The sequence below is a fragment of the Nicotiana sylvestris genome, chromosome 3 (genome assembly GCF_000393655.2).
Source record: "Nicotiana sylvestris chromosome 3, ASM39365v2, whole genome shotgun sequence".
NCBI lineage: Eukaryota > Viridiplantae > Streptophyta > Magnoliopsida > Solanales > Solanaceae > Nicotiana > Nicotiana sylvestris.
Window position 1 is genome coordinate 154,960,974 of NC_091059.1, and position 71,914 is coordinate 155,032,887.

The window sequence follows — 71,914 nt, forward strand, 5'->3', positions numbered from 1 at the left end:
TCCCCTGGTTGGACCATGTGAACTTCATATAGCATTTGACTCATAGCCCCATAGATTTCTTCGATCTACTCAGCCGTAAAGGCTTCATCTTCCTCTTCCTTATTGTATTTAGGCTTGACAAATGTTCTATAAAGATGTGGAATCGGCTGAGGCAAGATCCAACCATTGTTCTTCCTTTCATCTGCCCATTTTCCATCAGCTGATGTGGGTTAGAAGACTACCCAAAATAACTTCTCACTAGCAGTCAAGGTGATAGGTTCAGTGATTCCTTGCAATGATTTCCCAAGCCCCTTCCTGGGTTTGTAACCATGTCTTATCATTTCTTTGGCCACCATAATTGATGCATTTGAAAGAAAGTCTTGAGGGCAAGGGTTTCCTTCTTCACACTGGTCTGCAACCACAATCTCAAAAGCTTGATAGACTATATGTTCACTTCCTTCTCTAGCATCAAGACAAGGGACTGACGGGTCCCGATAAATTGATTGCTCATCTTCCCCGTGAACTATAATCTCCTGATCTTCATGTTCGAATTTAACCATCTGGTGGAGAGTAGAAGGAACAGTTCCTGATGCGTGAATCCACGTCCTTCCCAAAAGGAAATTATAGGAAGTATCCATGTCCAAAACCTGGAAGGTCACTACGAAGTCCACCGGACCGACAGTCAGGATCAGATCAATCTCTCCTATTGTATCCCTCTTTATGACGTTGAAGGCACGCACATAGATATTGTTGAGTCTGATTCTCTCAGTACCAATTTCCATACGTTGCAGAGTTGAGAGTGGGCAAATATTTATCCCAGAAACCACCATCGAGCATGACCCTTTTCACATAATACCCTTCGCATTTAACTATCAGGTGAAGGGCTTTGTTGTGTGCGGCCCCTTCCTAGGGCAAATCATTCTTGCTGAAAGAGATTTGATTGATTGCAAAAAACCTCTCTGCCATCCTCTCCAGTTGTTCTACAGTAGTTTCAATAGGTACGTATGCTTTATTAAGAGTTTTGATCAACACCTTTTGATGTTCAGTTGAGCTCATTAGCACAGACAATAGAGATACTTGAGCAGGGGACTTTCGAAGCTGGTTGATTACCTCGTAGTCTGCCATTCTCATTTTCTAGAAGAATGCTTCTTCTTCTTCAGCACTCACTGGCTTCTTAGGTGGGAAACGCTTCTTTGTGGCATTATTCACTTCCTCTAGATTGAGGTACTTCTTAGCCGGGTTATTTTCCTTAATTTCTCCCGAGATCTTTTTGCCTTTGTAAGTTACTACTGATTTGTTATAGTTCCATGGAACAACGGTGGGATCTGTCATGGGCCTTTGTGGCGCGCGACCAATAACCACGGGCTCATTCAGCCTTGGTAGAATTATTGGCCCCCGCATCACGTAGGTCCCTTTGGGCACATACATTTGAGCTCCCTTGTTTATCTCAAACCTCCTAGGAGGACACAATGACATCTGTTCTTTCTTGCGGCCTCGAGGGACCTATAGAACGACATCTTTGGAGGGCACTGCCCCAGTTTTAACTTCCACTTTCTTTTCCGTCTTCTGAGGGGTGGTTTTGCTCTTTTTCTCCCCCTTGTCTTGTTTTGTGACAGCTTTTGGCTTCTTTTCCACATTGGCTATGGCAATGACGGCTTTTAGAGCTGGGTCAAACTCCCTGTCTTTACAAATCATCCTAATAACCGGCCCATTGTTGTGAGCCAGTAGTGGATTGTTGGTTACATTAGGAACGTCTTCGTCCATTAGCACTATTCTCTTTTGTTCTATCAGATCTTCCACAGCCCTCTTCAAGGTCCAACAATTATCTATATCATGCCCTTCTACCCCTAAATGATAGGCACACCAAGTGCCATGTTGGTAAGAGGGTGACTCTGGGTTTTGCCTATTTGGGGGTACGGGTTGCAACAAACCCATTTGGACCAATTTCAGGAATAGTCTAGAATAGGACTCACCAATGGGTGTGAAGTTTGTTTTCCTTGGTGGCTCCTGAGCACGGAAGTTGTTCTGTGGAGGTCAGGGATTGTAGTGAGCTTAGTACGGAGGTTGATTTCTGGGAAATGGAGCTCAGTTCTGATTAAATTGTTGTTGTGGTCTGACGTAGGGTTGGGCATTCATCACTGTGTATGGCTGAGGACATACGCCACATCTTGATGGGGATAGTAGTGTTGTGGAGTTCTTTCAGAGAAAAAAGATCTGGGTGAATGGGGTTTTCTCGCACTCGAAGTTGTCATTACTACTTCTTCCTTCTTCTTTCGATTTGCTACTCTTCCAGACCCGCCCTGGATTGCTTGGTAGGTAGCCCTTATAGCAGACTGACTCAAGATTTGCCCTGTTTTCAACCCATTTTCAACCATTTCACCGATTTTGATGGCTTCGGCAAACGGCTTACCCATCGCAAACATCATGTTTTGATAATAATCAGCCTTTTGGGCTTGAAGGAAGAAACTGACCATCTCTGTTTCGTCCATGGGAGGTTTAACTCTGGCGGCTTATTCGTGCCACTTGACAGCATACTCTCGGAAGCTCTCCGAGGACTTCTTCTTTATGTTTGACAATGAATTCCTGTCAGGAGCGATGTCAATGTTATATTGAAACTGCCTAACAAAGTCCCAAGCCAGGTCGTCCCATATGTGTCAGCGAGATATATCTTGATCCATATACCATTCTGAAGCGATGCCGACCAAACTCTCTCCAAAGTAGGCCATGAGAAGCTCTTCTTTTACGCCCGCGCCCCACAGTTGGTTGCAGTATCTTTTGAGGTGGGCAAGGGGGTACCCATGCCCATCATATTTTTCAAACTTTAGGGTTTTGAAACCCAAGGGTAGATGTACGTGCGGGAACATGCACAGGTCGGCATAAGATATACTCTTTTGCCCACTCAGACCTTGTATATTCTTGAAACTTTGCTCCATGCTTCTCATCTTTCTTGTAATCTCCTCTTGTTCAGGGGTTTTGGCAGTTTTCTCCTACCCTGCGGTAAACTCGTACCGAGGCGGCTAAGGGTAAGCACTGCTAGTAAACTGGGTTGGTTCCATTGGGAAAGATGGTGCTTGAAAGGTGAAAGAGGATGGATCGAAGCTAGGCCTGGGTAGAGTAGGTTGTGTCGCAGCTGAACAAGGTGGTGCAATGAATATGTTTGAAGCCACACCTAAAGTTAACACCTGGGGGCGAGCCTCAGAAGGTGTTCCCACAAAGTTGGCGGAAATGGTAGGATATCCCAGTGGGGTATTTGGATAATTTATGGGGATGTCGGAGGTCCACTTGCCCTAGGAAAAAGCTCGGGAAATCCAGGGATTGCACTTGGTGGTTCTTTTCTATTTGCCTAGGTGTCCCACATTTTCATCATGTGGAGACGCAGAAATCTATTTTCCTCGGCAGCTGCCGATTCTTGGGATGCCCGAGATTGGACTATCATCCGCAATAGGAACTGTTGACAGAGGAATTTCCGAAGACATTTCAACGCTTCCTTTCGACCTCATAAAGTATGGTAGCTAGACTACCACAAAACCAACCACCTTACTATAAACCCGGACTTAACAGTAGATAACAAACCAGTCAGTTTGAAGCAAATAACACATAGTTAATCGCATGTTGGGGTGGGATGCACCTATACAGTTAAATGTGTTTCTACATGTTTTGAAATGGTTGCATGTTTCATCCCGACTTTGCTTACTTTCCCCAATTTTCTTCTCTTTCCACTTTGGCTTTTCGTGCTTCTATTCTCATTTTCCGCTCTTTTCTTTTCTCTCTTTCCTTGCTCTCTTTTCATTTTTATTTTGTTTTTGGGCTTCTTCTTTTTTTATTTGTTTTTTTACATCCCTCTTTTATTGGAGTTATTTACAAAAATTATGACCGGAACCGATGAGGATTGCCTACGTATCACGATGTCGCGTGAATCAGATCATTACGTAGTTCAAGAAGTAAATGCGAAAAATAGAGAAACAATTTTTGTGGGTTTTTTTTTCAAATTTTCATTAATACAACATCTACTTTACTGAATTACAAAAGACTTGAAACATACTTTTTCTAAGACTTTTAAACTTCAAACAGACTCAAGACATACTTTTTCTAGGAATTTAAAACCTCAAACAGACTCGAAACATGCTTTAAAAATGAAAATACAGACTCGAAAAAAGGAAATACAATTAAGAAAACAACAGTGCCTCCAATCCTGTTCTAGGAACACCAACTGGTCTTACAGCGGGCCTATGTGCTATGTCATCTTGAAGCTGATAGAGATCCTCCATTATCTGGCGGAAAAAGATCATTACAGTGGCGAAGAACATGGATTTTGTCATGTCCTCACACGCATTGCATTTCATTGTGATGTAATCAGCAATCCTTCTGACCCTTTCTCTTATGATGCCCTTTTCTCGTAGCAAATGCCCAATCTGCTGGGATCTAACCTATAAGACCTGGGTGGCAGTGTGATTCTGCTCTTGCAAGTGTTGTAGGTCCCCTTCCAACTGTTCCATCAAGGCATAACAATGTTCCCTCTCGGCTTTAAAATTCTTGGCTTGTTTAGCCATTTACTTTCGAGGTTGCTAATCTCCTTTTCCCAACCTGTGACCCCACTTTCATATCTTTTTTTCATCTGTTGAACGAAAGTCGCACACCCCTCTGCATTTTTAACTAACTTTGATCGTACTTTTGCTAGCTCAGAATCAACTTTCTGCAAGTCATCTTCATAATCACGCACCTTTTGAGTGAGGTTGTAAATGAGCCTTTCATCTTTCCTGCTTCTGCCCGGATTCTCGGCTGCTATTTTCAGCTCTCAAACCTGGGCTCTGAGAGCTTCATTTTCTTGAACTAACCTTTTCCTCTCACCCTCGGCCTCTTGTTCCTGTAAACTATTGTTGAATGTGACATTTCTCAACTCTTCTTGCAAAGCGTGAATGCTGGCTTGATATTTCTTTTCCTTTTCTCCCCAAGCTAACCTTTCCTGAATTTTGTCATCAAAGGCTTGAACATGGGGCCTTTTGGCAGGCCTCTCCGGTTTGGGCTCGGGCTCTGGCTCATTATTCACACAAAAACTCCTTTCAAACCAAGAAGCATAATTGGGATCAACTTCGCCCTTAGCTTGGTCAGGTAACTGGGTGTTACTTTTTAGATACCGACAACCATTCCAGTCCCTTTGAACTAAATCCTCGGGTAGCGTTGCTTCTGGGTGTAATTCAATGACTTGGGTGCTTAGATCTGCCTCTTCGGGTATCACATGATATCTTCTCAGCTGTCTTAGAACTCTTTGTGGTGCATATGGTTGTACACTTCTCACTCCCATCATCCTCAAGTAGCCTTTTGAAGCAGTCATGTGTATGACTTCTGTTACCGGGAGCCATCCTATGGTCCATTCAATTTGATTTGCTCACAATTTTCTCAAGTAGAAAACCCAAGCTTCAAACCCTTCTGGTGGTCTGTAGTCTTCCACCCTTTCCTCATACTTTTTGATGAAATTGTTCCCATCCGAAGCATATCTCATGAACTTATGATGACGGCGAAGGTGTTCAATTATCCACACTTGAAGAAGAACATTGCAGCCTTCGAAAAATTGAGCCCCAGATTTGCACAAGGTTAATGCCCGGTAAATGTCTGCCAGCACTAATGGGACAAGTGTGTGATCTTTTTTGTCAACGAGAACCTGTGAGATTCTAGCCATACGAAGGTCTATTGTACCCTCCGCATTCAGAAAGACCATGACCCCTAGAAATTCCACGATGAAGGCAAACCGATGATGAATTTGCCATGTGCTCTTGTCTTTTTGTTATTCAACCCCTTTTCATGTGTTTCAAACCCGGCTGAGTGCTCGAACCTAAAATACATGAAGTAGAAAGAACAACTCCCTTTGATAGCATGGGCCTTGTTCATTTGTTTGCTGATATTTAGAAGATCGAAGAATTTGTGCACCGAGGGAGCCCTAGGGAATATGAGTTGTTGCTTTCTTAACTCTTGGCCGAAATCAATATACCCGGTTATTTCTTCTAGAGTGGGTGTGAGCTCAAAATCCGAGAAACGGAACACATTGTGAACGGGATCCCAAAAGGTTACCAAAGCTTCAATTAAATCCTCCAAGGGTTTGATGTGCATGATGTCTATCAGGGAACCCAACCGCACTTTCACCCAAACTTGGCCATCTTCATCTAAATCATCCCACCACTTACGAAGCTGCAATCAAGCCCGTTCTATGACAGATTGCGATGAGTCCTGGACAGTATTCATTTGTACCTACAGAGGGTTAAGGTTAAGGTTCACTCTTGTGGACTCTTTTTGCAAAACCAGTTTTCTGAAGAAAATCAACGGACAAGGACCCCTTTTATTGCTATGTTAGAAAAAAATGGACATTTTTGCAAATGTGGCCCCTTCACAATTCCAAACGAATTTTGAGGCCGGGGGGGGGGTAAGTATTTAGTTGGAAAAGACACCTTTAAAACAGACTTTCCCGTTCCTCCCGAAAATAGCCTTTAGATAATTGAAATGTAATCTAAGGCTATTCTGGTAAGAAGCGACTTAGAATACCACCGAAGCTGGGTCGGTTTATTGTTTTGACCAAAGCCCTGAACCACCTTTTATTTTATTATTTGTAAAAAATGAGGCCGAACCTTATGTGGGTTGCCTACGTATCCCACATCCGGTGAGAATCAGACCTGCGTAGTTCGGTCAATTTTGACAAAATAAACATGGTATTTGACTCATTCATTTGAAATACATTTTCCTTTTTCTCACTTTTTCCAAAAATTTGGCAGAGTTTCGGGATATTTTCAAATACCAGAATTTTTAGAACCGGATAAATTTTCTATCCTATCTCACTCTTGGTTTTTCTCATTATTTCCTTTTCCTAGCCGGTCAACATGCAAGTCGAAACAAATAAATATTCACATAGCACGTAGGATGCATCAAGATGGTCTTTATTTTGGGTACACCTGTCCTAGACAGACTCAACCCCTGTGTTGAGTCCCCAAGGTCAAATGCACGTGATGCAAATAATCGTTCCTACTAGGGATTTGGCATGAGGTTGCGTTATTCTAGGTTTAAAACCTAGGATTTGTGTTCTAGACTTGGGTTACCCAAGCAGACAACTGGGGCCAAAGAGGGGGTAACGTACCGGAAGCACTAAAGTCTACCCGCCTTGTTGCTGGCCCAGTCTCGATCTATTTGGTATAATTTCTACAGAAAAAGCGGGCCATACGAACGTGTGCACCATTTTCAGAAGACTCATAGGGGTGGCGTAAGAAGACATTTAATACAATTCAAATAATATCAAAGCGGTAAATGATAATTAGCACATTAAGTCCACAAAATACAGTAATATCGACAATAAAGCCAAATAAAAATCTCATTAAAAAGCTCGAATTCTTTAACCCTGAACTAGAGATTCTGAGTTTGATCCCCAGCAGAGTCGCCAAAGCTGTCATACCTCCTTTTTACACCCCGCAGGGGTATATGAGCGAGTTTTTCCAATTAAAGTGACATTATTCGAAATGGGATTATTTAAATTGTCAGAGTCGCCACTTGGAATAGTTTATTTAATGTCCCAAGTCACCGGTTTATTTTAAAATCCCAAATCGAGGAAATTTTGATTTTTATTTAAAGGTCTGCGATCCAGAAATTCTAGATAAGGAATTTTGTTAACCCGGGAGAAGGTGTTAGGCATTTTCGGGTTTCGTGGTTCTAGAACGATTGCTTAGTGATTATTACTTGGCTTAAATTGTTTAACTACTCATTTTAGAACCTATGTGCATTTAACTTTTTACCGCTTTTAAATCACTTCAATTATGCGTAATTAAAGAATTGAGTTACGCATATGTATACTCTTTTCTTTTTGCGCATCAAAATTATGTCACGCGAACGTGTCCATGATTAATAATGTTTTTGTTGATTTATTAAGAAAGTTTGGTTGAAGTTGCGTGAACGTACACATAATCACAATACTAGTCTAAATCGAGCCTAAATCAAACTAGGAGTATTTGATATTTATTAGATCTAAATTATGAATCTAATATGAGGGCCATGTATTTGAGATTTTATTTGGCTTGGCAGACCTCGATTCCAATTTTAAAGGACAACTCAAACTAAACTTTGAGGGCCATAAACTATGTCTTATTTAATATGGCATGCCCCCAATATACTTTTAAAAGCCCAACTAATTAATTAAGGACGGTTTAAAGGAATTATAATTATTCTAAACTAAAATCCGGACTTGATTTATTTAAACAAACGGATCAGTATTAAACGAAGTCCAGTCTATTTCAAAGCCTGGGCCTGAAGTGAAGCTCAATAGCCTATCAAACTTGTAAGGCTGCCCAGTCGCTGATTTCACAATAGCTTAAATTAAGCCCAACTCTGAAAACAGACCACTGTCACAAAGCTGGGACTCAGGATTGAGTCCCCTCATAGACCAAAACATCATTCGAATTCAAAATTACAAAACATGTTGTTTCATGAAAATTAAAACAACTACTGATTGTCATTTAAACAAATACCAAAGCACATTTAGTGTCAATATATCTTTGTGCAGAAGATACAATCCCACAATGACTCATTCTTGTTATCTAACATTTAATACTATCAACTTTTAACCAACATCACTACACAACCTCAAGATAACAGAAAACATCTACTAATCTAGACTCCAAAGGGAGGTTTTATATTCTAGCCTGTGTTTGTCATTCTAATAAGCTCAAAATCGGAAATAAATACCAAATGAACAACTGACTTCAGCTGAACTAACATAGATTAAACACGTGTAACTTGACTGAAAATTTTGCTGCAAAAATCTTTAATAATTCCTTTTATACAAACATCAAACTCAAACTCAGGTAAACCAAATGGCCAACAACAACAACAACGACCCAGTATAATCTCACAAGTGGGGTCTGGGGAGGGTAATATGTACGCAGACCTTACCCCTACCCTGAAGGGTAGAGAGGCTATTTCCAGGAGACTCTCGGCTAAAAAAAAAAAAGCAACAGGAGCCGATATATTAGTACCATAAAAAATGCATAATACAATAACAGCAATATAAGAGATATGAAATACAGAATACGAAATACGAAATAAATGGCTGGTATAGTAAAACTAGCAGGTAAAGCCCTGCATCAATAGACGACCAATTATATTCTTAGTCTAACTCCTAACTAGCTAGTCTCACTCTATTGTGCTGTAGAAATATTCACAACTTTCCCTTAACCTACAACCTTAATGCTCGACCTCCATAATTCCCTTTCAAGGGCCATGTCCTCAGTAATCCTAAGTCGCGTCATGTCTTGTCTGATCACCTCTCCCCAATACTTCTTAGGTCGCCCTCTACCTCTCCGTGTGCCCACTACAGCCAGTCGCTCACACATCCTCACCGGTGCATCAGTGCTCCTCCTCTGAATGTGCCCGAACCATATGAGTCTTACTTCCCGCATCTTGTCCTCCATGGGGGCCACGCCCACCTTCTCTCGAATATCTTCATTCCTAATCTTATCCATCCTTGTATGCCCGCACATCCACCTCAACATCCTCATCTCTGCTACTTTCATCTTCTGGATGTGTGAGTTCTTTACCGGCCAACATTCAGTTCCATATAACATGGCAGGCCTAACCACTGCTCTATAAAACTTACCTTTTAGTAACGGTGGCACTTTCTTGTCACACAAGACTCCCGACGCTAACCTCCACTTCATCCACCCCACCCCTATACGGTGTGTGACATCCTCGTCAATCTCCCCGATCCCCTGAATAACCGATCCAAGGTACTTGAAACTACCCCTCTTGGGAATGACTTGAGAGTCAAGCCTCACTTCAACTCCCGCTTCCGTCGGCTCAACTCCAAATTTGCACTCGAGGTATTCCGTCTTCGTCCTGCTCAACTTGAAACCTTTAGACTCAAGAGCATGTCTCCAAATCTCTAGCCTCTCGTTGACGCCGCCTCGTGTCTCGTCAATTAGAATAATGTCATCAGCAAATAGCATGCACCATGGCACCTCCCCTTGAATATGATGAGTCAGTGCATCCATCACCAGGGCAAATAGGAATGGGCTGAGCGCAGACCCTTGGTGCAACCCCGTAATAACTGGAAAGTGTTCAGAGTCGCCTCCTACTGTCCTAACCCGAGTCTTAGCTCCAGCATACATGTCTTTAATCACCCTAATATAGTCAACCGGGACCCCTTTATCCTCTAAGCAGCTCCATAAGACCTCCCTAGGAACCCTATCGTACGCTTTCTCCAGATCAATAAACACCATGTGGAGATCCTTCTTCCTATCCCTGTACTGTTCCACCATCCTCCTAATAAGGTGGATAGCTTCTGTGGTAGATCGCCCCGGCATGAACCCGAACTGGTTGTCTGAAATAGACACCGTCCTTCGCACTCTCATTTCTACCACTCTCTCCCAAACTTTCATGGTATGACTTAGTAATTTGATGCCCCTATAGTTGTTACAGCTCTGGACATCACCTTTGTTCTTATACAACGGGACCATTGTACTCCACCTCCACTCTTCAGGCATCCTATTAGTCTTGAATATAACACTAAACAATGCAGTAAGCCATTCCAAGCCTGCTCTACCCACACACCTCCACAGTTCAACCGGAATTTCGTCTGGCCCGGTAGCTCTGCCCCTTCTCATCTTACGCATTGCCTCCATGACTTCATCGATCTCAATGTCCCTACAATTACTTACTTCATGGTGACTGTCGGCATTCCTCGATTCCCCAAGTATAATATCCTGATCCCCTTCTTCACTTAGAAGTTTATGAAAGTAGGTCTGCCACCTCCTCTTAATCTGGTCATCTCCCATCAAAACTTTGTCGTCATCCTCTTTTATGCACCTTACTTGGTCCAGGTCCCAAGTTGTCCTCTCTCTCGCCTTAGCGAGTCGGAATAACTTCTTCTCCCCACCTTTCTTCCTTAGTTCCTCATACAGACGAGCAAAAGCTGTTGTCTTAGCCTACGTCACTGCCATCTTCGCCTCCTTCCTAGCTACCTTATACCTTTGATTGTTCTCTCTCTTCTCCTCCTCGTCATTGCTCCCTACTAACCGCAGGTAATCCGCCTTCTTTGCTTCCACTTTACCTTGGACAACTGCATTCCACCACCAATCTCCTTTGTGGCCACCATTGTGGCCCGTAGATATCCCTAACACCTCTCTCGCTGCCTTTCTTATACAGTCCGCCGTCTTCGACCACATTGTGTTTGCGTCCCCACTACTTCTCCAATCTCTCATTGCCGACAACCTTCCTTCCAACTCCTTAGCTTTATCCTTAGTTAAGGCGCCCCACCTAATCCTGGGGCGTCGTTGCCCAAATGGCCAAAACTCATAATTTATCCAATATTACAAGCCAAACTTAAAACCAAAACAGAAAATCGATCAGAACATGACAAAGAAACCAAACTAACTACAGAGATTGATGATTTGTAAGAGGCAACATTTAATAAGATGATATACTCTAGATTTTAACTCAATCAAACAAATTGTGTTCCTCCATTTCACATGTCAAAGAGGTGAGCAATACTTGGAAATAAGAAAGGAAATAAAAGAAGTGAGGAATCAGTAGACAGCAGAAGCAGAAAAGAGCCCAGCCACAGGAAACAACCAACAAAAACCAGCTCAAAAGCAGTCAATGGAACAGTAGAAGAACAATGACTCAGAACCCAATCTTCAAGCCAAATTCAAGCCATTTCTCGAACCAAAAATATAACTATGGAATTTTCAAGAGTTCTAACTAATGCAGGAGAATCAGAAATCCAAAACAAGCAGAGCTTTTGTAGTTTTTTTAACAAAGAAATGCAAGAAATTCAAGATTATTTTCAGAATCAGCCGTTCAATTTTTTTCAGTATTTTTTTTATCTCTAAAATCTAACTTGCTAAAGAAGAAAAGATGACTTTATGGGCAAGCTTTTAGGGCAGCAGAAATGAGCTAAGTTTTGCACTTTTACCCTTTTGAAATTTTCAATTTTGCTGTTCAATCCTTAGTTTAAAATTAGCCTTTTCAGATTAGTCCCAAAGCCAGCTTCTAGGAAGCTTCCCTCAGTCAGTTACACAAATATTCCCTAGCCTAAATTCCTAAATTACCCCCTTAAACCCTGCTATTTACTTCTGAGACTGAATGGGTCAAATTAACCCAAAGGTCTTGGGCTACTGTACTAGCAGACTCTACGGCCTTTGGGCTTCTGAACCCTTGAAGCCCAAATTGCGATCGAAAAGACCATAGGCCGCAAATAAGTAAACCTAGAAGTTCTGCCATTTTCGGCATCAAAGGAAAAACGAACGGGGTAGAACAAAAGAAGAAATGCAAATGACAACAGGCAACAAATGAAATCAAAGAAAATAATAAAGAAGAAAATGTTAATTACACTAATATGCTGATAGTTACTAATATGACCTAAACTGTAAACATGCAACATAGATCAATTCGAACTAACGAAATAAGAAGAAACAGACAAATGCAACTTGAAATACATATAAAGACGGACAGAAAAGATAGAAGATAAAAGGGGAAGAAAACAGAGGAAGATGAACATGAGAAAGGAAGAACAAAATGATGAGAAGCAAAGAGATACCTAAACTAGTAAAAACGGGACAAGGGCTTGAACGGACTTCCAGTGTTCTCCGATTTGATGCGAAAAGAAGTGTTAGTCGATTTGTTCTTGCGAGAACAAATGTCTATCACTCATTTTGGCCCGAAATCATCTTCGAAAGTTTAGAGAGTAACATGGTCGGACCTCTTAAATGAAGGATCGAAGGAGGGCACAAGTCTAGGGTTCCTGTTTTAAGATCCAAAATTAAGGAGAAGTGGAGAGGATTTAGGGGAAATCGGTTGTGGTTTAGTGTTTAAGGGACTATGGGGATTATGTGGTTGAAGTTTGGTGGCGATTTAGAGTTGTCTCGCCGGTGAAAATGGCAGATCGCTCAAGGGCGCGCTAGGTTGAGGGAGATGGTGAATCTCTGATGAAGGAGATGAGAGACAGGAATCGTATGGTGTACTAGATTAATGGGGATTTTCGGACAACTTTATTTAAGATGAGGGAAAGTTCTTGGGCCGTTGGATGAAGTAAAAAAGGATGGCCAGGATTAAATTTAAACAAACCAGCTCCAAACGACATAGTATCGGCCCATACTACGTCGTTTGGATTGTCTACACAACTGATATTTGGACTGGATAAAACATGATTCTGGGCCGGGTAATTGAATGGGAAATGAGGGTATTCAATTGGGCTTGGGAATTTAAATTGATTTGGCCCAAAATTTGATCCTTCTCATTCTTTTTTATTTCAAAAACCTTTTTCTTTTCAAAATTAATTCCTAACACAAATTATACTACCATAATAAATTAATTAACCCTAAATAAACATTACCACAAATAATTAGATACCAAATTAAAAAAATTATCAAAATTCGAACTCAAAAATTAGAAAATGCAAACATGAGTTATTTTTTATGATTTTTCCATTTTTGTAAAGCACTAATTTACTAATTAATTTAAAAATGTAAACCTAAATCCTAAATGTAAACGCAATGTATTTTTATATTTTTATGAATTAAATAAAATTAAACGTGCACACAAAAATGCAAATGATTAGGAAAATTCTACAATAATTCCTAAAAATGACCAATAATTAAAGAAAAAATCTAATTTTGGGTATTCTGTAGGAGTAATTCATGTGAGGCAAAAATCACGTGCTCGTAATAGCCTTGTACTCTAACTCAACCAGAAGATGGCACACCTTCCCAAATACCAACCGGTACGGAGATATATCAATTGGAGTCTTATAAGCAGTCCTTTAAGCCCACAAAGAGTCATCCAGTTTCCTTGACCAGTCAGTTCTATTTGCATTGATAGTTTTTGATAATATGCTTTTTATCTCCCTGCTAGAGACCTCAACTTGTCCACTAGCTTGAGGATGATAAGGGGTTGATACCTTGTGATTGACACCATACTTTGCAAGCAAAGTGTCAAATGCCTTATTGCAGATATGAGAACCCACATCATTGATGATCGCCCGAGGAGTGCCAAACCGTGTGAAGATATTTTTCCTGAAAAATGCCACCACACTTCGGGCTTCATTGTCGGGCAAATCCACGGCCTCAACCCACTTGGAAACGTAATCAATGGCCACCAGAATGTAAGTGTTGCCACACGAACTCAGAAAAGGCCCCATGAAGTCTATGCCCCACACGTCAAAAATGTCAACCTCAAGAATAATGGTGAGAGGCATTTCATCCTTCTTAGAAATTCCACTTGCTCTCTGACATTCATTACATATCTTGATAAGCTCACCATCATCTTTATACAGAGTAGGCCAATAAAAACCACAGCTGAGAACCTTTGAAGTAGTTCTCGCCCCCACCATGATGACCACCGTAGGGAGAGGAATGGCAAGCATCAAGAATACTCATTTGCTCCTCTTTCGGGACACATCTCCGGATCACACCATCATTACAAATCTTAAAAAGATAAGGTTCGTCCCAGTAATAATCCAATTTGTCCCGTTTAAGCTTCTTCCTTTTGGTTAGAAGAGAGCTCACTCAGAACAATGCCAGTCACAAGAAAATTGGCTACATCGCTAACCAAGGCATATTATTCACAGAAACTGAGAGGAGTTGTTCATCCGAAAATGCTTCATTAATTTTGAGACCATCTTTAGGTCTCCCTTCCTCCTCCAAGCGGGACAAGTGGTCCGCCACTTGATTTTCATAACCTTTCCAATCAACAATCTCTAGGTCAAATTCTTGAAGCAATAAAACCTATCTCATCAATCTAGCTTTAGAATCCTTTTTGGTCATCAAGTAATGGAGTGTCGCGTGATCAGTGTGAACAATCACCTTGGCACCCATAAGATAAGGCCTATACTTCTCCATTGCAAACACAATTGCTAGCAACTCTTTCTCTATCACAGTATAATTAACATGGGCATCATTCATAGTTTTTCTTGCATAGTACACTAGATGAAACATCTTGTTCACCCTTTTCCCCAAGCCCTCTCCAACCGCAACGTCACTAGCATCACACATGAGCTCAAATGGCAAGCTCAAATTGGGTGCGGTGATGATGGGAGTTCTCGTCAATCTATACTTGAGAAGCTCAAAAGCTTTCAAGCACTCATCATTTAACACAAATTTTTCATCCTTCAGTAGAACCCCGCATGCCCAAGAAAGCTCCTCACTCCTTTGACGGAAGTAGGAGGAGGGAGTTTTGATATCACGTAAATCTTCGCTTTGTCCACTTCGATACCGTTCTTTGAGATCTTATGGCCGAGGACAATGCCCTCCTTGATCATAAAGTGGCATTTTTTCCAATTAAGCAGTAGATTTGTCTCCTCACATCGGGCCAACACTTTGTCAAGATTACACAAACATTCTTCAAAAGAGTCACCCACAACACTGAAATCATCCATCAACACTTCCAAGAAGTCCTCCACCATATTAGTAAATATAGCCATTATACGTCATTGAAAGGTAGCCGGTGCATTACACAAACCAAATGGCATCCTGGAAAATGCAAAGGTGCCATACAGATATGTGAAGGTGGTTTTCTCCTGGTCATCTGGTGCAATCATAATCTAGTTGTAACCTAAGTACCCATCCAGAAAGTAATAGTGGAACGCCCGGCAAGTTTATCCAGTATTTGGTCGAGAAAGGGCAATGGAAAATAATCTTTGCGGGTCTATTTGTTTAGTTTCCGATAGTCCATTCATACCCTCCATCCGGTGATAGTCCTAGTAGGGATCAACTCATTTTTCTCATTTGTGACCACAGTCATACCCCCCTTTTTCGGCACACATTGGACCGTTGAAGTCCATGAACTATCTGAGATGTGATACACAACCCCTGCATCTAGCCACTTGATAACCTCTTTCTTGACAACCTCTTGCATAGATTCATTCAACCTCCTTTGATGTTCCACGGAGGGTTTGACATCTTCCTCAAGTATAATCTTGTGCATGCAAAAGTCGGGGCTTATCCCCCGAATATCATCTAGAGTCCATCCAATTTCTCTCTTCCTTGTTTGAAGCACCTCAAGGGTGGCATCTACCTGCACGTTAGTAAGGCAAGAAGAAAGAATAACAAGTAAAGTTGAACAAGGGCCCAAGAATTCATACCTGAGGTATGGAGGCAAAGGCTTCAACTCCAATACGGGAGGTTCTTCAATTGAGGTCTTTGTTGGTGAAGTCTTTCTATTCTCAAGATCCAAGGAGAGTTTACGGGGATCATAGGAGTAAGAACCCATTCCGTGCAAGGCGTTGACACACTCGACCAAGCCTTCATCCTTGGCCATATCATGGTTCAACAATACCGCTTCCAAATGATCCTCTACATTGATCATGGCACTCGTTTCATCAATATCACCTCAATCACCAGATCCACAAAAAAATAAACCTCAGTATTATTCGACTACCTCATTGATTTTCACACATATAAGAAAACTTTTTCATCATTCACCCAGAAGGTGAGCTCCCCTGCTTCCACATCAATCAATGCCTTCCCTGTTGCAAGGAAAGGTCTTCCCAATATTATCGACACCTCATAGTCGAATTTGTAGTCCAAAATCACAAAATCAATGGGCAAAAAAAACTTGTCCACCCGGACAAGAACATCATCAATAATACCAAGCGGCCTCTTCATTATTCTATTGGCAATTTGCAATCTCATGGAGGTAGATGTCGGTTGACCAATATCCAAAGTTTTGAAGACAGAGTACGGCATCAAATTTATACTTGCTCCCAAATCATACAAGGCATTAGCAAAATCTGCACTCCCAATGGTATATGGAATGGTAAATGCACCAGGATATTCAAGCTTTGGAGCCATCGAGTGTACAATAGCACTCACTTGATGAGTCATTTTAATGGTCTCACAATCCATAGATCTCTTTTTAGTTACCAAGTCTTTCATAAACTTGGTGTATCCCGACATTTGCTCAAAAGTTTCCACCAAGGGCACATTTATTGACAAACTTTTCATCATCTCAATAAACTTCTTGAACTAGTTTTCACTTTTCTGCTTTGCAAGTCTTTGAGGGTAAGGTGGAGGAGTCTTTAGCAAAGAAGCCTTGTCTTTAGGCATCACCATTTCCGGCATGTCTATCACGTGTTCCCTAGATGGGTTTACGTCATTTTGAGTCTCCCCCTAAACATCCTGAATATCAGTTCTCACCTCACCATCCAACTTCTCTTCACTCACTTGCTCAACAAATATATGATCATCATCATTTTGCACTTCAACCTCATCACTCACAACTCCCTTTTGCTTGGAGGTACTTGTTTCACCACCTCTATCGCTCCTAGTGGTCACTGCCATTGCATGGTCGGTATTGTTCCCAACCTTCGGGTTTACTACCGTGTCACTAGGCAGTGCCCCCTTAGGGCGAGTGTTCAAAAATTGTGAAATCTTGCCAAGTTGGACCTCTAGATTGCGAATAGAAGTATTATGGGACGCCAATTGGGCATTGGAGTCGGCGTTCTTTTACATCATTTGCTCAAACATTAACTCAATCCTTCCATCTCATTATTTGACGAGCTAGGACCTTGGGACGGAAATGGAGGTGAATTATTTGGTTGTTGAAACATTGGAGCCTTTGAAAACCCGGCTCCCGATTACCTTGATTACCATTATTCCAGCCTTTTTGGTTGTTGTTGCCACCCCAATTGTTGTTGTTTCCCCAGTTCTGATTATTGTTCCCCCAATTGTTGGAATTGTTGTTGTTATTGTTCCAATTTTCTTGGCCTTGGTTGCCCCAATTCTAATTATTCCCTTGCGATTTCCATTGTTGATTTGGAGCATTACTGCGTTGTCCTTGATAGTTGTTGGCATACAAAACCTCTTCACTTTGCTCACAATACCTATCATCCTAGTTGTAACCACTACCACCTTGATCAAATTGATCTTGATTGCTTTTCACTTGTTGCCCAGACTGACTCCTCTTCTTTACCAATAAATTAACTCATTCCATTGCGTGTACTTACTTTGGTCCCTGAATCTGCTGAAGCTGTGCTTTGCCTAACTGGTTCATGGTTGTTGTCAACTTAGCTATGGCTTATCCGTGGTCTTGAAGTTCCTTGTGAAGATTTATGACATGAGGATCCCCCTGAGGAACATTCGCCCGACTCTGCTAGGCTGATGAAGTGTCATCCATCTCATCAAGAATCTCGCAAGCCTCATCATAAGATAGCTTCAAAAAATTACCCCCTGCTAACTGGTTTACCACAAGAGGGGTTGCTCTAATGGTAAGCTACCTCCACTTCCAACCAAGAGGTTATGAGTTCGAGTCTTCCCAAGAGAAAGGTGGGAAGTTCTTGGAGAGAAGGATGTCGGTGGTCTATTTGGAAACAGCCTCTCTACCTCAGGGTATGGGTAAGATCTGTGTACACACTACCCTCCCCAGACCCCACTAAGTGGGATTATACTGGGTTGTTGTTGTTGTTGTTGTTGTTGTAACTGGTTTACCACACAATGATTGGTCGTGTTTAGACCTCGATAAAATGTATGTTCGATCATTGATTCAGTCATATCATTGTTGGGGCATTCCTTGACCATAGTTCTATATCTATCCCAAATTTCATGAAGGGGTTCATTTAGTTCCTATTTAAATGCTAAGATCTCATCCCTTAATGCAACCATATGTCCTGGTGAGAAAAACTTGGCTATAAACTTGTCAGCCAACTCATCACAAGTAGTGATGGAATGGTTGGAGAGTCTTTAGAGCTAGTCCAAAGTTTTCCCTCTAAGTGAGAAAGGGAACAATCTCAATCTCAATGCATCCTCCGACACATTTGTTTGCTTGCTACCCCAGCAGGTATCCACAAATCCCTTGAGATGTTTATATGCATTCTTATAGGGAGCACCTGTGAAGTACCCCCCTTTGCTCCAATAAGGTCAGCATGACATTTGTAATCTGGAAATTGCTCGCCCGGATCCGAGGTGGGACAACTGCACTTGCGTACCCTTCATTTGGAAGCACCCAAGGAGCCACTTGTAGAGGAGCTGGGGGAGGGTCAGGAATGTTTTCATTGGCCTGGAGGCCTCTTCTTTGACCTTGAGGTACTAGAGGCACCTCATCGTCACCGTTATCATCTACCTCCTCCCCCGGGATAACATTTCCGATAGGATCATTGTTTGCCATTTTGTACCTAAATCGATTAACTCACACAAGTTAGTAAAATAGAAGGAAAGAAAAATGAAAGACGCCACTAGTTAGATAGATAGCCAAAAATCATTTAACTCCCCGACAACGGCGCCAAAAGGTGATCGGCTCCAACCCTACACCACAATATAATGGCGAGGAGTGGTCGATGCGGCTTTTACCCGAAAGGTCGGGATTGAATCCACAGAGAGTTAATATTGGTTTGGAATCGGGTTTCTATCTAATCTAGCTGTGAGTTGTTCTTAATTGCACTTCTAAACATGTTTGGGTTTGTTACTATTCTAATTTAATGCTAATGAATGCTGAAAAGAATCTAAGTGCAATATTTTTTTGTAAAGGGCTTCTCAAGTAATAAAAGGCACCAGGGAAGTGACTTACACCTAGGCGAGTATCTAATGGGATCTAAAATTTAGGACAAGCTTGTTATATTTGGGGTCGTGATATAACCATTACACATAATTATTCACTCTATACCTCTTGGTAGTTTGAGTGATTTTGCCCTAATTGGCTTTCTCAAGCCCAATTGGGTGTTCAAACAATACAAGCAAAATTGGCTCAAGTCTGGTATTACTATCTCTAGATTTAACCCTTTAATTAGGGCTATCAATCTGTGAGTGCACCCCAATTCCTTGTTAGCCTAAATTTTCTAGACTTAGTCCCTCTTTCTCAAGAAGAGTCTAAGTCATAAAGGCATAAATCAGTGTTTGCAACCACCAATTCTACAATTAAAGCATGAAACAAGCTAAATATCACTAACCCATAAATAATTAAGTCCTAAAATAGAATACCCATTAAATACCCACACTAGGGTCGGGTCACAACCCTAGCTAATGGGTTTAGCTACTCATAATAAAGGTAGAATCAAAGATGGAGATGAAATATAAGCCATAAAAGTCAATTATAAGAAGAAAATCTAAGATTAATGACTAAAGATGTTCTAAAATTACTCTAAGTAGTAAAATATGGCTGCTCACGAGCTCCACGGTACAAAAGATAACCTAAAAATCTGAAAAAGATCTATTTATATACAGCTAAAATTACTGAACAAAAATGCCCCTACGGAGATTTTGCTGACAGTGGAAAATTGGTCGCCTCAGTGCTTGGACTTTTGTGGCCGCGCAAAATCAAGCGCGGACCGCAGTTCTTCTCTTCTGAGCTTGGTCTGGATTTGATTCCTCTAGGAGCGGAAAAGAAACCGCCTTAGCGTTATCTTCAACCACGGCCACAAAATATTTTTGCGGACCGCACTTTTCAGTTAAGCTCCAATCTCCAGTTCTCTGATTCTCAATTTCGCTGAGGGCAAAATTTGGACTGCGGTCGCGTCAAGTAATTCTTCTACCGTGCTATTTCACCGTGATCAGCAGCCTCTGATGCCTTCAAAACTCCTTCTCTGAACCTTACTTCCGCTGGGAGCGTAATTGTGGCGCCCCAGCAGTTGTCCTTCCGCGGCCGCACACTTTCATCGCTGTCAGCGCTTTTTCTCTCAGCTTTGAACTTGTGCAGATTTTACTCCTTTATGAGCTGGTTATGACTTTCTTGCCTCATTTTGACCAAATCCTGCAAACAAGCACAATAAGTCAGTTTTCGAAAATACTTTTACACATTTTTTATCCATAACCTAAGCAAAAGAGAGCATAAGATAGGCTAGAATCCATAGTTATTAGTAATGCAAATGGAAAGACTGTCTCATGAAAAGTTACATCTCTTGAAACATGTATTTTTCTTGTGGCGCTAGGCTGAGACCCTTATATCCTTCTGTTGTGGAGTGTATGGGCAGGTTTTCTAGTGTGATATCCCTTTGGTTTGGAAAAACATGGTTATTTCAGTATTCACAAACTCTAAGCCATTATCAGTTCTGATGGTCTTTATGGAGGTATTGAATTGGTTTTGGACCATTGTAAAGAAAGACTTTATAACATGTAAGGCATTGCTTTTGCTAGTTAGAAGATGTGTCCAAGTACATCTACTATAATCATCAACTAGGGTAATGAAGTATTTGTGATTATCATGAGTTGGTGCATGGTAAGGACCTCACATATCCATATGTAAGAGTTCAAATATCTTGTTTATGGATGTAGTTCTTTCTAGGAAAGGAGATCTATTGTTTCTGCCATAGGGCATATGGAACATAGAAAAGGTGGTTTGTTTGCAAAGCTTATTGGTATAGAATTGATGCCCTTCATCATGATAAAAGGTACATGGCCCAGCATGTTATGCCACAAGAGATCCACAAGATTTTCATTAGAAGTACATACACTGCACATTGAGTTTATATTATTAGAAGAGTGTCACACGCCAAAACCGAGGAGCACGACCGACGCTCAACCGAGTAAACCCGATTGAGCAAGCCTGTTAGGTTTCATTCTACCCAAACTAATTCATGAACAAATAGGAGATGGACTCCATTAATCATACTTAGTAAGTATTTCATTAACAACTTCCATTTTATTTCCATTAGCAGCTTAAATCATAATTATCAAAATATTACAAGTTTTATAAATCCTTGCCAAACATCAAGATTTCTAACTCAATTTTCCATTATCAAACACCACCCACAACCTGTCTACGGAGCCTCTAAACACAACTGAAGAGTAATGTAATATGGAAATGATGGTAACAAGGCTCCGGCTATACCTCAAAATACAAAGTACAAGATAAACAGATGAAACAGGACCCCGAAACAAAGTGGGGCTCACCAAGTCAGCTGAAAGGATGATGCGACACTAGCTGCGACCAACACTGCCTGCTATAGAAATACCTACATCCATTTAAAGACGTAGCGCCCTCTGCAAAAGGGACGTTAGTGCCATCGAATAGCACTAGTATGTACAACTAAACACCATCTAGTTATAAAGAACTTTCATACAAAAATAAGAAAATCACAAGTATAACTCCAAAGCTTTAAACTATCACAACATTATCAATATAAAAGAATCATACAATTTTCACATCATGTTTCCGTAGCCTTTAGTTTGGGGCATTTCATACTGTTCAACATTGTTCACATTACCACCGCTATCTTGAGCGGAGTCTGATCTCGACCCGATCGGCTAGGTTGCCTCATTTGAGACATTCACTTCAATCACAAACACATTACCACCATGAGCGTAGCATGGCATTCGATCTCGGACTGATCGGCTAGGCCGCCTTACCAAGGTGTTTCCCTTTTCCATCAATCATCTCATTTCAATCTTTGTTTCCCATAAATCATTTCATAGGCACTTAGGGCCAGAGATGTCACATCATATATTTGGCACTAGGCCACATCTCACATCATTCCCCAATTTCAATGTTAGATTTGTAATTTAGGAAAATATGGGCATACAAGAGCAAATAAGATTGTAGGCGTAGATGAGACTTCACATAGATGGCACAACAACGCAACTTCAATCTCAATTTAAGGTCTAAGCATTTCAATACATGATTCATAGTCCTTGCACCTTTTCAAGTTACCAAGAATAACACATTGACCATATTGAGACATACCCTCCACGCATATAAGGTTGCAACACCAATTCAAGTGAAATAACAATCAATACAACAATTCAACTTTAATCTTATCGTATTTACATAAACACCGATGAAACTCAATTTCTAAAAGACAGGGTTTTAGATATACATACCTCAATAAAGCTTTCCTTAATTCTTACAAAATTCTGGGACTCTTAGCACTTCAATCTTTTTAGGGAGAATACCTAGCAACTCTCTTGACAATCTTCAAGATTTTGGGGTGAGAGTTGGGTGGGGATTAGATGAAGGTCACTCCCTCTCTCTCTAGAACTCCTTTTCTCACTCTATCTTCAGTAAAAATAACATAGAGAAGGTCGGATGGGGTGTTTTTAATGGGATGGGGTCGGGTTTTAAAATTAGAAAATAGGAGACCCTACTCAGATCTGCGATCGCATATCTAACATGCGGCCCGCAAAAATGGTCCTAAAAACTGGACACACAGCCCGAATATGCGACGGAAATGCAGTTCACATACTTGTTCTGCGGTCGCATAATGCACCGCAGAACTGCCTTCACAAAAAATTTAAGGGAATTATGCGATGACTATGCGGCCCGCATACCGATTATGCGATAGCATAACTGGCCGCATAGTTAACCTCAAATTGACCAAAACACTGACTGGTTCTGCGGTGACTATGCGGTTCGCATACCTATTATACGACCGCATAATGGATCGCATAATCACACATTTTCTAGAAAACTTAATTTCTTAACTTTCTAACGCACAGATCAATCCAAAAGGTCCGAACCACAGCTCGCAAGCTTTCTGCGAAGAATTTAATGAATTTCTAACATATGATCCTAACTTGGTACCACAAGACTCGGGTTATTTTGAGCAGAAATTTCACGGGCCTTACAAAGAGATTTTGTTGGAACTCAAAACAATTTGTACACCTTTATTATCACAAACATAGGAAGAAATGGATGCACTAGGAGCAAAATCACAAGTGTGGTGTAAACAGTGTACATTATTGATATTGTGACTGCATGAGATGGGTGCACTAGGTGTAGAACTGTATGTGCATGATATGGTGGAAACTTTAATGACAGCAGAAGAATTGTTTTTTCCTGAACTTGAGCAATGAAAGTAGAGACTGCCCTTAGCTTTACCAATCTCTAGGGGCCTCCTCAATGAAAGATCATGTAGAAGAATACATGAGAATTTAGTGAATATGATGATGCAATCAAGCTGAACTATCAATGAGTGTATAGAAATCAGATTAAATCTGAAATTGGACATATATAGGACTCTTTTTAGAGTGAATTGAGGACTGAGAATGACATCTCCAATTATTTTCACCTTTACTTTAAATCTATTTGGTAAAGAGACCAAAAAGGGGTAAACTAAAGTCTTAATATTGCTTACGGAGGCCTTGTTATATGTCATATGGTTAGTGGCTCCTGAGCCAAGAATTCAGGAATCAGTATTTTCTTTAAAACTTTCATAAGACTATTTATTGGGCTCAACAGAGGTGGTACAAGCAGTCATACCTGCAAAGTTAATGGCTCCACCAGTCATGTTAATGTTTTTCGAGTTGTCTACATTGTTTCCATTTTTAAAACTCTCCAATATGCTCAGCAGTTTCCCATATTGTTCCTTGCTCAATTGTTGCATGGCTCGACCTTGCTCCTGAAGGTTTCCTCCTTCATCTATCATATTCATCCTATCATTTGTAGTATCAAATACATTTGTTGCTAGTTTCTTTCCCTTGTTACCATTGTTGTACCTCAAATTCTGAGGGTATCCATGAAGTTTATAACACTTGTCCTTGGTGTGCCCTGGCCTCTTGCAGAAGTCACAGAATGGTCTGGGTCTATTTTCCATATAGCCTCTTCCATAGCTATTGTTCCCAGAAGTATTCATGTGTTGGTTGTAGTTTGTTCTAAAATTATTGTTCCCTGGACCATTGACATTCAGTGATATGGATTCAATCATGAGTTGTTGATTGTGTGGTTTAACTTCCCTTTGTTTCTCTTCTTGTATGTGAATAGAAAAGGCTTGTGCAATGCTCGAAAGAGGATTCATCATCAGTATGATCCCTCTCACAACAGTGTATACGTCATTCAACCCTATCAAAAACTGTATCAGTCTTCTATTTTGCTCAGCCTTATGCATATTGGCTTTAGCTCCGCAAGTACACTAGCAGCTGTATTGTGCATGTGCATTCAGTGTATTTAGCTCTTCCCATATCTTCTTTATTTTTGTATAATAGCCCGTTATGTCAAAAGTTCCTTGACTTAGGTCATTAATTTTCTTTTGAAGTTGATAGAGTTTTGCACTGTTGGTTTGATCATACCTATCTTCTAATTCCTGCCATAATTTCTTTGCATCATTCACATATTGTAAACTATCTGCTAGGTCTTTTGAAAGAGAATTTAGAATCCATGAAGTCACCATATATCATCACATCGCTCCCATTGATCAAAGGTCGCATGTCCAATTATTGGTTTTTGACATTTTCCTATTATGAAGCCAACCTAATTCTTTACTGAGAGGGCTCTAAGTACACCTCTTCTCCAAGATCTGTATCATGTGCCTTCAAAAGCTACAAGAACCAACACTAACCCTGCACTCTCCAATGGGTGCATGTACATGGGACTCGAGGTATCCAAGGTATCCTTGTCTATAGCACTTTCCTTATCTCTAGCCATCGCTCAAATCGTAAATCACAATTGATTGAACCGTCAATCGAAAGCAAAAACAATTCAACAGAAGCAACACCGAAAAACCACACAATTTCAAGAGAATCACAAGCTGAAATTGCTATAAGTCGTTGCTATCAGACGAAGTCACAAAGAATTACAGTTTCGAACAGAACTTCAAAATTGATTAATGATCTCGACGAAAACCTAGATCTTCAATTCAAATTTGAAGAGAGAATAAAGTAAGGAACCGTGAATTACCTTAATAGATGAAGCCTACGCTCTGATACCATGTTAAAACTAAGAATTAATCGAGAGAGATTTGAGCTGAAGCTCAACTGCCATGGCTGAAAGCCATAGAGCTCAAAAACGGTGAAGAAGCTTCGAGAGAATATTAGATTGAGAGAATCATTTTCATTAATTAGAAAGAAGAAGTAGTGCGCCTATATACAAGATATTGTACATGTACAGCTGTTATCTACCACTAACCGCCTAAACTACCACTAACTAATAAGCTGACATCAACTAACAACCTAACTAACTAATTGCAATAATAGCCATAGCCAATCCTAACAAATGTGGCTACTAGTTAAATAACTTAACAGTATGAACATTCAAGACATGTCGATTGTAGCAGCTGACTATGCGTGTTACTTTGAGACTGTTATCTCAAACGTTCTGGCCAAATTTTGCCTCGTGCAAACTGAAAAGCTGGTAGCACATTTTGAAATCCTTTCCTGTTTTTTTTTTACAATGATGGACTCAAAGCAACGAAGCGAAGCATACAATGATACGACAAATAAAGAGAGACACAATTGACAAGAAATGCCCTTGTAGAGAAAGGACAGAAGGAAAAGACTCTTTTGAATGCGATGATCAGCTATAATGATTGAGACATGCATTTTGGATTAAGCAGCCTAATTTTCAAACCAATTTAACTTTTCTCTTTATCATTCCTCCTAAACTTGGTTTTTGTGTTAACCCTTGGATCAGGCTCGGGACCCTTTAACTAATGGTGCTCCAAGAGGTTTTCACCACAAGCTTCTCTTATTTATTTATCTTTATTTACCATCGTCTTATAGTGTCTGTGAGTATTTTCACCAATAAGACTCTCTTATTTATTTTTTATTTTTTTGCTTTCACCATAAAGAGCGAGTTCCTTTCTTCTTTTATTTGGACGAAAATGAGGTTATGAGTAACCTGGACTACGGATTTTTCCATTGGTTGATCCTCGAAATCACATCTTTGTAGAAGAAAAGAAAAAGGCCCTTGTGTCCTTGTAATAATTTGGAGACCTCCGCTATTTTGGAAACTCGTTACTTGCATAAATAAATTTAATGCTGTAATAATGATTTTCCCATAAAAGATGGATGCCCTATATATTTTCCTTATTGAAATTTGTCACAACAGGGTCAAAGCCTGTCATTAGCTTTATATATCGACCATAACAAAGCAAATACAAATCATAAAACTCAAATGGCTTTGTGCAGATCCTCCTACTCGTGTCTTCTCATTGTATTTCTAGCTATCATTGGTTTGGCTATTGCAAGGAATCATGGTAACACTTTTTCCATTTATCTTGCTCGTTCTTAACATTTCATACTGGTTCATAGCATTTAGAATTAGTTAATTAAAAAAGATTACATAATTTATTTTTTAATTATTAAATGAACAGGTCGAAAACAAGTGAGTTCACTTTGCTATGACGAGTGCACGACATCATTTTATAACGACGAGTGCTTGGCATTTTGCATAAAGAGATCGTTTAACGATGGCTCTTGTGTTATTGCTGGCACGTGGGACTTTTATTGTTGCTGCAAGATGTGATATCCCATAGTTCATCTCTCTTTTTCAATGTCACCTACAATGATAATGAGAACTAACTTTCTAGGAGAGCAGTTCTTCTATCTTTCTCTTTTTTTTTCTTTTTTTCTTTTTTTTTGTTGCTTAGTTTGCACAATTTTACTGGGTTATATTTACTATTTTGTTGTTAATACTGTTTCTTTCTTTAGTATTTTTTATCATATCTTTTTTTACTCTTGTATTTCTCAAACATGTTTTGAAAACGCTTTTCTTGAGCCAAGGATCTATCAGAAACGGTCTCTCTATTACACACAACGGTAAGGGTAAGGTCTGCATATATCCTATTTTATTTTATTTTGAGACCGACGAGCAAACTCACACAAACGGAGTGAAATGATAAAGAAAGAGAGAAAAATACCCATCGTTTTATCATCTTCCCTTTTTTTTCACAGAAAAGGAAAGAAGAAAGACTAGATATTGGTGTAATTCCCACCTCCACCGATGCTGTTTGAAATTCAACCTTGTATTAAGTAGATGCCACTTTTTATCGAAATCGAGAATTGACAATTTTGTGTTATTTTTTTCTCGTTCGTCATGTCAAAATGAAAAATTCGATAATTCTAATGGTGGTACTTTGAAAGGTGTACTGTAATAGGTTTGAGTAAGCAATCATTGTTATGTTGGGTTTCATCAATGTATATTATTGGTTATTATCAACTCAATATAAGTGACGCGAATCTATGATTTGATATTTATACAGTAAGGTATTTATAAATATTTATTTTTTAAAATATATATATGATTAGAGTAAAAGTTACTAGGCTCTGACACCTATAGATTGTGGTCTAGATCCACTACGTTGTATAACATTTTAGGGTGTACGAGAAGCTTAAAGAGGAGTGTCTTGCAGTTACAAGATTTTGTGGAAGTTCATATGGAGCGACGACTCTTAAATTGATAGTTTAGTCCTTACTTATTTTGTTAATTTCACAAATACCATATTAGTTAATTTGTTATTTCTCACTTATTTTTTTTAATCTAAAGTTAATATACCACTAGGTAGAGTGTCCTGCCTAGTGGCTATTTTTATTTATAAAAATCATATGCTCCTTACATCATGTAAAAGATATGAACATGGCAAAAAATTTTAAAAGCTAATACCAATAGTCGCTCACTTATTTTTGATTTCCATTCTACATCTTTTCTTAAACATTTTAAACGGAGAATTGTTTTCAGCTTGTAAATGTTGTAGGAATGAAATTCCTTCTCTTTCCCATAATCTACCTTAGTCAAAGCAAATCCATATTTTGTCCAAATAAAATTCAATCAATTATATTAGTACCATAAAACATATTAATCCTATCTTTTGTAAGAAGCAAATCATTCTATGGTTTCATGAACTCAAACTGATCACAAGACTATAATCTGTTTGAATCTTTAAACAAACAAATCTCGTAAACAAGAAACCAAATACTATTAGCTATAAGTCACAAGCACATCTGCCTGCGCCCCCTCCCCCCCCCCCCCCAATGTACACAATCTTTAATCACATTCTTAATTTTAGTTAGTAGATCCCAATTAAACAGATGAACTACATTACACCAACATCAGCAACATCAGCCCAGCTACCACTGCATCGCTTAGCTGCAGTATCGAATGAGCACCAGATTTCATCGGTGGGGTCCACGATGGGGTCGGATTATTAAAGCTTCCACTCCTTACTGGCTCTGCTGGTGGCGGAAATGACATGACAGGAGGAGGGTCTGCCACTACAAACGGTGGGATTGTGACATTGGGACAATGGGGCGGAACAGGTAAAAGTGTAGAGTTATGATAATCAGATGACAAGGTGGTAGGTTCCAGGACTTGATCAATGCCATGGCAAATGATAGAACCAGATCCAGTACATATATTGGGACTAACTATTCTGGCATTGTTGAGGAAGAAACTTTTCCTACCAGAATTGTTCGCCTTAAGTACAATGTCAGGTTTGGAAGTTGGTATAATAGAACCTGTAGGAAAATGTTCGAGGTGTTCGAAAAGTAAAGGGGAAGGGATAGAATGTTGGAGCAAGAAATCTGAAACATCATTTTGTGAGATTAAGGTTTGGGAAAGTGTCTTGTCTTTTGGCATCAAGAAAGTGATGTTTTCTTGAATGAAGTCAGGAGGGGCCATGTTAATGAGCATGACAAAAGTGAAGTAATTGGCTTTTCTCATTTCATCAATGGCTTGTAAAATGTCTATGGTTTTTGAGCTAGTGTTTGTGGCAGAAACTGAAGAAATCACTATTGTTATGAGTAAGAACAAGATCATAGGATTGTTGGCCATGCTTGGTTTATTGTGTGTCAATTGAGTTGATATGACTTAGGATTCTTTAAGGAGGAGCATTAGATGATCTTATTTTATCCCGCATAATACAAATTTTAGGTGTTCTACTACTTAGATGGGAAGTTAGCTAAAACATGCAATTTTGCTGCTCCAACAACTTTACCTCATTCCGCCGGCATGAATGAAACACACACACACACACACACACACACACACACACACATATATATATATATATATATATATATATATATATATATATATATATATATATATTCATTTTATTCCCTAATTTCTGTGTATTTGAGGAAATTGAAGAATTTAGGTTATTTCTACCATCTAAAGTCCTCTGACTAACAAGAGAATTAACCAATATCACATGATTCAAGTTCTCAAACAGAAATAAAGAAGAAGACAAAAGAAAAAAAGAAAGATGAAGAAAGAACTCAAGTTTTAGAGAAAAATTAAAAGGTTTTTAATCATACTTCGGAACTCTAGTCAATTTACTCGTCTCAGTCAGCTTTTATGCCAGAATTTCAAATTTTTATGATTAACAGAAGAAAGAAGTGAAGAGGACTCTTCAATGACAAAAATGTCTATTGCAATTCCTTAACCATCAATGGTATTGTAAACCAAACAATTAAATGAATATTCCGGTCCAAGATGATACAAAAAATGCTGAATGTTCTCTATCCAAGTCCAACTCAACTAAACTTGCTTAGTTCTGCTTCCACTATGCTAAAAATAGTTGAGCAGCTTGTATGACACCAATTTCATTGGTGAGATGAAAAAAATATAATTCCAATTGATATGTAGTGAATCAAACATACCAGCACTTTTTGCCACGATATTAGCGCTGCTTAAACTTCCGAAAGCAAGATGATCAAGGGAACTGGAATGATCCTCCAATTTGAGTAGTGCCTGCTGGAGGATTAATTGCCACCCAAAGAAGGGAAATGGTGATAGCAATAAGTCCTGACCATACAAAGACAATGGTTGGTGTCCTGCCTCTTCTGCCCATAAGCCCTTTAGCGAAGGGATAGAGATGTGCCAAAACCCAAAAACTGAAGAATACACCCCCTAGTAAACGGCTCCACTGTGGTATAACACTATATATTGTCCTGCTAAAACCAACTGCTATTGCTATCAAGTTTACCATCATGATTGTAATGGGTGGGATCATGAGGGATGTCCACTTAACCATATAGAGATCAGCAAATTCATCATCTTCGTCATCACCAGCTGATTTTGACGTCAAGGTGAAAGAAATTTCGATGCCAGCAACAACTTTCAGGAGCCCCTGAAGCACAGCAGCTAAGTGAGCACTTGTCCCTCCAATCAGCCAGAACTGCTCGTTTCTCCACAACTCTTCCAACTCGATGCCTGACCACTTGACCTCGAGCACTGCAAGCATGCAGAGGGTGACTGTAATAGTCAGGAGGTACACAAGGAAGGTGACATTTAGTGTTTGGACAATGAACTGACCGGAGAACAGGGAGAGTGCTGGTAAGAAGCAGTAAACAATTAAGAAGATTGATGTGAAGGGGTAGATTCCACAATTGAGGTAAGCAATTTTCTGTAAGAATTTCATTTTTGAGCTGGCCAGAAGGGCATTGTTTCGGGAGAAAAAGATTTCAACTGAACCAGTAGCCCATCGAAGGACCTGATGGAGCCTATCAGTGAGATTAATAGGGGCTGTCCCTCGGAATGCATCGCGTTTGGTAACACAATAAACTGACTTCCAACCCCTGTTGTGCATCCTGTATCCTGTGACAACATCTTCAGTAACTGAACCATAAATCCATCCGACACGTTGTCCCCACTCTGTCTTTTCCTCGTACCAGCAGGAGATGACACTGATGGCCTCTGCAACAGTTGATGCATCAAGATGCTCCCGAGGAATGGTCAAAGCACCAGGCGGCCGTCCATTCTTCACAGCTGGATGATCTGCCAAAGGACGACCTTGGAACTCCGCCACAGGGATTGAATCAATAAGGACTGCTGAGTTCCCAAAAGCCTTGGGAGCCAGTGAGAGGTTCATTTCTTCATCGTCCGAATCACCTAGTCGCAAGGCCCGATGCTCTTCTGGTGCATTAACATGCTTTCTTCTGCGACCAAAGCAGCAGCTACAGCAACCGGATTGATGCTCCTTGGAGCGAGGAGGGTCAAAACCATAGAGGGCTACTCTTCGAAAGAGACATCCAGTTCCCACATACATTGGACCCTGTAGCCCATCAAGGGCCCTCATGTTACCATCAAAAAATACAGTATTGCGATTGGCATACCTATCAGACGGGTCAATGCCCTCAAATCTCTGTGGGAACTGAACATAGCAAAGACGATCTCCTCCCCTATCCATCATGAAACACATACCTTCCCTGATAGCCTGGGAGTTGTAAATGTAATGGTCACAATCAAGGTTAAGAATAAATGCACCATTGGACATGATCGCGGATGCTCGAACCAGGGCGTTCATAGCACCTGCTTTCTTGTTGTGATCATAGCCAGGGCGCTTTTCACGAGAAACATAAACAAGCATGGGAAGACGGATATCAACATCAGTCAGGTCCATAACCCCATCCTCACTGTTACCATGCAGTGGATCATCACTTGGAGGTTTCAACATCACCTGCATATTTGAAAACATGGTCATATTAATAGCTTACATAAACCTATCAATTTGTAAACGTGATTGTAGGTGGAATTCCAAAGAATTTAGAGTAGACAGTTAAGAGAATATTACCTGTATTATTCCAGCATGATCACCCTTGGAATGCTCAGGTCCAGAATTCAACCATGTCCCAGGCCAATGGGTTCCATCTGCCATCCACGTAGCTTTTGGGATCTTTACATTCTCTACAGGTTCATCCTCAGTCTTCTGCCTCTGTTGCTTCATGGCCTTAATCTCTTCCCTTGCATGATAAGCGTCAGACCTACGGCGAATGGATTCTGGCAAGCCATTGATACGGACCTTAAACTCATCATACTCACGCTTTGCCCGCCTACGATCCTTAACAAAGTCTTGCTTTACCTTGTTTTTGTATGGATCCTTCTTTAAACTGAAGTAACTGTCTGGATTTCTAGGTTCAATATTATGTTTACGACAAAATGGTACCCATAAATTAGCAAAACTTGCAGCTTCTGCCATTGCCTCAAAAGTCAAAAGAGCCCCTCCATCATCAGAAACATAGCAAGCAAGCTTTTCCACAGGATAATCTGCAGCTAGAATGGACAATATAGTATTCGCAGTCACAAGAGGAGGTTCCTTCTCTGGATCAGCGGTAGAGACAAACATATCAACGCCAGGGAGATCAGATCTCCCAGTAGGATTGTTTGGGCTAGGTGATTCAAATTTGTCTTTCAAGACACCAAGATCAGTTGCACGGTTGATAGGGCAAAGCTTGGGCAATTGGTCAAGAATCCATGAGAAAGCAAACCATATTTCACAAACCACGGACATCCCCCACAACCAAATTGCATCATTGTTGGGATGTTGCACTCTCCATGTTAAGAAAAGCCCAAGTACAACAAACCGAACAGCAATCAAAAGTCTGAACAGAAGAAACATAGGAAAAGAAAGTAAATATCAGCTCAAAATATCTGGAACCTGTAAATTGTCATTGCATGAGATAAACGCTAGGCAAAGCAATAAACCAATTTTTCTTTCTGTCCACTTTATTGACAAGGGTCCTTTGGATTATCAAAGCGAAGGCATTTCACAGTAAACACTAGAACAATAGTGATAGCAGTATTCAGGTGAGGAGAATGAGAAACACCGATTTTTCTTTTCTTTTTATATCTTATAACAACTAAAACATTATAAAGATAGTAGTGATCTTTTTCCTTGGAAAGTAGAAGTTCATTAAAAGATATAACATTCGATATCTGCACCCCTGAATGGTTCAAGTAGTAGCAACCGAATAAAGGAAAAGTTTTGCAAATATACCAGCTATGTGTCATTCAAGACTAACCCAGTTGTGAAATACACATAGCATGTGTTAGGAGAAAAATGCAACAACAACAAACCCAGTGTAATCTCACAAGTGGGGTCTGGGGAGGATAGCGTGTACGCAGACCTCACCCCTACCTTATGAAGGTAGAGAGATTGTTTCCGATAGACCCTCAGCTAAGGAAAAGCATAGTTACAACATTGTTGAAAAGAAATACGGAAATGGAGAAGCCATGGAAAAGAAGCAGTAACAACATCAAGATAATAAAATAACCGAATCAAAAGAAACCAGTAGTAATACGAGAAAAGTGCACGCATTTAAAATTTAGTGGAGAACTTAGAAATTAATCGATCGATTAAAAGGTAGCTGAAATCAATGGAAAACTACGTGTCAGGGACAAATGAAGCAAAAGTAGAAGAGCAAGCAAGCAGCTAGTTATTCTTCAGACCCCCAAAAAGGGTGATTAAGTAGAGCGTACAGCTATTAGTATCAATCTAAAACAACGCAGAGAAGGACTCTGAAGAGTAAAAGCGGAAATAACTTCTTACCTGTAAGGACTTAGGATTGCAGCAGGAATTTTCAATTTGCGCGTAAGTGGCCTCCATGGTTTGTTCATCAGTTCAGTAGGCTCAACAATATCATCATCTTTTCCATTTGCAAATCCACCTTCTTTTGGCCATATAGCATTTCCATACCCATATGTGCCCCTTGTTTCAAACAGCCAACGGTTGTGATCAAAATCTGCAGTATGGCTCCTAATCAATGCCGACTTAGTTGATTTCATAATTGACAACCTTCTCTCCATCTTTGACATCCCAGCTGGCGCAGGCAGAGGAAGCGGCCGATCATTTCCATTCGCTTCGTCCCAATCAGTGACTTTATATTGCTCCTTACACCCCGGACATATACCATCACCAGTTTTGACAGCATCCAGGTAACAGTCTCTGCATATCTTGAAATCACATTCACACGGAACGATGTCAATGCCTCTTTCATCACTCATCACTTTAGCATCACATCCTGGGATAGCACATGACGACCCTTTTGCACCTGCCATTTGGGGATGATTTGCCTCTGATTCAATCACCTTGTCCATGAGATGAGCTCGTGTAACAGAATTAAAACCACCCGTGAACAATGAACTTGATACATACTGCTCTTCAACCTTCTGAGAAATAGAATCCATGGGCTGATTGTCAGGAGTCGGAGGGAGATGTACCATATAGTTCATATAGTCACTGCTGCTAAGTTCACTATCAAGATCATCCCTTGAGTAGTTAACGTATCGGCCTGAGGAAGTCCGCCGCTGGAAAGTCACATGTGGAGGAAGTGGAGGTTTGCCGTGCTGCGAATCAGGCAAATCCGAGGAATTTGACACAGATGATCTACTAGCTTTGAATGATTTTGATGCCATTTCCAAAGACTAATTAGGATTTAAAGCCAGATCCTGAAGAGAGAAAACATTAACCTGGTTCAAATTCCGAATTCATAGATAAATATCATTATCAACATGCTCTATCGTTATCCTTCCAATCCGGGGGCAACAACCAAATACTCAGATGTAGACATCTGGAGATCATAATTCACTAAGCATTAAGAAAATATAGTATGCTAATGATGAGAAATGATTAAAAAAGCAGAGCTTTTAAGTCTTGAAGTATTGGTAGACTAGGATTCCAAATGTTTGCTTTCTTTCTTTTCACAAACTTGGCAACTATAAGAAAGATGCACAAATTTTACATGAAGTTCAACTGAAGTCAAACTTCAACTCAATTGTACACAAAACAGCTAGAAAACTAGCACAATCACGTTTCATAATCAGATTAATGAGATCAAAATGAACAGATCCAGAATAATCTTTTCATAGATTACCAAAACCCAGATGTAAATAACAATTAGCAACTAAAATACATAAATAAATAACAAAATCCATTTACTTCATTGGTCACTGCAAAAATGTAAAGACCTTTATAAGACTTATAGGGAAAGCAGGTTGTACCTTTATAAGAAATGCTAAGCCATCATTTTGAGAATTGAAAATTACAAGAGAACTGAATCGCTGCAGCAAAACCAATTTGTTTACGCAAATCTTTACAATCCAACGCTAAATCTGAAAGATTTTCAAAATCTGTAATGTGTTATGCAACTGTCTTCACAAAGCTTGAAGCTTTTTCAGAAACTACGAATGGGATTTCGTACCCTTTAGCTTGAAATGGAAGAATTAAATAGCTCTGGAAGTAAAATAAAGGAACTTGTAGTCGAATGCCGGCTCTCTACTTTCAATTTAAAGCTTTTTTTTGCTCTCTTTTCACTTCAATATCTGTTTATAGCTTTAAATAATAAATAGGAATAAGCAGAAGATTTGGAAAATTTTACAGGGAAAAGTTTCCCTGTCTGCCTTACTACAGGATGTTCTGTAATGGCGTGTTTTTGTCCTTTTTTTTGCCTTTTTAAATATTTTGTAGGCTAAGACGAAGACGCAAAATTTCGTCTATTTTGATTCATTTTCTCAAACGGGGTGTGGGGTGTCGGAAAGGGCAAATCAGATATTATTGGCACTGTGGAGGTTATTCTTGTATCTAGTGCTGACTCGGATTTTCAAAAAGGAAAAATGATCTTCACCAAAAAGGGGAAAGTAATAAAGGGCCTTTGACATGGAGTAAAAAGTGCTAAAAGCAAATTGGATTATTATGATTTAACGGTAAAGTATTAACAATTGATTACACTTATTAATTCAACTAAAACCATAAGATATTTACTTTTAATTGTCGGTGCGTTCACTAAAAAATTGGACCATTTCTCGATTTATGCGTGTCATTCTTACGCAAGGACATGCTAATCTTCTCTGTATCGTTTCAATTTTATCGGATATCCCTGAAGGGACTCCAATGTGTTCAATAAAATGAATGCAAACGCTTTTAATCCTACACAAAGTTAGTCCAATTTACCTATCAAAATATACAAAATTGAATTTGAAAAATTATACCAAAGATTTATTTAAAGCAAATGCAATTGGAATTTGATAATGTCCTAACTCCTAATTGAGAAAAATGGCCCTATTTAGGAAAAGAGGTCATCTCTAATCAATAGTGGCTCGTCGTGAAAAAGGCACATCCCGTAAAATAAAACACCTAGAGTTGCACTCTAATTGCAAAAGTGCCACACAACATGGGCGAGATGATGGTAAACGCGTAATTAGCGGAGCGCATGAGGACTTCACGATCACCGTTTTGTCTACCTTGACGATGGTGGCCCAATTTTAATGGTATTTTTATACGTTGTTTGACGCGGGAACATTGGCTGGCAACAACTCTTTACCCACTTTTAAACGTCATTCATTTGCTCTCTTCATATCCTACTTTTCACACTACATCATTTGTAATCGTCTACGCATATACTGTTGTGCCAATTTTTGCTAATTGCAGTCGTGGCTTCATTATTTTCAGAATGTCGCTTTCTCGATTTTAATAGTTAACCCACTGTACCGCAGTTATTTGAACCAATAATATGTTGGATATTCTTTTTGTAATAACATTAACTCAAAATCCAAATCAGACTGGCAGTTGAAAAACTTTCCCACAAAAATAGATTTTGGGTGATTGAAACTTGATCCTACGAAGTTGAAGGCGATTTAAACAAAACAATAAGCACTTCTTGAACTCGCACCCTTTGCCCTCCTTAGACCCAGTAGTCTAGGACTGTAGTTTTGATTAAAAAAAACCACTGATGGTTAGCATGATTAAGAAGGCCTTTTTACATTTACATATGCCTTTTCTCCTATAGTATAAGGGAATGGCTACACTAGTACTGAAGTTGTCCAAATCTGATGGCGAGATACCTCTGCGGAAGCAATGATTTCTCATCGTGCGGAAAGGAAGGCAATAAGAGATGGGGCCAGAGGAAGAAATTGGGGGTTGTTGGGTGGGGTGGGGGTTGGGGGGGGAGAAGAAATCAAGTAATATGATGGGATCTAGAAACATAAGAAGGTCGGTGACTTGTTGCGAGGAAACTACACAAATGCCAGTGACACAGCTCATGCAACATGCGAAGGCAACCATCCAAAAACATGAGCACGATCATCATTATTCCATTAATAAAACAATTATCTTCATATGTGCTTCCCACGTCCCAAACCTTAGCCTTGTCCACCATCATTGCACCCATCTTCTTTGCTACTACCATCCCACACTACACACTTGCGGGGATTTAAAAAAAGAAAAGCAAAAGCATGTGCACTCCATCTGCCGTCACATGTGGATACTGTTTAAATCAATACTCATGTTCATAATTTTTTCCTTTTTCCCATCCTGTATTTACATATGACTAAGCAGTTCGATATCTTAGGGTTCTACTAACTGTATCCATTACCTGATATTCCCGAATAGGAGGTAAAGATCTGTAGGATAACAATAACAAACATAACCATCACTTCCTTACTGTTAGAGGATATAAAACTACATGCTTGGATTGTGAAAGCCACGAAATTATGTCCCAAGTATCTAATAAAGGAAGTGGGACCAAGATTACACAGATGTCCCCACTCCCAAAAAAGAGTTGCAGCATCAAAAAATTCAAACAACCTCAACGTCTTAAGCCCGGTCAATTTCCATAAGTAGCAACTCACGCCATCACAAAGTCGAGAATTCTTCAGAAATCCACTGAAGGTATGTATACAAATTGCATTTTATCGTTCTAACATCAAGCTACCATAATTTTCTTTGGGCAACATTTGACACAAATAATAAATCAGAATTTGCTCACTTCTGCTTACTGAATCACATATTGCTAAGTCCCTTAGAACTACATCAAATTTTTGAAGTGAAAAAAAAAACGAGTAAAAAAAACTGTGATCTACAATCAAGACAATGGACCTGGGCTTGTAACATTGGGATGGCGGCACTCACAAGTACACACGCTTCTGGATCCTTTCACCACCCGCTGTGACCTTCTAGTGTGAAGCTTGATGTTGACCAGCTTACCTGCGATCTATGAATCACCAGAATACAAAGGAAAGCAAATTTTAGGACTCTATTACCTCATACTACAACTTACAGATGGCATAGTCAAAATAGACAAATCCCCCCCCCCCCCTCCCCCCAAACCAAAAAAAAAAAAAGCAAACCAAAAGATAATAATAGAAATACTAAAGAATAGCTCGTACTGCAAAAAGAAAAAAAGGATTAGTGAAGAAATTTTTCATTATACACCATTGCATGGATAAGTATTTAGCAATGAGCATCACGAGTGAATCAAAATGCATAAGAAGAAATAAAATGAGTACTAAGAATGACCAACACTATAAATCTTAACACTTGTAAATGACTGCAAGGAGTGAGAAGAATGTCAAAGAAATGATGGGACGTTCAGCCTAGAGAATCAATTTGATTATATCATACAGAGTGTTACACCAATTTCACCTGAATGAGCTGTTCTTTATGCAATGAGTTCAAAGAAGTGGAGTCTTGATCCATAGAGAGATAAACAAGAATTTGGGGGGGGGGGGGGGATGGGGAGGTTGGTTAGTTTTCATTTGTCCGACATGATTTAAGGCTAGAACTGCGGATGTACTGGTCATATATGGTTCTACTAGATTGCCACTTGCAATACAAAGCAAGTATTTAGCTTCATGATGTTAATCTCCACTCTCTAAATCCAGGAATTTAGCCACCCTTTGTCATCATCGTTATAAAGAGCAATAGCCCTAGAGGTACAGGGATTTTGTTGACAAAATCTCCTTGGGTAGATGACTCAGCCCATCCAAAGGGAAAGAAGCAAAAGAGTTGGTAAGACAACATTCTCTTGTCCTTCCAGATATTCCCCCTTTGCCAAAGTCATAAAGAGAAATTAAGAATGTCATCAGTTATGACATGATTGAAGGAATGATAGGAGTGGAAACCAATACTTCGAAACAATTTAGTTAATTAAACCCAACAAATCCAGCTATCGCAAAGGAAGAAAATCAGCACTTCACATAGTGAAGAGAAAATGACAACCAATTAAAGAGAAAAAAATGTCGAACCATTCTCCAAACCAAGTCCTCAGGACCTAAGGGTTGAGCTGGATGAGAATAAAGAAAATGCCTTGCATACTGCATCCACAACGAAAACATTCAAAAATTAGATCAACCGAGGAATTAGTATAACTCCTGAAACAAGAATTTGACCAAAACATCACTAATAGGAAAAGAATACAAAGTTATGCAAATATCTCCCTAACCATTCTATGAAATGCAGACAGTGCTACTTGAAGAGGATAATCTCAACCTCAAAGATCTACGAACCTTAGCTAAGTTCATTTGCATCCGTTTAATTTGAGCTGCACTAACACCTTTGAGAAATGATAAAAGCCATCCTGGCTGCAAAGCATTACTAGAAGAGACAAACAGAGCAATCTGCCAAAGAAAAAAAGAGTAAGAGCCTTATACATAGTAATAGTGTGCAATTTCACTTTCTCATCCCTTCCCTCCACGTTCAATATCCTTTTAAAGAGAAGAAAGGAACTTGAATTCCAGTTTCGCTGCAATTGTCGTGTGGCACTTAAGGAATAGGTAGTTATGATAAGTGATGGGAGGGCAAGTACCGACCACACACCAATTTTCTGCTGAAGCTTGATGTTCCCTTGAAAACTGTTATAAATTAAATGATGTAACTTCCTCTTAGACAACCAAAAACTACCTATTATGGGCTTCCTATTAATCATCTTAACTTTGCATTAGGGGTTTCACAAAAGCCTAGGCCAAAGAGATCTGTTCCGGAATGAGAGCATTAACATAGCCACCTTTTTAACACTTCTCCAAGAGATCAGAATAAGAATTGCAAAGTCACTAGTACCTTTCGATAATCAAGAATCCCCTCAAAAGGAAGCTCTAGTTCATCACTGACTATGACAGGAATGCAACCACTGACAATTGCATCAAACAACCTGGCTGATGATGGGGTGTCACCAGCTGGACTTAAGCAAAATACACTCCTGTTTATGCGAGGAAATAAATATAGAAGCACTCAAGTTATAGTTTGAACTGATAAACAACTTTAAATTTCAGAATTTAAAGATCAAAATCAGAGAGCCAAATCTTACTTGCGCATGCCACTCTGTGCTGCTGCTTTTCCTCCTTCTCCTGCAGTCCCCTCCTCAATGAGTACTCCATCTACACCACGGAGCTCTTCCACAAGTTTGGATCGTATCTTTCCACCCTGAAAAGGAAGATATCAGATAGACACAACCATACCATAATTGTTAGAGGTGGCAAAATGGATTTAAAAAAACAATTATCATCCGTATTATCCACTAAAAATGGGTTGCATAATAGACTTTTTAAAAATGGGTAAGATATGGATAAGATTCATATTATCCACTTAAAAAATGAATACTTAATGGATGACCAATGGATTTAACTTTTACATTTGCAGGGACTCAAATTAGGGGTTCCTCAAATATGGGAGACTAGAAATTCTCCCAAAAGTGATCACATCAAGAAGCCATGAATAATATGGTATCCATATTATCCACCGGTTAACCCATTTTCTATCCGTATTAAATATGGGTGGGGTCGGATATTTTATCCGCTTTTGCATTATCCATTGTCGGCTTATATCTGCCCCTGTCTATAACTTTAGTTTATAGCTGATACGTAGTTTGCCTCTGCTTAGTCAGAACCCTTATTAACACCTTGTGTACCTGTAGGTTTCTGTTTAGCTTATTCTTTTGTAGTCTATTTTGTTTATAGCTTTGTGTTGGTCTAGTGGCCGCGCCGAGCTATGATAAAGTGAGGGCATGTCCTCGGGGGAAGCAATGGATAGAGGGGAAGGGTTGCGGGGGGGGGGCACCTTCTAGGTTGAGAGTTGGGTCATGGAATATAACGGGAAAGTCAATAGAGTTAGCAAAGATTCTCCATAAGAGGAAAATTAACATAGCTTGTGTCCAGGAGACTAGATGGGTGGGGAACAGGGCTCGAGAGGCTGATGGGTTTAAGTTGTGGTATTCAGGGAGGGTGAGAGGGAAGAACGGGGTAGGCATTTTAGTTGATAAGGACCTAAGGGAGCTAGTGGTTGAGATTAGGAGGGTGAATGACAGGTTGATGGCCGTTAAGATAGTCGTGGGTAGGTATACTCTGAACGTAGTTAGTGCATACGCGCCTCAGGTGGGTTTGGACGAGGAGGTTAAAAGACAATTCTGGGAGGATTTGGATGGGTTGGTGCAGGGTATACCGTCCACCGAGAAGCTTATTATAGGGGGTGATTTTAACGGCCACATAGGGAGGTCGCCTAGGGGATATGCCGGTGTGCATGGTGGCTTCGGTTTTGGAGATAGAAACGGAGGAGGTACTTCGCTGTTGGAGTACGCTAAAGCTTTTGAGCTAGTGATTGCTAACTCGTGTTTCCCGAAGAAGGCGGAGCACCTGATAACTTTTCGGAGTACGGTGGCCAAGACCCAGATTGACTATCTGCTTCTCCGGAAATGTGATAGAGGTCTATGCACGGATTGAAAGGTCATTCCGAGTGAGAACCTTATGACCCAGCATATGCTTTTGATAATGGACTTAGAGATCAGGCGGACGAGGAAGAGGAGGGCTATGTCTGGTATTCCTAGGGTCAGGTGGGGTGCATTGACCAAGGACAAGGCCCAGGAGTTGGGGGAGAATTTGCTGGCTCTGGGGGCCGGGAGGAGTAGCGGGGACGCGAGCTGTATGTGGTCAATGACAGCAAATTGTATTAGAGAGGTGGCGAGAGAGGTGTTAGGGGTCTCAAAGGGTTTTTCTGGTGGCCATAAAGGGGACTGGTGGTGGAATGAAGAGGTGCATGGAAAAGTGAAAGCAAAGAAAGCAGCATATTTGAAGCTAGTAGAGAGTATAGACGAGGGGCAGAAGAGTGCCAACAGGGAGGGGTACAAAAAGGCTAGGAGAGAGGCGAAGTTGGCGGTTACAGCAGCTAAGGCCGCGGCGTTTAGTCGTTTATACGAAGAAATTGGGGTTAAAGGCGGGGACAAGAAATTGTACAGGCTAGCTAAGGTGAGGGAGCGGAAGGCCTGAGATCTGGACCAAGTGAGATGCATAAAAGACGAGGAGGGAAGAGTTTTATTGGACGGGGCACAGATCAGGCGGAGATGGCAGGCATACTTCCATAAACTCTTGAACGAGGAGGGAGATAGGGGCATCACATTGGGGGAGTTGGAGTACTCGGAGCGGCAACGAGATTTTGGGTACTGTAGGCGCATACGAATGGGGGAGGTGGAAGAGGTTATGCGCAGGATGAGTAGGGGCAGATCGACTGGGCCGGACGAGATCCCGGTGAAATTCTGAAAGAGTGTGGGCAAGGAGGGCTTGGAATGGCGTGCTAGGTTGTTTAACGTCATTACAAAGAAGATGCCCGAAGAGTGGAAGCGGAATACGATGATCCCGTTGTACAAGAACAAGGGGGATGTCCAAAACTGCAATAACTATAGGGGTATCAAGTTGTCAAGCCATACGATAAAAGTGTGGGAGAGGGTGATTGAAGGGAGATTGAGGAGGTGTGTGTCCATTTCTGAGAACCAGTTCGGTTTCATGACGGGACGGTCGACTACTGAGGCCACACACATTGTGAGGAGATTGGTAGAGCGGGATAGGGCAGTGAAGAAGGATTAGCATATGGTGTTCATTGACATGGAGAAAGCCTATGACAAAGTACCGAGAGAAGTTCTATGGAGATGTTTGGAGGCTGGAGGTGTGCCTGTAGCATATATTAGAGTGATTCAGGACATGTATGATGGGGCTAAGACACGGGTGAGGACAGCAAGAGGAGACTGACAACTTTTCGGTTGAGATGGGGTTGAATCAGGGATCAGCACTCAGCCCGTTTTTGTTTTCCCTAGCGATGGATTCTTTGACGCGTCACATCCAAGGGGAGGTGCCTTGGTGCTTGTTATTTGCGGATGACATAGTCCTGATTGATGAGAGGCGAGGTGGCGTTAACGAAAGGCTGGAGGTCTGGAGACATACTCTAGAGTCTAAGGGTTTCAAGTTGAGCAGGACCAAGACAGAATACTTGGAGTGCAAGTTCAGTGGTGTTACCCAGGAGGCGGACGGGGATGTGAGACTCGATACGCAAGTCATTCCCAAGAGAGAGAGTTTCAAATATCTGGGATCTATAATTCAGATGAATGGGGAGATAGATGAGGATGTTACTCACCGTATCGGAGCAGGATGGACAAAGTGGAGGCTCGCTCTCGGTGTCTTGTGTGATAAGAATGTGCCGTTGAAACTTAAGGGTAAGTTCTACAAGGTAGTGGTCAGACCGACTATGTTGTATGGGGCAGAGTGTTGGTCAGTCAAAAAGTCACATGTCCAGCATATGAAAGTAGCGGAAATGAGGATATTGAGATGGATATATGGGCATACTAAATTGGATAGAATTAGGAATGAAGTTATTCGGGACAAGGTGGGAGTGGCCTCTGTGGAGGCAAAGATGCGTGAGGCAAGGTTGAGATGATTTGGGCATGTTAAGAGGAGAAGCGCAGATGCCCCAGTCAGGAGATGTGAGAGGTTGGCCTTGGGAGGTGAGAGGAGGGGTAAAGGTAGACCTAAGAAGTCTTGGGGTGAAGTGATCAGGCAGGACATGGCGCAACTTGAGCTGACCGAAGACATGACCTGATGATCCTAGATAGAAGGGTGTGGAGGTGGAAGATTAGGGTGGAAGGTTAGTAGGTAGTCGGGCGTTTCCCTTTGTCTTCCCTAGTTCGATAGTATTAGTGCTAGTATAATACCCTTTTTTCCTTAGTTTGCTATAGCCACGTGTCCTGTTCTGTTACTACTTACCTTCGGTAATTCCGTAGTTTGCTAGCAGGACTTCGTCATATTCTCGTGTGTTGCCTAGGACTTATCTGTCTAAATATACTATCTTGATATTACTTGTTATCGGTACTATCTTGCTATTCTTTGTTGTTATCTCCGATTTAGTTTTCTAACTATTTGTCTTGTTATCACTTGCTATCAGGGCTTCCTTCACCTTCTTTAGCCGAGGGTCATTCGGAAACAGTCTCCCTACCCGTAGGGGTAAGGCTACGTACATCCTACCCTCCCAGACCCCACTTGGTGGGATTATACTGGGTAGTTGTTGTTGTTGTTGTCATATCTGACCCACCCGCCCGTTTGCCACCCCTATAATTGTAATCACTCAATGGAAGAATATTCTCATTCAAAGGAAGTCCATTGTTTCTAATTGTATCTTTGGCAACTTCCAACAAACTAAACCTAATAGACCAATACAAATTAAAAAAATCAAACCATATAGTATACCTTAAGTTATAAACAGTCCATACAACATGGATTTCTTTTTGATGAAACATTCATTTATCATCAAGGATGTCTTGTACCGTTTATATATAACTTTGGAGGTTACAAGGTAACATCAACTATAGTAAAAACTTCAGTTCTTTACTTTATGACGGGACTATTAAAAGAGTTAATGGTATTACAAGATTGACTACCCATGTTCTGCCCTAGCAAAATTGAGCAACCGGTTCCTAGCAAGATTTAACAAGGAGTTCCTACTGCAAAATTCTCTTTAGATGGAAAGAAATAAATAACTTATTATTCTAGGATTTCGCAATTGCATAGAAGTTAATATCTTACTGTGTCATCACCCGAATGCTCTGCAGATGTCAGGAAAATTACTAAAGCCAGCATGGTAGCATACAACCCACTTAGTAATCACTAGGAGAGCTCCAATTTTTTTCAAAACCATCATAAGATATCGTCTTTTAACTAACTCGGTACACGAGCAATAGCAAGAAATTAACATAAAGTGGCAAATGAACTAAATGAGATATTAATCTTACAGCATTTCTTTTAAGTCTCCCCCGGAAAAATAGCAGTGTAGTTCTCTTTGATGCAGATAAACATTTTGCTTCACATAGATCAACGTTGGCAACATAAGGAAGTATCAGGTCTTTCTCGAGATAAACTTGCCCAGGCTTGTACCTGAAGTTCAAAGTAGCCACCATAGTTGATGTTAGAGCTGGCAAGTGGCAATAATATTCAATTGTTGTAGAAATTAGCAGTGAAGATATTAACCAGTTCCCTGTTGAGTCCATATCTGGGAGCAACCAAATAGCTTTCTTCATAAACTTGCGGACAGACTTGAAAGACCAAGGATGATGAACTGGAAGTATGTGATCTCTTCCCTCAGATCTATTCCAAGCTGGTTGATCCATAACCCATTTCAAAGCTTCCTACATTAAGAAAAGTAATAAAAATATTGACTTGTGACAAAGAGAAGGCTACACAAAGTCTAGCATAACAAAGTCTTTAATCATGGCTCAGAATTCCAAGTTCTATTAAACAATAAATAGATACCAAAAAGTATCAAATTTAAGATATCTATTCAGGTGTTTAACCATAAGGATGTGCAAACTAGAAAACTGGCCAGTTAATCTTTTGAATTTGACTCATCATATTGACTTATGACAAAGAGAAGGCTACACAAAGTCTAGCATAACAAAGTCTTTAAACCTGGCTCAGAATTCCAAGATCTATTAAATAGATACCAAAAAGTATCAAAATTTAAGACATCTGTCAGGTGTTTAACCATAAGGATGTGCAAACTAGAAAACTGGCCAGTTAATCTTTTGAATTTGACTCATGATAGGCTATATCAAAAAAGTAAAGGCTCTAAGCTCTGCTTCTTCGACTAATTGTTCGCATCGGATCTCAGGTTCTCTATTGTACTCCCTAAAAGGGGTTCTTTTCACCTTATTTGTGTAGGTAGAAGTTCCAAGTATGGTAAATTGAAAAGGGGAAAGGGACAAACTTTTAAGAATGCAAATAAATACTAGTTTCCCCACTCAGAATTAACCAATAGTGGAATAATTTTACAAGTGCTTTCCAACAGGAGGGTTTTCTTTCCTTTTTCCCCCAATTCCGCAAAGGCGCAAACAGAGCAGCATGTCTGCTACTAAAATTTGTACCTTGTTGAGATGATAATGCTAATGTGCTTCATACAAGATAAAGAGTCCTAAGGTAATACAGAAGAAGGCAGCATCCGTGCAAGCAGCTTCAAAGGTATGTTAGAACCTCGGGGATAATAATGAATGTCGCCGTTTGTTACCAAAGAAATTGCTTCTTTACTCATTTCACAATATTATTGGATGCAAGTCCATTAGCAAACACGCTGTAAATGCCAAAACTAGGTTAAAGAGCTGAGAACCCCAATGCAGTAGAAGAATTAGTGTGCCTAAGAAACAAGAGGGAAGAAGAAATATAGCTATGATTGCTATTAGAAAAGTGGGCCATAATGTTCCCAAAACACTTTCAAGATTGTGCTTCAGCCAAAACAAAAAAGTTTCAAACCACATGTAGTTTGAAGTAATAGTAATGGAGAGAATGATATCACAAGAAGCAAATTTCAGTGAGAAAATAATTAATTAAAAAACAAGTTGCTAAGCAAGAGAATGTCTTAGGGTTCGAACAGAGCTAGTAAAGAAACAATAAGAAATGAGGAAAAAATGCTGTAGACGAAATGCACTCACACCCTATAAAGAGCCTTGCATTGCTGCTTCTCCATCAAGAAGAAGCTAATGGTAGTGAAAAACGGAATGTAGAACAGATCAGCTTCCTCCTGCTTATGCACTCTAATTACATTCCTCAATAGCCTCTCTGATTCTGGTGCTATTAAGTCCGCCCATAACCAGTAATCAATTGAATGCTACACAAAAAAAAAAATCTCTCATCATAATGAGCTAAACAAATGTAATTAGACGAATAAATGATACTTAAAAAGAACACTGCAAAATTACCTGTTCAATCAAGCGGTGAACAGGACTACCATTAGAGGTGAGATTCGAAGTCTCTCTATACGTGTTATGAAACAACCAGAGCAAATCATAAGTGAATTTCGATGGCATTTGGTATACATAAACTTTGAGAGGCGAAAAAGCAGGGTAAAACGGCTCATCATAAAGCCTTTGATTCTCATTTTTCCAAACGGAATCGTCCAGGTTCTTAGCATCCTCAACTGACGTTGTTCCTGAAACTGTATCGTCACCGGCCGTCGGGGATCGCGGAGATTTGGTTAGGAATTTCTCGAGTGAAGCTACAAAGGAGTAATCGATCTCGGAGTTAGGGTTTCGGGAGGAATAGTGGGACGGGGAAGAAGTGGAGAAGCTGGAGAAGATGTAGAAGAGAAGAGTGAGAGCGAGAAATGAGAGGAGGAAAAGTAGTGCCGGAGATCTGGGTTTGAAGGTTCCAGAAGCAGCACTGTAATGTCTTCCGGCCATTTAGATAATTGAATCGCTGCTCAACACCACAATGACAATCGTTCAATCGCTGATTCACACACCTTAGCTTGGAGTATATGTTAGAAAAATAGGAAATAGCAGACTGATTACAGAAAAATCTGCTCGTGTAAATTGCCAAACCCCTCTCGCTCCTCTTTTTCTGAGCTTTTGACCTTTTTATTTCACCTCAACTTTCACTGCATCCTTACAATATCCCACTTAACTGAAACATACCTTTAAGTTTTTCAAACTTAACCGATAACATCCTTCCGTTAACTTTTCCATCACTTTCTAACCGAGCTTTCTTTTTCTCATGTGCATTGCTTCTTCTTCATTTCCCCCTACCTCCCGATAATTTCCGGCAAGCTCTTTAAAAATAGAAATAATTGACTAGTTAGTCGTCCGACATCTAACCAGCAACACACCTTCTCCAAAAATTTCTCCCTTTTATGTTTAAAACCTCACAGATTCAACACATATCACTAGATTCCTCGTATGCAAGGCTAGTCCATGTGATAGAGAGTAATTTTTTTTTTTTTTTGCCTTTTTGGGAGGAGGGGGAGCGGAGGGGGGAGGGAAGAAGAATCACCAGGAGTGAATGAAGGAGAACAGCAAGAACCTGCAGGAAAGATAATATGAGATTTGATCTCTAGTTCCAATACTCCAGGAGGTCCTTTGGTACAAGGTATAAGAAGGTATAGTGCTGATATAAAAATTAAATATCACCTTTGTTTACCTCGAAAATACGAGTAATAATTAAATTTGATTAGTGGTTTTAAAGACATGTGATTTGGTTCAATACCAATTAATAATCAAGAAATATGAAGTAGAAATGAACGACAGAATTGAATCAAACCAATGTTACTTAGCAGCAGTGACCTCGAGGTGGCTCAGGGCAGTAAGAACAATTAAATAATAAAAATAAAGTAAGAATAATGGAGCTAAAGGACAATGTTGGTAGAAAGTATATTCTTTTCACAGCGATGATAAGATGATCTTACAAATGATTGGGGTCCCCTTTATATAATAGAGGAGCCCTAAATAAGGAATATTCTTAGTACAATTGTCTAACCGCTTAGTACGGAGTCATACAATCATATTTTGTGATTTGCGCCATGACTTTGGGGACGTGGCAGAAATCTAACTTGTTCTGGTACAAATCCATAAAGTACTATTTCGAGGTCGAGAACACCTGACATCGGGTATGCATCATGCTTCGCCTTCGAACTCGGGTCTGGTCCCTCAAGCTCGAACTTGGTCTTACCCGGACTCGGACTTTGGACGACCTCTCAATTATCTAGATCGAAGGCATTCGATCTCAACCGTATACAACCTTAATACTTCGTTTGGTTAGCAAATCAGGCATAAGTTATTCCAGGATTAAAATTAACACCGGGATAACTTATACCTTATAGAAGGTGGGGTAATTAACACCGGTATAACTTATACATTCTTCTTACAAATTATGCAATTGTCATATTTAATACAACATACCAAACAATGGATAAAAGACATTCCCATCATAACTTATACCAATATAACTTATCACGACATAAGCCGTATTCAAACCAAACGACCCCTAAGTTAATATCTTTTCTGTTGTTTTATTAATGGGTTAGTTTCTTCAAAAAGAATATAAATCTCTTAGTGGAGTAAATTAGTTTTGGGTGACTATAAAATGTAAAGCATTTCACGAACAATTAATTTGGCAGTCTGCTGATGAAAATAAGAGTCGTTCTCTATAACCAGCCCAACTCTTTACAAATAATATCTGTGACGCATTTGTGATGCAAGAGTGCTTCAGATACAGAATTTCAAAAAAGTTTTCTACGGTGGAAAACATGAAGTGCACATGAGAAAAAGAAAGCTCCGTTATAAAGTGATGGAAAAGATAACGGAAGGTTCTTGGTTAAATTAGGAAAACCTAAGGGATGTTTTTGGTTAAGTGGGTTATTATAAGGATGTAGTGAAAGGTGAGGTGAAACAACAGGGATGAAAAAGGTCAAAAACTCTCTTTTTCTTTTGTAATTTCGGTTTACTTGATTAGTGGTCTCTCGTCACTTTTTTTTTTTCTTAAACATTGAAAAAGACTAATCGATTTCAGTAAGCTACATATGTTTCATAATTGTCTTGTTTGGCTTTCTAACGCATATTTACCATTTTCAATAATAGTCTTACAATGTTATATATATGTTTAGTGGCGGAGGCACATATTTATTAAGGTGATTCAAAATATTAAAAAATAAACACATAAATAAGCTAAGTAAATTTAACATATGGAATAGTATATATATGGGGAAAAATTACCTAATTACACAGTGTAAGAGTGTCAATTGACACCCCATGAACAAAGGTGGTTGTGCCACTGTACATCTCCTCCACTTTGATAAGCTTAATAGCAAATAGGTAGTCTATTTTTTACTTTTAATTCTTTATATCTTATTTCTTATTTGTTAATTTTAGCCTTTTTTGAATGTTATATAATTCTTCTCGATAAAATTTTATCCGCACCGATTGCTATCACCATCTAATAGATACATAACATGCGTTTGTAAATAAATTGATCTCACTTAATCATGATTAATTAATACATATTTTCACCTATTCAACTAAATACAAAAAAAAAAAAAAAAAAAAAAACTTGCTCTACCTCCTCCTCTTTCAATTCACTACGACATCAACACTAGTATTTGTGACAGGTAAGTTGAAGAAAGTTCATTTCTTAATTGAATGTACAAATTGAAAATAAAGTGTACTAGTTTTCTTGAGATGGCAGGAACAAAAAAAAAACGGATGGTGGGACAGGATAACGGATCGTCATATGAAGATTGAATTGTGTGAAAAGACTATTTAACCGCATGTTGTACAAACCTGAGTGACTTGAGATATTGAATCCAACACTACTTAGCAAATTTGTATTGGACCAACTAGGGATTGACATCGATTGATTAATTGAACATTACTAAGGATATGTTTATGTTAATTCTATGTCCTTAATAGGTGTTGATACTATCTAATATGTTGCCCCAAATCACGGAAGAGTGTCCCTATATTTGAAGTCTTACGGCAAAGATATATTTAAACATTTTCTCATAGTACAAGGATATATTTGGACATTTTCCACATTCTCCAATATATATCTTAATTCTCAAAGGGAAGTTCTAGAACAACTGAAATGGAGTCACTACTGACATGTCTCAAAGCACTGACACGAGATCAAGAACAAATATCATCCAATATCCATGAAAAACAAGCAGGGTATATCTTTTTCAAGCAGTTAAATCCCAAAGTTCAGACATTAAAACTATAAGTAATTCAGGTATATGTGGAGACCAAATCAACAAAGTTCTACATCCATTTATGAAGGTTCAATCATAAGCACAAGAGTTGGTAGAAATTGAACAAGCCTGATATTAACATCACCAAAGCCTGTGGATTCCAGTATTAAGTCAAGTGCACGGGAAGGAATTCAAAAAGAGATGAGATCATCTTTTGGCGATTGCTGCTTCTTTGTGTCATGTCTTGATTCAGATGTGCCATCCACTTTTTTACCAAAAATCATCTCATCAAGATCATCCATCATATCATCATTTCCTCCGTGGACTGCAGACCGGGAGCCTGATGGTTTTCTGATCAGAGCATCTTCTTTTCCAGCACGGGGGGACTCATCGGGCTCCACAGCAACTGGAATCATGGCAGGTTCTGGCTCTGATGAAACAACCATAGGTTTCTTCAATTCGTCATACTTCGAAAGGGCCTTTTGAACTTCATCATTTATATTCAGGGCTTCAAAAAGGAGGGCCTCATTATCTCCAGCAGTCTCGATGATTCTCTGAACAGTATTGAGGGACTGGCGACACTGTTGTACTAGCGTAGCTGACAAGTCATCCTGCAAAAAAAAATTTGAGAGGTAGGCAACAAATTAGAGGAATATGACCCCGGTATTCAAGGAGCTAAATCCACAACTGCGAATTTCTCTAAGGAGATTGCTCTATCATGCAGCAACAGCGTGACAAGGGGTGGCACAAAAATCATTTTCCATCTATTAGTGGGGAGAAAAATAGTGGCCTTTTCTGAGTAGCCCCTTCAACGAAACATATACCAGAATATATTTCAAAATCTGGCCAATAGTTATCCAAAATAATCGAAATCCATAAAAACCTTGACAAACTCTGGTTCAAATAATAAGAGAAATAGTAAAAGTACACCCAATTCCTAAAGGAGGGGTGAGAAACGTGAAAGCAGAATTGGACACTGAAAAGATATGCATGCTGATGACCAAACGGAATAATGTTGAGGGGTTTAAAAAAAGAACTTCCATTAATGAGTTACTTAACAAAAATCTAGCCTACTACATCTTCACGATCACAGTGCAGCTCAAGCTGATGGCCACTACTTTGAGAATAGAGACATGACTAGTGTCTTCGCTGTTTTGCAGGGTAGCTCCTATGGTTAATCTATAAATCTAAATATTTGCTCATATCACTAATTTAAGATTCACCTGTTCAAAATGTCCACACAAGTCTATAGCACTTTAAGAAACTTGCTTTTTAATTAAAAACAAAGGCTATAGCACTTCAAGAAAAGCTCATCAACGACAGTCAACTCAAACATAAATTTCGGCACAAAGTGATGGAAGGCTAGCTATGAACTTCAGACTGTCAAACAGCACTAGCATTCGTCCAATTCATGCAATTGATAAACATCTATAATAAGAAAAAGACTTTGGGCTCACTAATTGTTTTGCACCTAAGGTCGTATGCGGCCTATTTTACTCTTCTCAATAAGGTCCTTTTTTTCTACTTATAAAAAGAAAAGGTCCTTTTTCTTATTCTGATCCTTAAACACCAAAATAACGTATGAGCCCCATGTAATCGCATAACAAATAAACAGTAACATTGTCAACTCTTCCCCTCATAAAAGTGTAAAATAAAACAGACCAATGTGGAGGGAATAAGAAAGGAACATAATACCTCAATGATAAAAGAAATATATACTGGTGGTGGGAGGTAGCAGGTACCCCGTGGATTAGTTGAGGTGCGTGCAAGTTGACCCTCACGGTTGTCAAAACAAAAGAATCATATACTAATTACTAACTATTAGCTACATCTTGCCATATTTCAATTGCAAACCAGCAAAATTATAATATCTACCTGCTAAAAATGCGCACCCAGTTACCAGCAAAGTGCTATGACGCACCTAGAGACATGTCCTTTGTAGAAAGCCATGTGAAGGAAGAAACTAAGAAACCAACGAAAAGAAATGATAACCACACTTGCAAACAATCTTATAACATGCGTAGTGGCGACAAACTATGCACCACGATACTAAAGTTTTCCTTTACCTAGGACTTGCACCGCCTTTTTAAGCCACTACTTACAATAGTGGTGGCAAAATGAGTAAAAGAAAACAGTTATCCACCCATATTATCCATTAGAATATGGGTTGGATAATGAACTATTTAAAAACGGGTCAAATATAGATAAGCACCATATTATCCACTTAGAAAATGGATAACAAATGGATAATTAATGGGTTTAACTTTTACATTTGTAAAGCCTCAAATTGGGAGTTCCTCAAGTTTGGGAGACTACAAATTCTCCCAGAAATGATCATATACAATAAGCCATGGATAATATGGCTATCCATATTATCCGATGGTTAACCCGTTTTTATCCGTATTAAGTATGGATAGGGTCGGATAATTTATCCGTTTTTGTATTGCTCGTTTTCGACCGGTCCCATATCCGACCCAGCCCGCCCGTTTGCCACCCCTACCTTACAATAATATCCAGTGGAATACTACCTGAAGGTTTAGAGTAACATTCAATCTCATTATAAAACAACATACAAGTACATATACGGTCACAAAAAAAGCACAGTTAAAGTACTTGATGATTCTTTTCCTTGTTTCGAGATAAATAAGAAAGTATTTAATGCTACACCATGTAGATGCCATCTTATGAAATTACATTGTGCAAGTACACACTAAGCCTCCCAATATCTAGCAAACCGTTATAACAGGTTAAAATTCCTGCTTGCAGGAGTGCTTGATAAATCTTTCTATCTATGCATTAGTCCAATGGGTTCTAATATTCAGTTATTTTAATCCAGAAGATTAAGCTCAAACACTATTAACCAGGAAAGAACATATATTCCAATCCTAAATTGAATCTCTGCCCTGACATGAAAGCTTGAATTTTTTTAAATTGATCTCCTCTACACCTGCATGTCACTCGCTAATAAGAAGTGGTCCTCATCAAAACGCACAAGCAACAATAATTCCATCACAGCATTCCAACACTAAATGCACCAAGTATAGCAAGAGAAAGCTTTAAATGAAAAGAACAACTCGGTCTCCGGTTGGAGGGCACAATGTGTTCAACTGCATTCTAAAAACCAACTACAAAAAAATGCACGAGTAACCTAAACAGCTATTAAACTCTGCTAGTCATAAGAGCACCAACATTCAGAACTTATTGGTAAAAACAGCAACTATTGCATTGGAAAACTGAACTTAAATCTTCAACTGCAATGTCAAGAAACCAGCTAACATGGCTGCAGTAAGTTGACAATTTTAACATACTGTAAATCCTTTCCGCTCATTAAACGGATAACACTTCTTTAAGGGGATTTTTTTTATAACTGACTCTTATTAAGTTTTTGGAACAAAAAGATGAGAGCAAGAAAAATTGATGTCTTGTTCTTCATTATTGTCCAGTAGTTCAATTTTTCCTTCCAAACATAACTCAGAATCTTTATACATCGCCATCATCCATTCATATTCTTCTTCGCTTTCTCTTCTGTATTAATTCACGATGATCTCAATCAAATTAATTGTACGTCAATCACAGATGAGCTCGGATCTGCTATATAAATCCTCTGTACCCATTATAAAGATTAATTTTACACTAGCAATCCATAAATCATTGCTCAGACAATTGGTCAAGAAGTGAATTCTTTGCATAAAACAACATCACTATGTAAGTATTTGTACTGGGCAACAATTTTACCACTAATTTTGCAAATCCAACCAGCTCATTTGGACTTGAATACAGCTATACTTGATACTTCTTAATAGAAAACAGGCTACACAGACCTAGAGGGCATGATATACAAATGCATAAAGCACAAAGCTAGAAAGATATTATTACATAACAAAAAGATGAAATTAAAAAACCCCAGTTTTAGATGTTTAAGCTTTGCTTGAGTAACACATGAACTAAGCACATTAAAATGAATCTTTAAGTTGAATTTGAGCTTGACTGACATAAATTTTGCAAAATTTGAGCTCATTGGCTAGGAACACCAAAATCCCCTAAGGATGATCGAGTTTGAGCTTCAAACTATATGTTTATTCTAACTATTTTAGGATCACATTTCAAAATATTAAAAATTTTGCCACTATTAACACCAAAAATATATTTTGATTTTGTGGAAGAACATGAGCATCCAAGGTCTTGCTCTAGTGGTAAGAGCGCATTCGAGTAGTGTGTGGGTTAGGCGCATATCACAGTTCGAATCATACTGCAGACAAAGCTTGGTATTTAATTGGAGAAATAGAGGGGCGGGCCCACTATCCACAGAATATCAAAATCGTGCATCACATAGCGGAAGCTTAGTGCACTAGGCTGCTCTTCAGGATTTCTCAGTTCTCAGGAAAAAAGAATATGAGCATCGAACAAACATCTTAAATCAAACTTCATTGGAAACCCTTAGACAACTCATGAGGGAAAATCTGATTTTGGGTTCGCATGTGAACTTTAATATGGAGTTACCAGTGTAAGAATGACTTGCCAAAGGTTTGGCTTTGATATATATGAAAAGAAAAAACCTGAGCATCCACACATTAAAGTAATGGGTGAAATAACACAAAACCCAGTGTTATGAAAGGCGAAAAGCGCAAAAAAGCTCTAAGGTCCATTGGGGCTTTAAGTGCAAAGCGCAAATAATGTGTGGGCTTTAATGAAGAAAGGCGCATATGGAAAAAAAAATACAAATATGTATGTGCAGTCCAAGACTAATAGTTTTTTTTTATAAGTAGTCCAAGACTAATAGTTATAAGTTTAAATAACAAATATATGGACAAAGAAATTGAAAAAGAATTACGATAGTGAAATATCAATTGTTTAGTGTCGCTTATTACGCTCATTGGCAAGGAAAAGTATGCCTTAAAGCCTTGATGACGACACTAAAGCGCCCACAAAGCGAGGCGAAGCGCTCAACATGTTTTGAGCCTCGCTTCAGGGCTTAAGCGCGCCTTTGACAACACTGACAAACCTTTATAAACCTGTTTCAAAACTCTTAAATAACTCATGTGTGCCAATTATATAACTTGACTGATTTAGTCAATAGTATAATTCTCCATCTATCTCAAAAAGCAGTCCTACTTTCGTTTGTGGTCAGCCTTAATGGTGTCTGCTTCCTAATATGACATAAAATGCATTTCTCCTCACAACACAAAATTTTCCTCTATTTTACTTCACGAAACCACAAAAGTCAACGATAGACCCCAAATGTTTCCCCAACATAATAGTCCACACTGATACCCTGAGAATGTATTAAGACGATATCTTCAGATCCTGAGATTGACATGTTGATAGGAATAAAACAGAAGTACCTGCAGAGCATCCTGCTGAGGTGAAGAGGACAAAACAGTTGTCAGAAGCTCTACACTATTTCTAGCCACATCAAATGCCTCCTTTGTCTGTTCAGCTGAAAAGTTCTCCCGTGGAATTTCATGTTGGATTTGCTGTGCCAGAGTAACATCTGGTTCTGCAGCTGACACTGTTCTTGGAGGAGTGAAGATCGGAGCTAGGCTTTCATGGTCACGACCAGGAAAACGTACCCCTCTGGATCTCAAACTCTAAGACAATAACAAAAAGACAGAGATATCACACAGGAATGTGAAGAAATGAATATCAGAAAGTATGTATCTACTCTTCCATTGCTGAAAGAATCATTCATGTATTTGCTACAATGCCCTTGTCTAAAATGTAGTACTTTGACGGTTGGTGATGTATATTAGAGAAAAGTCCAGGCTAGTAATCTATTTTGCCAAGTCAACAAAAACAAAGAGACAACTGAACATTTGACTTCTTAAGATTTTTATGAAATGAAGGTGAGACTGAACATCTGTAATGATACCTTGTAAGTCTCTTCATACACAGGTAAATAGCGAAGCTCGCTCGATGATTCTCCCCAAGCTTCAATTAACACCAGGGCCTTGTTCCGATTGTTAACAACAGTTTGAGGGTCATCAATCAACTTCACCATCTCATCCAGAACCCTCTCAGCAGCAATCTCGGAGAACGCCTTCTCGCAATTCTTTGCAATAGTTTCAAGTAACACCAACCCTAAGTACTGAATCCTGGGGCTCTTCAGCATTATCCTTTTCTTCACGCCCCTAATCAGTTCAACACTATTGATTCTATCGTGATTAATCATGTCACAAAGCTCAAGATTCATAGCCCAATCAGGTTCATCCAGAGTTTCAGCTGTGGCTTCCTCGACAAGCTTATCAGCCTGATTTGGGCCTTGGAAAAGTTCCTTCATCTTGAAACTCATCGAGCTCATTCCAGCAGTGATCTTTTGCCCAACCTCCGATCCCCCAATCTTCAGGCGCTCCCCAAAGGCGCTGACTTTATCCAACAAATTGTTGTCACTCATTTTCGATTAGATCTTCCGCAACTCACTCCTTCGACACTTCCTAGCTTAAATTCTTCAAATCCTTGCCTCTACACTGTCTCCGGCTAAACAGGCTCAGACTTATACTGAAAACGAAAACAAAAGAAGAAGCACAAATGAATGACCTCAACAACATACATAAGTTTTCTTCTTATCGATTAACCTTGCAGGAACCATGTAATTATATTCAAACCCATAGATTACTGGGATACCATAAATACCTAATATAGTCTATTGCTAGGGTTTTACTAATATAAAAAAAAATCGAGAAATTAAAAAGTATCCACGAGACTCGAACAAACAAAATAGACATCCGGTAATGGACTATAGTCATTGGAAATTTGTTATCGTGAGAGAAAACTACATGAAAAGCATCCCACAAATTAATAGTGAAAAAAAAAAAAGCAATTCGAAGTGCAGCAGAGTTGCTAGGAAATAATTTGTACAAGTTTCGGCGAGCTGAATTAAGATTCCAGGTAAGCAGATCAATTTTTCCGATATATAACTCTGAAATTGATGTATATTAGGAACAAAATTCAGCAACAAGATCGCATGAAATTCTACCTTTTAAAAAAACACAAGAAAAAAAAAAGAATACGGCGATCACGAAAGAGAGTGCAAGGACTGAGTGACTTACCTTGAAACTTAAAAGCTTAGGATCGAAGACTGTTCGATTGCGTGTTTATGAGAAGATGACGCGTAACGCGACTGACTTCTCTCTCTAGATGAAGGAATCTTCCGATGTTCCTCGATAATGGAGACCAAAGTCTTCTACTTTACCTTTTATACCTACTCCTTTGCTAACTGTATTTCCGTATTCTATTTCGTATGTATACCAACTACGCTTTAAATGCGATTTCTTCGGTTTCTTCTCTCCCTTTCGTGAATTTTATGCATTTATTTATTTTTTCTTTTTACAACTCACTACACCCTTACCCTATATTTATGTCACCTTTTAATATGTACCCTATTTTTAAAAACTATTGATTTCGTAACCAACTACTAAAAAATCCGTAATAATATGACCATTATACCCCTTCCAAAACATATAAAAGATGCATCAAACATACCCAGATTCAAATTCCATATCTCCTCCATCACTCCGTCTCTCCTGAGATCGCCTCACGCAAAGCAGATTTGAACCAGATTCAAATTCCAAATTCAAAATTACAAAATACATTGTAAGTATTCAAATTCATCTTCAGAGTTCAAAATAGTTTTTGAATTATATGTTTTCTGATTGATTGATTGAAGTTGTTTGACGAACTTCACTGATATGCTAAATTTGCATTCTAAATCTGTTTGACGTTGAATTCTAACATTCTAATCCGATAAATATGCTGAAAATTTTGGTTTATTTGCTAAACAAGCTGAAGTTATTTAGTTCATATCTAAAAAATTCACCAAAACGAGCTGCAAATAACACAACAAAGAAAAAATTATATTAAAACATTATATGAGTGTTATCTAAAAAAATTCACCAAAACGAGCTGCAAATAACACAACGAAAAAAAAATTATATTAAAATATTATATGAGTGTTATCATTGTTTATTTGCTAAACAAGTTAAAGTTCATATTTAAAAAATTCAATAAAACAAGCTGAAGTTTTTATATTGTACAAAATTTCATATTGCACCAAAACTTAAGCATTAGTTGCTGAAGTTTTTTACGTAATCTTTAAAAACTTCAGCAATATGAGCTGAAGTTTTCCTCCTACACTGGGTAAAAAAAATAAAACATAAATTAAAATTACATATTGCACAAAAAACTCCAGCATAGGTGCTGAAGTTTTTAAGTTAATATTTAAAAACTTCAGCAGGAAGAGTTGAAGTTTTTCTACTACACTGGGTAAAAAAACATAAATTAAAATTTCATATTGCATAAAAAACTTCAGCATAGCTGCTGAAGTTTTTTAGTTAATATTTAAAAACTTCAGCAGGAGGAGCTGAAGTTTTCCTATTACACTGGGTAAAAAAATAAAACATAAATTAAAATTATATATTACACAAAAAACTTCAGCATAGGTGCTGAAGTTTTTCAGTTAATCTTTAAAAACTTCAGCAAGAAGAGCTGAAGTTTTTCTCTTACACTGGGTAATAATTTTTAGTATGCTGGATTTTTTTTAGTTCATCTGCTAAAAATGCTTAATATTTTATCATGCAATATGTAATTTTCGGATAAGATTTTGTTAATTGCTCCGTTATTTTCTAAGTTTAAAAAGAATTTTTAGTTCATGCTTGAAGTTTCATCAAGCACTTTGTATTTTTGGATTAGTTTTTGTTAATTCCTGCTGAAGTTATTTAGTTCATTTCCTTTGCTATTTTTCGAATTTGAATATAATTAATATTAAAAAAGCGCACAAAAAAACTTAAAACAAAAACTGAATATTTCATTAAACATTAAAAAAGACAAATTAAATTACATAAATAACAAAAAGAAAAATCAATCGTGCATATTATCATCATCATCATCGTCGTCACTACCAGATGGACGAACATCTTCATCAGCAAGATTATCAAATCTTGCATACATCACAAGCGTATCAAGCTTGTTGTTAATTTCTTCCAGCTCCCTGTCGTACTTGCCTATGAGCTCATCCAGTTTCAGCTCAAAAACTTCTATAATGTCTTGCTTGATTTCTTCCACTATTTGCTTGATGACAGCGTCCATTTTTCTCCTTTTTGTATTTTATGTCTGCTAAAATATATGTGTTTGAGTGAATAAACTCACAAGGTATAGCGTGCTTATATAGGGTGGAAAATCTTTTACATGGTATATGAAAAGGCAAAGATGAATTTTAAACGTTGTCTAATGAAAAGCGTGCATGAATGTGATAGAAATGTAATTATTACACTAACACATGCCCCCAACGCAATATAATTACTACTTTAATTGTGTAGGTTACTCCTGTATACTGTGCAATTAATGCTAAAACATGCTCAAGTTTGTTGAATTCATTTGCTAAAACTTCAGCCCAATGTGCTGAAGTTATTTAGTTCATTTCTAAAATATTCAGCACTTAATGAGCTAAAGTTTGTTTCCCTGCATTCATGAATTCCTGTCATACAACTTTTTCAAAAAAACTTCAACTGATATGCTGAAGTTATTAAGCTTATTTCTAAAAACTTCAGCACTTAATAAGCTGAAGTTTTCTATGCGGGATTCATTAATTATATCATACATCTTTTTCCAAAAAGTTTCAGCAAAAGATGCTTAAGTGATTTAGTTCATTTGTAAAAATTTCAGCACAAACAACCTAAAAATTCTTCTGTTCACTTTTCTAATACTTGCCACTAAACATGAATCTGCAGGATGAGTTCGATTTATGTTGTTATAACTTTCAATGGGAGTTGGACTCCTGATTTCAAATACTTGGATCATGATACAAAACTTGTTCTACTTAATAAGCACATATCATTCAATACTTTCCTAAAGAAAATTAGTGAAGTTACAAATATTGATTCAACCAAATATGCACTAAAAGTATGGTTTGATATCAAACTAAATACAAGCAAAGGAATGCTTGTAACTTCAGATGAAGAACTCAGTACCTGTATACATTTGCTTACAACTGATTCAGCCTACAAGAATTGCCATTTCGTCATCGAAAAAATACAACCTTTCGAATCTGCAGCATTCAAACAATCTCTTGCATATGCGATAGATTCAGAACCTTATGCTGATTATCAACATGAAGTAGGACAACCACTAATGGAAGTAGACAACGAGCAACAACCTTCTAACATTACATCTGCTTCAGACTATATAATGCTGCAACAATTACCCGCTCCTCCAATAAATTCATACCAGTTTATCGATGACCAAGAAGAAGAAGGACAACTAATAATACAAATTGACAACCAACACACAATCCAAGAAAGTTTTTTGTTACCTTCTTCAATTATAAGCAACAACGAAGATGAAGTAAACATGGAGCTTATACCGATAACATCAGATAGAATTGAAGAAATTGCTGAAACTTCTAGTGTTTCTCAGCAATCAAGAAAAAGAGTAAGGAGAAAGCTGAAAGAATCTCCACTATGTAAAATACTTAGGCACGATACGTTGCCTGAGAAAGTAAGAGTTGGATCAATTTTTAAGAACAAACAAAACATGACTAAATTTTTCTGCAGCTTGGAGATAAACCAGAAAGTTGAATTCACTGCTGTTAGATCATGTTCAAAGAGATACGAGCTGAAATGTATCGTCGACAAATGTGGTTGGAATGTACGTGCTATCAGAATAAAAAAATTCCACACTATTCAGGGTGATAAAATATCACAACATCCATGAATGCTCTGTTGATGCAAGAAAATCAGATCAGAAGCATGCTACATCAAATTTTATAAGTGAACAAATTATAGAACATGTTCGAGACAAAAAGATAGAGGTTACACCAGCCTTTGTAGAAAATGAAATGAAAAAGAAATTTGGAATTGACATTGGTTATCACAAGGCATGACGTGCTATTGAAAAAGCTGTTGCTTGCATAAGGGGAACACCTGAAGAGAACTACCAGATTCTTCCTTCATACCTACACATGATGGTGGACAAAAACCTAGGAACGTACACAAGCATAAAAAGAGATGCGTAGAATAGGTAAGCAAAACAATACTAACCATCATCCTGAAGTTTCAAAAATGTTCCTATTTGAAAAACTTCACACCTTATGATTTGTTTTTTTTTGTTTCACTGTACTAATTTTTTTACATGTTCTTTGCTCCTGCGGCATCAGTAGCTAGTTGGTCCTACCGTAGACCCGTTATTGCAGTAGATGCAACGTTTTTAAAGTTAAAATATCGTGATGTTCTATTTGTTGTTGTATCAAAGGATGCAAACAATCAAATCTTTCCTCTATATTTTGGTGTAGCAGATTCAGAAAACAATGAGGCATACATTTGGTTCTTTGAGGAAATGAGAAAAGCAATTCAAGTCCGTCGTGAACTGGTTTTCTTGTCAGATAGAAACCAATCGATCGCAAATGTGATTAGAAAAGTTTTCCTGAAGCTCACCATGGTATCTGCCTCTATCACTTTGAGAAAAATTTAAAGCAAAGACATGCAAAAGTCACGGTAATAAATCTTTTTCAAAGTGCTGCAAGGTCATACAAACGTGAAGATTTTAATCAGTTAATGTCCCAACTCAAAAGTATTGACAAGAAAACATACAATTACATAATAGAAGAGCCTCTAGAGAGATGGGCTCGATCGTGGTTCCCACGGCGACGTTATGATATGCTAACAACAAACATGGTAGAATTAATGAATTCCATTTTACTAAAAGGGAGAGAAATGCCTATTTAAGAATGTTAGATTTCATCCAAGAAAAGTTGGGAGAGTGGTTTTACGAATGGAGAAAAAAGGCAAATGAAACTTTTCACAGAGTATCAATATGGGCAAAAGAAGAGATGACTAAGAAGATGGACTTGGCTTGCAAAATGTTTGTGAGTATATTTTAACTTCAGCTTTTTATATCTATTGCAGTGATTTACTGCTTACATTTAAAAAAAATCATACTTTTTTTCTTTTTGAAGCAACAATACACTAATATAGTTTGTCTTAATTGTCACACCTCCTTTTTCCGCACCCGTGAGGGTACAAGGGAGTTTTTCCAATTAAAGGACAATCGAAACGGGATTTGTTTATTTATTTCAGAGTCGCCACTTGGGAGATTTAGGGTGTCCCAAGTCACCAATTTTAATCCCGAATCGAGGAAAATAATGACTCCATATTACAGTCTGCGTACCAGAAATCTGGATAAGGAATTCTGTTAACCCGGGAGAAGGTGTTAGGCATTCCCGAGTTCCGTGGTTCTAGCACGGTCGCTCAACTGTTATATTTGGCTTGATTATCTGATTTTATACAAATATGAACTTATGTGCCAATTTTATCTTTTAACCGCTTTCATAATTATTATTATATTTTACAAGGAATTGCAACATCGTGAAAACATACCTCGAATCACGTTACATCAATGTACACGTGATTGTTGACATATCTCGACTCGGTTGAGATTTGGATTTGGGTCACATAAATGTGCACCCGAGTTAAGGAAAATAAATTATTAAAGGCACGCTTAAAGCAACTAGCGTATTGTTATTTTGGGGAAAAGCCATGAAATTTGCTAAACGACCCATCCTGGAAACTGAATGCTTCGATAATATACATTTAACGAGGGCCCCGCAGCTTGTGCGTTTTTATTTATTTTTGTCGAGGCTCGTCTCGTTCTCATTTTAAAAGGATATCCTATAGCAACTACGTTTCTTGTCGCGTTTGTCTCTACTAATTGAAAACAGTAGATAGTCCTAATTAATTACATGCTTGCAAGTTATCTATAACAGAATTCATAATGCTTAAAAAATCAGAAACGAGGCTGCGTGCACAGTCAGCCGAACAAGTAATCACGGGCCCAAAACCAGCCCATGCGTGATGGGCCAGACCTGGGCCATGGTTTGTTCGATGCGGGCCTGCTTGGTCCGTTTCGACCTGGGCTCGACCTTCGCGAGGTTGAGATTGCAAGCTATGTGTTCTTTGGCTTAAAACATGGTTTACCAGTTATATGAAACAGTTTATCGGAAAGGAAAGAACTTAACTAGTAGAGTACGATTTTCATGCTTGGCCTACATTAAAGGACACACTACAAAGTTAAACTAAGTCTGAGATACAACTTATTACATTGGGAATATTTTTACCTATCAACATACGTATATAAACTATCGTTCAGCTTAATCTACATTGATATACACTGGGCATACAGGCTACTTCTATTGTCAATACAGGAAGGAAAATTATTACACAGTACATGATATCTAATGTAATAATCTATGTATGAGAGTCGACTTCAAGTCTTTTCTTTTCGTATTCATGCTCAATTTTCCAATTACATTTGACAGTGTATGGGTTGTGTACCTGGTATAGAGGACAAAAAAGAAAGGAATGATCAGCTGGGCAGTATGCAGTAAGCACAACAACAGCAGATACACAACAACAACACAACAACAAACCAACAATCACAAGTGTTTTCCACAGTCCACAGACAACCAACAACAATTCCCAAAACAAAGAAAACCAGCATATGGTCGAGCACCAAACAAGTAATCCCAGAAAGAGTAATGAAACAAACAGAAGTAACAGAGTGTTCTATGCAGCAACACCAGCAGTCCAACAATCACAAGCAGCTCAATCAATGCAAACAACAGAACTTTGGCCGAGACAACTTGACCAAATACAAACTCTTATGTAGCTTTCAGACAGTGTTTTGGTTACAGTGTTTACTAGAAATTTCCTTATGTTTTCAGTTTTTTCTTTAAGCTCACAAGACCTCTCTTAAGACTCAAAATTTTCCACCCCTTTTTTAAGTTCTGAAATGGCCTATTTATAAGCCAAACGACCCAGTGCAGCTAAGCTGCCTGGATCCTCCCACTTGCAGACTGCCTATACTCTTTAAACCCATGCTTAAGCATCTTTTGATGCCAGCCATTTTGTTCCCCACACCTGGATTTTTCTTTAATCAAAGGTTATGGGTTCATTTAAGTATTCATTTTAAACCCCATACTCTTGTGTCTTGTTCCCCATTGATATTAGTTTAATCCCAAATTAGTACCCTACTTGTCAGCTCATTTAAACTAATCATTTTTGTTCTTTTCAAACCCCAGACTACCCTTGTTAAACCTTGCTTATTACTGCCCTGCCCATTGCAGCATCAGGGCATTCTGAACTCATGAAAGTTCAAATTCATGACTGCCCTGGACTGAACCTTTTCAGTCATTTTTGCAATGCAAATAAACTCATTTCAGACGATGCCGGGCATTCAGTCAGTGACAAGGTTCAATTAGTCACGTGAAACTATTAGCTCATTTGATCCATTAGTTATAGAAAACTAATCGACGAGGTTTATCGAGTCGACTATACTAAATACAACAGGTAATAATCAATCGTTCACACAAACAATACGTACAGGGACCCAAAAGGCATCAGACAACTTTTGTTCAATTACTGGGAACCTATATGAATTATTTATGCGACGACTATCCTAATCGAACATGTTTATCATAGGATACATTCAAATCACACACAGAAAACAATCGACCAAATAAAAGGTCTTTGACAGAGATGGAAGAAATCAGAAAAAATAACAAAAAGAACAAACAAACACAACGAAACATGCTGACAACTTAATTAGAACTAAACAAAGGGAAAGGAAAACTTACCGAAAAATGTTTAAACCAAACTGACCCAAATCTGACTCAACTTTGACCATTTGAGGCCGAACAAATTTTAACCAGGGTGTTCTCACATGAGAACACCTTGGTTAAGGTCCATTAAACCTCAAACCCTTGTTAAGGCCGGCTGGATTCCAAGGCTATCCGTGTTCTAGGTTTTGGATTTTCAGATCTGGTTTTTTAGGAGTTGTGGGTAGATTCGGACCAAACCAAGTCTGGTTTGGTCACGAGGAGGGTCCGGGGAGTGTCTGGTATGAAGATGGGGTGGTTTGGTATAGATCGAGTTTCGTCTCGAATCTTCAAATCCAGATTCGAGATGATGGAAGGTGATTCAAGGTACAGGATTAGTAGATTCGTGTTCAGGGTGGTTGGATGTTTCAGGGGTGTGAAGGGGGTGGTCACCGGCGTTCATGCCGCCGGGTTCTGGTGAAAGGGAAACTAGGGCGGCGTTAGGGTTTGGGGGTTTCAGGGCTTGGGGAAGGAGATGACTGAAGGGGGAGTTCGGATAGGGGGCGTGGGGTGAAGGGCCAAGTTTATATACGGAAGGGGAAGAGAGATTGGAGCTGTTAGATCAAGTGATCTGAACGGCTTAGATCTATTGGTGGGTAACAGGACGGGGTCGTTTGGTATGGGAACGGGGTCGTTTTGGTTTAGGTGAGGGGTTGGGTTGAACCGGCTAAATAGGTCGGGTCATGAGGGAAGCCAGGGACCGTTGGATCAATGGGGTTGGACGGCTCAGATCAACTTGCCTGAAACGGCGTCGTTGAGGTGAGTTAAATAGCCTGATCTGGACCGTTCGTTTGAATCAGATCAACGGCTTCAATAGGGACGCCGATACGGCGTCGTTTGAGTCCGTGCTTGGGCAGGCTCGTCTTAGACTGGATCAGTGCTTTGGTTTTGGGCCTTGTTTTGGGGCCCAATCAAATTTTCCTTTCCTTTTTAATTTCAACAAACTAACCAAAAATTCCTAAAAACAATGCAAATAATTAAAATAAACTTACACACATATTGTGTAACACCTACAACAATAAACACACATATTAGAATTTTTAAAAATGGTTAAATCACAGCCTAGAGTAAAAGCTGCATATTTTTTGTGAATTTTCTCTTAAAACCGGACTACGGCCTGATTACCCACGACGTTCTTATTTTTTTTTGTTTTTTGTAAGATTAATTGCAACACGGGCCGAACCACAAATGACTAGCAGCGCATGTCATGAAAAAAATTGGGAATTTGTACAGCGAGGTCACTGGTCACTATTTTTGTTTTCTTTTGGAGTGATTTCCCGTGAAGCAAAAATCACGTGCTTATAGCTGCCCCTCTTTGCACGAGGACACGAAGGGTTTTCGCGCAAAGATAAAGCGGGCGATTTTTGCTCGTCCGAGTACTCCGTGTGAAGCATTTTTTGAAAAAGATTTGACCGAACCTTTGCTTCAGAGGTTTCCTACATATCCTGGGCTAAACAGGAATCAGGTCAATGTAGTTCGGGAAACTTTGGTAGCTGGGACTACCGTGTCACTGTAGTGCTTGCTGTTGTTGTGCGCTGTTGCCTGCCGCTGTAGGATGCTACCGCTCAACCGATCTCCTTGTTACATTGTTCTTGAAAGGAAAAACAAGAAGCTAAGTTAGGGTATGAGATCTCATCTATCTTCAACTTGTTCTTGTTGCCTTGCTTTCTTGTCGGCTAACGCTTTCCTCTGATGCCCTTATTTTGTGAACTTGGGAGATGATGCTGTCCCTTCGCCTTTTCTGGATGCCAGTTTTCATCACTTTGCTTGATTTGCTGGGAACATGGCTTTCTTCTTTAAATCTTTCAATGGTTTCTTCAGTGGTCTGGCTTCCTTTATCAAATTTGTTATGTTGGGCATGCTACAACGTTCCCAAACTGCTTCTTTTGAGACGCGTTCCTTCTTCCTTTTGAATTGCGCGCTTGCCTTTGCAGCTTTCTGCTTCTTGGTGCTGGGGATTTTATTGTATACTGCTTGGGGGACCTCTGTTGCAACCTTCCGTCTTCAGGTGGGGTTACTGATTCCAAAATCTAGAGCTGAAATGTATTCCCGCATTTTACTGGTGGGCGACCTAGAACTTAAATGTATTCCCGCATTATACTGGTGGGTGACCTAGAACTTAAATGTATTCCCGCATTATACTGGTGGGCGACCTAGAACTTAAATGTATTCCCGCATTATACTGGTGGGCGACCTAGAACTTAAATGTATTCCCGCATTATACTGGTGGGCGACCTAGAACTTAAATGTATTCCCGCATTATACTGGTGGGCGACCTAGAACTTAAATGTATTCCCGCATTATACTGGTGGGCGACCTAGAACTTAAATGTATTCCCGCATTATACTGGTGGGCGACCTAGAACTTAAATGTATTCCCGCATTATACTGGTGGGCGACCTAGAACTTAAATGTATTCCCGCATTATACTGGTGGGCGACCTAGAACTTAAATGTATTCCCGCATTATACTGGTGGGCGACCTAGAACTTAAATGTATTCCCGCATTATACTGGTGGGCGACCTAGAACTTAAATGTATTCCCGCATTATACTGGTGGGCGACCTAGAACTCAAATGTATTCCCGCATTATACTGGTGGGCGACCTAGAACTCAAATGTATTCCCGCATTATACTGGTGGGCGACCTAGAACTCAAATGTATTCCCGCATTATACTGGTGGGCGACCTAGAACTCAAATGTATTCCCGCATTATACTGGTGGGCGACCTAGAACTCAAATGTATTCCCGCATTATACTGGTGGGCGACCTAGAACTTAAATGTATTCCCGCATTATACTGGTGGGCGACCTAGAACTTAAATGTATTCCCGCATTATACTGGTGGGCGACCTAGAACTCAAATGTATTCCCGCATTATACTGGTGGGCGGCCTAGAACTCAAATGTATTCCCGCATTATACTGGTGGGCGGCCTAGAACTCAAATGTATTCCCGCATTATACTGGTGGGCGGCCTAAAACTTAAATGTATTCCCGCATTATACTGGTGGGCGACCTAGAACTTAAAAGTATTCCCGCATTATACTGGTGGGCGACCTAGAACTTAAAAGTATTCCCGCATTATACTGGTGGGCGACCTAGAACTTAAAAGTATTCCCGCATTATACTGGTGGGCGACCTAGAACTTAAATGTATTCCCGCATTATACTGGTGGGCGACCTAGAACTTAAAAGTATTCCCGCATTATACTGGTGGGCGACCTAGAACTTAAATGTATTCCCGCATTATACTGGTGGGCGACCTAGAACTTAAATGTATTCCCGCATTATACTGGTGGGCGACCTAGAACTTAAATGTATTCCCGCATTATACTGGTGGGCGACCTAGAACTCAAATGTATTCCCGCATTATACTGGTGGGCGACCTAGAACTCAAATGTATTCCCGCATTATACTGGTGGGCGACCTAGAACTCAAATGTATTCCCGCATTATACTGGTGGGCGACCTAGAACTCAAATGTATTCCCGCATTATACTGGTGGGCGACCTAGAACTCAAATGTATTCCCGCATTATACTGGTGGGCGACCTAGAACTTAAATGTATTCCCGCATTATACTGGTGGGCGACCTAGAACTTAAATGTATTCCCGCATTATACTGGTGGGCGACCTAGAACTCAAATGTATTCCCGCATTATACTGGTGGGCGACCTAGAACTCAAATGTATTCCCGCATTATACTGGTGGGCGACCTAGAACTCAAATGTATTCCCGCATTATACTGGTGGGCGACCTAAAACTTAAATGTATTCCCGCATTATACTAGTGGGCGACCTAGAACTTAAAAGTATTCCCGCATTATACTGGTGGGCGACCTAGAACTTAAAAGTATTCCCGCATTATACTGGTGGGCGACCTAGAACTTAAAAGTATTCCCGCATTATACTGGTGGGCGACCTAGAACTTAAATGTATTCCCGCATTATACTGGTGGGCGACCTAGAACTTAAAAGTATTCCCGCATTATACTGGTGGGCGACCTAGAACTTAAATGTATTCCCGCATTATACTGGTGGGCGACCTAGAACTTAAATGTATTCCCGCATTATACTGGTGGGCGACCTAGAACTTAAATGTATTCCCGCATTATACTGGTGGGCGACCTAGAACTTAAATGTATTCCCGCATTATACTGGTGGGCGACCTAGAACTTAAAAGTATTCCCGCATTATACTGGTGGGCGACCTAGAACTTAAATGTATTCCCGCATTATACTGGTGGGCGACCTAGAACTTAAATGTATTCCCGCATTATACTGGTGGGCGACCTAGAACTTAAATGTATTCCCGCATTATACTGGTGGGCGACCTAGAACTTAAATGTATTCCCGCATTATACTGGTGGGCGACCTAGAACTTAAATGTATTCCCGCATTATACTGGTGGGCGACCTAGAACTTAAATGTATTTGAAATTGTTTCCCCGTTCTTCCAAGAATTTTTTTGACAATTGGCAGAAAATTTTCTGCCCCGGTTTTTGGTGACTTCCCTGGCGTTGCATCTCGCTGCCATCATCAATCCTTTGTTTTCCTGCAGTAGACAAAAAGATTTAATTAGTTTTAATCGTAGTGGTAGAGGGTGCCTTTCCGGCGGATGATTTTTCCTCTCTTCCCCTTTTGTTGCTCTATGTCCCCATAATTGGTTAGTTGACAAAATTGCCTGCTGGGGGTCTCTAGCCTGCTGGGGCTGGTTTTCAATTTGTTCCCTTTTCTGCTTTTTCTTTAAGCACATGCTGTGGGAATCTGCTTTACTCCCGAAACCATTCCCTTTGGAGCTTACTTCCTCCAAAACTGCGAGGCACGATTATTGTATTGCCTAGGGCCGGCTTTTAAGACTGTTTGTGCTATCCTGCATTAGATGAATTCCCCTTCGGTCTCTGGTAGTAAGCTTTGGAAAATCCTTTTCAAGACAAATTTTTAGGAAGAGAAAAAATAAAAATAAAAATAAAAAAAAAAAATAGGAAAGGAGAAAATCTTTCTGAACCAATATTTGGTGGGAGAAGAAACTCAGAAGAACTTATCTGGAGGACATGACAGGTCCCCGTGATCATGACGTGCACCATAGATTCCCGACCCAGTCTATTTGTATCAATCGATTTGCCCGATGGTCTGACTTGCTGGGGATGATAAATGACTGTCCATTTCGTTGCGAATGTGGTCGCTTTTTGTTGATCTGTCTTGTCGCCTCATAGTGCCCTTCGAGGGGTTTTCACCAATGAGACTCTCTCTTTTCTCTCATCTCCCGGCGCCTTATGGTGCCTGTGAAGGTTTTCACCAATAAGACTCTCTCATTTCATATCTCTCATCTTACGTCGCCTTTCGGTGCCTGTGAAGGTTTTCACCGATAAGACTCTCTCGTTTCATATCTCTCATCTTACATCGCCTTTTAGTGCCTGTGAAGGTTTTCACCGATAAGACTCTCTCATTTTATTTCTTCATTGAAGAATCGGGGTGTTATCGATACGACCCTCTCTTCTGGAGATCCCTTTGACCATCAATTCAATCCCAGTCTTATGATCTCTTTTTTGCTGGGGATCGGTGTATTATTCTCGGCCTTATTTGCCTGACTTGGCATCTCTTGGACATTGATCGGGAGGTCTTTTGGACGTTGATGTTGGTTTTGGTGTGGGGTTAAAGAAAGGCTATAAAAATGAAAATAATTTGATGGGTGATGTGCTACAACTTTTGGAATCAAACCTTTGTTGGAACTTAAAACATAACCTCTGCCCCAGTTTTCTTGCTTGGGGAATTTATTTTTTACACTTATGTTGCGCTATGTGCGTTACGCACACTGTGCCTATTATGCACACTATGTACATTATGCATCCTATATTCACTATGATGCATACTATGACCGAGCCGTGAGGCGCCTACGTATCCTCTTTGAGGAATCAGGAGACGCCTACGTATCCTCTTTGAGGAATCAGGTCAAACGTAGTTCCCACGGTTTTGTATTTCTTATGATTTTATCTTCCTTTTTTTCTTTTCCTTCTTTTCATTTTCTTTTTCTTTTTTTTTCTTTTTTTTTTCATGTCTTTTCCATTAGTGATTCCAAAAGAGGGGTATGAAAGAATAACTTAAGGCTCAAAGGGGGAAGCAAGGGTTAAAAGTGTTTGGATAGAAGAAAGAATCGCCTCCGTCATCTCATTATCCAATAAATGCCAAATACAAACAAATAAACCAAAAATTGCCATAATTAAAGAAATTACGCATAATATCTCTTGACCGCATCTGAATTGATAGCCACGTCGACACATCTACCTTCGACATCTGTCAAACACAAAGCACCGTTGGACAATACTCTGGTCACGATATAAGGCCCTTGCCAATTTGGGGCGAATTTGCCTTTTGCCTCGGCCTGATGTGGGAGG

At 39.3% G+C, this 71,914-nt stretch overlaps 5 protein-coding genes and 1 non-coding gene across 7 annotated transcripts; all 6 read right to left on the bottom strand.

Annotated features, from left to right (window-relative positions):
- Positions 1 to 16,391: 16,391 nt before the first annotated feature.
- On the bottom strand, positions 16,392 to 16,949 carry LOC138888213 (uncharacterized). Its single transcript, XM_070170033.1, has one exon. It carries the CDS (start codon positions 16,947 to 16,949, stop codon positions 16,392 to 16,394), a length of 558 nt encoding a protein of 185 aa, XP_070026134.1.
- Positions 16,950 to 28,677: 11,728 nt separating this feature from the next.
- LOC104236011 (FAS1 domain-containing protein SELMODRAFT_448915) lies at positions 28,678 to 29,409 on the bottom strand. The gene has a single exon (XM_009789857.2). It carries the CDS (start codon positions 29,407 to 29,409, stop codon positions 28,678 to 28,680), a length of 732 nt encoding a protein of 243 aa, XP_009788159.1.
- A 579-nt stretch (positions 29,410 to 29,988) lies between these two features.
- LOC104236018 (cellulose synthase-like protein D3) lies at positions 29,989 to 35,781 on the bottom strand. The gene is made up of 5 exons (XM_009789870.2): positions 35,559 to 35,781; positions 35,359 to 35,469; positions 33,908 to 34,806; positions 32,153 to 32,960; positions 29,989 to 32,038 (listed from the first exon to the last, which is right to left on the bottom strand). The coding sequence occupies exons 3-5, from the start codon at positions 34,771 to 34,773 to the stop codon at positions 30,293 to 30,295; spliced, it is 3,420 nt and encodes a 1,139-aa protein (XP_009788172.1). The 5' UTR covers positions 34,774 to 34,806; positions 35,359 to 35,469; positions 35,559 to 35,781; the 3' UTR covers positions 29,989 to 30,292.
- A 360-nt stretch (positions 35,782 to 36,141) lies between these two features.
- LOC138888882 (U6 spliceosomal RNA) lies at positions 36,142 to 36,243 on the bottom strand. Its single transcript, XR_011406451.1, has one exon. It is a non-coding gene; the product is annotated as a U6 spliceosomal RNA (small nuclear RNA).
- Positions 36,244 to 37,995: 1,752 nt separating this feature from the next.
- On the bottom strand, positions 37,996 to 47,804 carry LOC104236032 (probable arabinosyltransferase ARAD1). The gene is made up of 9 exons (XM_009789878.2): positions 47,130 to 47,804; positions 46,865 to 47,038; positions 45,409 to 45,566; positions 45,174 to 45,315; positions 40,437 to 40,552; positions 40,190 to 40,328; positions 39,640 to 39,750; positions 39,379 to 39,447; positions 37,996 to 38,345 (listed from the first exon to the last, which is right to left on the bottom strand). Exons 1-9 carry the CDS (start codon positions 47,607 to 47,609, stop codon positions 38,217 to 38,219), a joined length of 1,518 nt encoding a protein of 505 aa, XP_009788180.1. The 5' UTR covers positions 47,610 to 47,804; the 3' UTR covers positions 37,996 to 38,216.
- A 3,142-nt stretch (positions 47,805 to 50,946) lies between these two features.
- Positions 50,947 to 58,069, bottom strand: LOC104236042 (TOM1-like protein 1). 2 transcript variants are annotated; one of them, XM_009789889.2, is made up of 4 exons: positions 57,934 to 58,069; positions 56,757 to 57,382; positions 56,230 to 56,475; positions 50,947 to 51,498 (listed from the first exon to the last, which is right to left on the bottom strand). In XM_009789889.2, the coding sequence occupies exons 2-4, from the start codon at positions 57,276 to 57,278 to the stop codon at positions 51,079 to 51,081; spliced, it is 1,188 nt and encodes a 395-aa protein (XP_009788191.1). In that variant the 5' UTR covers positions 57,279 to 57,382; positions 57,934 to 58,069; the 3' UTR covers positions 50,947 to 51,078. The 2 variants fall into 2 exon arrangements, with proteins under 2 accessions (XP_009788191.1, XP_070027202.1); XM_070171101.1 differs by lacking the exon at positions 57,934 to 58,069 and adding an exon at positions 57,861 to 57,919.
- Positions 58,070 to 71,914: the final 13,845 nt, after the last annotated feature.

Excerpts from the sequence above, each read along its gene's own strand:
- LOC104236032 (XM_009789878.2), bottom strand. The coding sequence starts at position 47,609 with ATGGCCGGAAGACATTACAGTGCTGCTTCTGGAACCTTCAAACCCAGA. Across the intron at positions 47,039-47,129 it reads TTCACCGCTTGATTGAACAG|CATTCAATTGATTACTGGTT; the intron begins GTAATTTTGCAG and ends TTTTTTGTGTAG. Across the intron at positions 39,448-39,639 it reads TGCAAATGAACTTAGCTAAG|TATGCAAGGCATTTTCTTTA; the intron begins GTTCGTAGATCT and ends TTGTGGATGCAG.
- LOC104236018 (XM_009789870.2), bottom strand. The coding sequence starts at position 34,773 with ATGGCATCAAAATCATTCAAAGCTAGTAGATCATCTGTGTCAAATTCC. Across the intron at positions 32,961-33,907 it reads GCAATCCTAAGTCCTTACAG|ACTTTTGATTGCTGTTCGGT; the intron begins GTAAGAAGTTAT and ends TCTTCTGTTCAG. Across the intron at positions 32,039-32,152 it reads ATCATGCTGGAATAATACAG|GTGATGTTGAAACCTCCAAG; the intron begins GTAATATTCTCT and ends TCAAATATGCAG.
- LOC104236042 (XM_009789889.2), bottom strand. The coding sequence starts at position 57,278 with ATGAGTGACAACAATTTGTTGGATAAAGTCAGCGCCTTTGGGGAGCGC. Across the intron at positions 56,476-56,756 it reads TGTATGAAGAGACTTACAAG|AGTTTGAGATCCAGAGGGGT; the intron begins GTATCATTACAG and ends TTATTGTCTTAG. Across the intron at positions 51,499-56,229 it reads CTCAGCAGGATGCTCTGCAG|GATGACTTGTCAGCTACGCT; the intron begins GTACTTCTGTTT and ends TTTTTTTTGCAG.
- LOC104236011 (XM_009789857.2), bottom strand. The coding sequence starts at position 29,409 with ATGGCCAACAATCCTATGATCTTGTTCTTACTCATAACAATAGTGATT.
- LOC138888213 (XM_070170033.1), bottom strand. The coding sequence starts at position 16,949 with ATGATGAAAAGTTTGTCAATAAATGTGCCCTTGGTGGAAACTTTTGAG.